The sequence below is a fragment of the Neovison vison genome, chromosome 10, assembly GCF_020171115.1.
Source record: "Neovison vison isolate M4711 chromosome 10, ASM_NN_V1, whole genome shotgun sequence".
NCBI lineage: Eukaryota > Metazoa > Chordata > Mammalia > Carnivora > Mustelidae > Neogale > Neogale vison.
Window position 1 is genome coordinate 72,037,030 of NC_058100.1, and position 68,804 is coordinate 72,105,833.

The following is a 68,804-nucleotide window of genomic DNA, read 5'->3' on the forward strand; positions in this document are numbered from 1 at the left end:
CCCCGCTGCCCAGCTGTCACCCCGCTGCCCTGCCCACCCTGCTGCTCAGCACCCTAGCCACAGCCCTGGTCTTTCTCAGAAACACCACCTCCATGCCAAGCACTTCTCCCCAAACTCAGAGCACCCGGCTCCTCCTCCAAGGCCCCCAGGCGGGCTGGCCCAGTGAGCTCTCTGCCTTCTCTGTGGCATCTGGAACATATCTCCTGGAGCTTTAGCTAATTCTGAGTAGGCTTGACGCTAGTCCTATCCTCTGGGTACCACACTCTGAGCTCTTGGACAGCACGTTGGAACAGTGCCATCTTCATCGTAGGTCCCTAATAAATACTACTTGTGCAAACCGATGAATGGACGAGGCCGCTGGAGAGTCTCTTTTCCAGGAACCCCTTCCAGACCAATGGGTTCAGTGATTCCAATCACCCCCCGACCCTCACTCATCCTTCCAGGAGTAAAACTCACCACATCTGGGTCAGTCCCAGCTCTGCCAGGTGGCTTCCGTTGAACCTCACCAGGCTTCAGTTGACAATGGCTTTGCTACCTGCCATTAAGTGGGATGCTCTATATGGGACATAATGCGCGTCTTTATAAACAGTTGCTGTGTACCCGGCGCACCTTTATTCTCATGGAAGTATGTACCCATTCGATGTTGGTTCTGCCTAGTGTGCTAGCAGTACCTCCTCCCCCCGGTGAGCGCGGGAGGCTGTGAACACCAACCGGGGTTTGAAGAGCTGGTGCTCAAGGGGTTCCCTGAGTGATCCATGGGGCCGGGGGCTGGGGCAGAGCTCATTTCTGGATGTCTGCCCTGGCACCAGGCTCTGTCCCATCTCATGGGTGGGTTTGACCAAGTTTATTGCCCCTCTGGGTCTCGGTTTCCTTATCTATACAACGAACATGTTGGGTTGAACTTCAGATTTCCAAGTTTTTTAAAGCCCCAGAGCCCATTAAATCTTATATTCAAATAAAATCTCACACCAGGAAGCCACCTGTAAGATCAGTCAGAGCACAGATCCTCTAGCTGAAGTGTGGGTGGCTTTGCGAGCCTCTAAGACCTGAGCCTCCTCCTGAGCCTCCTTCCCAGTCTTGGGCGGGGGGGTGCTCTGCCAAGCCCTGAAGGGTCCTCAGCTCCTAGTGCTACTCGCCCACCCCACGCCACTGGTGAGAGGGCTGCCAGTCACTCTTCTGGGCCTGGCATTTTAAGCTCTTTTTCATCCCTGCTGAAATTCAACAAGACAGGGGCAGAAGGAAGGGGGAGGGCATGGGGAGGAAAGAGCCAGGTTGGAAAGACATCCTGATCCTTGCAGGAGGCATGGATATTGCTCAAACCAGTGTTCCCCACCTGATTGGAGCTTTCTGGAAATCATGAGGGAGACTTCAGTTTTCTTATCTCTCTATCCCCAGGGCTCAGCTCACTTTCTGATACAAAAGAGGGGTGCGATAAATTTGTTGAATAGGGTAAAAGAATGAATGAATGAACAAAGGAACAATGAGGCTGACAAAGACATGAAAGTGACATCCTCCTTCAGGAACAGCTTTGCGCTGTCTGGATAACTTGGACTAACTAGCCCTGACCCAACCCATGCATCCCCTGCCCTCACAAGCACACAGGCACGCCGGGGATACTCAGGCCGCACTGAAGCTCCTTCCCCAGCATCTCCCCAACAGGAGCCTCTGACCTGGGAGAGGGGAGAAGAGATGAGGAGGCAGAGAGACCTACATTCCAAATCTGAAGAGGGAGGGAACTTGGGGGAAGTCACCACAGGGCCTTGGAAGTGGGGTCCCCAGGGGAAAGGCCAGGGGCTTCCCAGCCATCCAGAAATCTTCCCCTCCTACCTGCCCGCCCTGGTGCCACCCTCCTCCCCCTTCTCCTTGTGCACATGCCGCCCAGAACAATGTTGAGAAACACCAGAGGGACCAAAATAACCTCCTGCCTGCTGGAAAGGGAAAAGAGACAAATCTTAAAACCTCATCCAGTCCCCCAGGCTTCTCTGGGGGCCTTGCTGGCCTTGCTACCTCATCCTTGCTACCCTGCCCCCTCCCTGGGAATGGCTTCCCTCCTTGGATAGGCCCTCCCCTGTCTAGTTTGGAGAATTCTAGGAAGGGGGGCATGGAAGTTTGCCCCTCAGGAGCGCTACACTTCAGCCCTCCCTCTTCTCTCTACACCCCTGCCTCAGCACAGAGACTGCACGGGTGAGGGGCCTGGAGAAGCCCAGGATAGGGTGGAAGAGGAATGTAGGCCGTGGGAGCATTTAGACTCATTGTGATATTATCTTACTCCCAGAGCTGCATGCTAGATAGAAGCTTTTCATTGGGTCCCTTTAGGGGCCCCCAAATCTGGTCCTTGTGGGATTTAGCACAACTAGCCACACCGAGCAATTTCTAGAATTTTGCACTCCCCTACTCCTTCCATTGCCGATACTACCCCACTGCCTGGTGCTGCCTACTTGCCTTGTGGATAAAATTTCTGTGCTAGCCACTCTCCATAAGTCAGCTCACAAAGCCCTCGCAATTGCGGTGAGGTGGTATTTATATGCCCATTTTATGGATGAGAAAACCAAGACTCAGCTGTTCAAGTCAGGGGAAAGCATGAAGGGTCATGCACGAGTAGACCCCATAGGGAGGGTCGTCCCATCTGAGGGTCCTGGACATACTTCGAAAGCCAGAGAGTTTTTGGCTCAATGTAAATTCTGGATATCTTGTTCGACGTGTTGCGCCTACAGTTTCCCACATTGTTGTTTTCCCACTATAGACCTCCAACGTCCCCCTTCCCCTGCCACAAAACTCTCTTCCTCTCAGTCCTGGAATCTGCTCCAGATGGATTAGCAAGGACTCACAGTGTTTCTAGGTGGAAAGCCACAGCACCCATGGTCTCCATCTCGGCCACGTTTCCCACCTTGGAATGAACTAACCAGCTTTTGGAGCTGGAGAGGATGAAAGATGTCAGTTGTCTAAGCTGGCCAATGGATAAACGGAAGCCAAGGGAGAAAATATGATTTGCCTGGACGGCGCATCCAGTGAGTGGCAGAGTAAGGCCTAGAAGTCAGCTTTCAGCTCTTCTGACTCTTAATTAAGTGCTCTTTTCACGTCACCAAATGGCTTTGATGTTCAGGAGTGCTGTGCTTGCCATAGACACTTCCACACTCCCTCCTGCCCAGAAGCCTCTGAGGAGATGGTGTGTTTTTTCCCAGAACAACTCTCTGGGCCATCCCCTGACTGGGCCAGCCCAGTTCTCAAACAGGCCAGTCTAATCCCCCAGGAGGCCTGGCCCCCGGAACAGGCAGAGGTTGAGGGAGGAAGGGAGGGAGGGAGAAGAAAGAGGAAAGAAGGGAAGAGGGTTTTGGTTCATTTACCTAGAACTGAAGAAAAACAAACGATCTACAGGTATTAGACAAACATAGCCACTACATATCAACCACCCACAGTAAGAAGAATAGGGGGTGGGCTCAGGTGCCCTCCAGAGCAGAAGATGCTAGAAGGTTGGATAGGGTGATGCAATCCCCTCCCCGCTCCCCTGCCCCCTCCCCAGGCTGGACCTGCCTGGGTCTTGGGGGGGGGGGGAAGCAGAGGTTTTCTATCAGCTACATGAGTGAAAATCAGGGGGCTGAGTGAAAATCAAAAGACAGCCTTGATCCCAAAAGAACTTGGGCCAAGACAAGGGTTCAAGGCAGGGGGACAGACGCACAGGTTGGCATGTTCACGTGGCATGGGGAGTAAGCAGAATGTCGGGATGTCATTGGGAGTGTTGAGGAAGTCTGCAGAGGAATAGGAGGGAAAGGAAGGGAAAAGAAAGTGGGTACTACCCCCTTTCTCCAACTGGGCTCTGGGGAAGGACTGCAATTTGACTGCCAGAGGCACAGAATCCTTGCTCCCCCTGAAGGCAGAAATGGAAGTGATCTTTCCCCAAGCTCAGTTTCTTCCCCCTCCCCCAGGAAGACTCAACCTGCCCTTACCTCCTTGAGGCTGCTCAGCTTCCAGCCCCAGCCCATCCCCACTGTGCTTCAGCCAGACCACTCCCCCCTCCACAGAAGCCTTATGCTCACCCTCCTCTGGGCAGAACATTTTTCTGGAGATCCGGAGACCCAACAAGGGGGCAGTGCCCACAGGGGCCGGGGTGTTGGCCGGGTGGCACTGATTCTCTTTGCCTGACAGCCCGACTCTCTTTGCCCTCCCAAGCCCTTTTCCAATATCCACGAGCAAGGATTTCTTTTTTTTTTTTTTTTTTTAAAGATTTTATTTATTTATTTGACAGAGAGAAATCACAAGTAGGACAAGTAGGCAGAGAGGCAGGCAGAGAGAGAGGAAGGAAAGCAGGCCCCCCGCCGAGCAGAGAGCCCGATGCGGGACTCGATCCCAGGACCCTGAGATCATGACCCGAGCCAAAGGCAGCGGCCCAACCCACTGAGCCACCCAGGCGCCCCGAGCAAGGATTTCTTAGGTCAGAGACACAGTGTTCTGGGTGAGGGTCTGCCCCCAGGTGGCCCTCGGTGGGTCCCAGTCGGCCACCTAAACTGTAACTGCACCAGGAGGCAACCAAGGGAGGGATCAGGATGGGGCAGTGTGGAGAGCACTGTGACAGGAGTCAGGAGCCTGGTTTCTGACTCTCACCCCCTTGGGATTTTGCTGTGCCATCTGGCGGAAGTCCCCTCCTTCCCCGAGTCTGCTTCTTTATCTATAACATGAGGGGATTGGACTGGCTACCTTTTGGCTTAGGTATTGTGTCACGAAGAGGGAGGAGGAGGAGGAAAGAAAAGGGGCACAAGAGGGAGTGACAGTGGCAGAGATCATCTTAGGAAGACAGGTCACTCCTCTCAGTCCCAGTGCCCTCATTTGTAAAATGGACATTGCTAACAGGTGAACAAGCAGTTCTGAAAGATAGAGGAGAAAGGAATATAATGACTCAGGACAGAGCCTACAAAGTAATGTGCTGTGGAAGGATGTTAGTTTCTGAGAATAGGCAGGGACTGGCTTCATGGGAGAGCAGGGTTTCAGCAGTGAGGGGTAGGAGCGTGGGGGGGGGTGGCGGGGTGGGGGGTAGGGGCTGCTTCTAGCTGACAGCTGGGAGGAGGTCCTGGGTGGGGGGGGAACCCTGCAGGTGAGAGGCCAGGCCGCCGCCAGGTGCAGGGGTCCGCTGAGGCCAGACCGGGGCTCCCGGCATCTCGCATTGAGAAGCGAGCCAGTGAACACACGGAGGCTTCCCGTCTGTCCACTCCTGAGGCTGGATTCACACGCCAGACCCTGCGAAAAGCTCACATTTTCCCAGCTTTTCTCACCCAGAATCACTTCCTTTGTTTAGAGGAGGGGGTGGGGGAGGAGACGGAGGGCGAGGAGGGAGGGGCCCGCGGGTGCTGCCGCCGCCCCCGCCCCCTCCCGGTGTGCGGAGCCGGGTTGTCACTCAGCTCCCGAGCCGGGGGCGACGGAGGCGCTGGCGCCCGAGTGGAGTCCCAGCCAGCGACCATCCCCCTGGACCTGACAGGCTGGCCTTGGATCGTGCAGGCATCCCCGGAGCGGGCGGCTGCCGAAGGCGTCGAGCGGGGAGGGCGCTCGGACACAGCCGTTCAGGTGGCTAGGAGCTCTGCCAACCCTGGTGACCTTGGGTAAGTCTGTGCCTCGCCCCCGTGGCTCCGCAATGGGGATGCAGGAGAGGGCCGAGAGGGGCGACCAGAACGCCCTTTGGGGCAGGAGCGGGGGAGAGTCGCTGGCCTGGGAGGGTCCCTGGAGCGGGACCAGATGCTGCTGAGAGGTGGGCGCCAGCCGCGGCTGGGGTGGGTGGCGCCAGGCACGTGTGCGCACCGGCGGGCAAAGGGGCGTCTGCGCGGGGATCTGCGGCTGGGCTCGGTCGGTCCTCCAGCCCCGCGCCAGCCAGCCCCGTCCCAGGTGCGACATCGGGGTGCTACCTCTTTAAAAGCGCCCGGGGCTGAGCCTCCGCCACACCATGTGATTGCTTGAAAGGCCGGGCTGGGAGAGCTGCGGCGGGAGCCCGAGGACGATGAGCCGCCGCGCGCGGTGCCTGGAGCCCAGCCCTGCCCGGCGCGGCCCTGCAGCACTGAGCGCCGCCAGGTGCCCAGAACTTTGGGCACTGCCTCCGGGACCCCCTGGTGGCCAGCGGGCGGGATGGTGAGCTCCTTGCGGCCTCTTCTGGGGGCTGGGTGGGCAGAGCCAGGCACAGGGACCCCCGTGGGGTGTGTGTGCCAGCCGGGAGCTGCCTCACACCTGATAAAAAAGCTAATGGAGGAGTGAGCACTGCTATTTTAAGTTTTTGAATGGAACCTCTGGGGATGATAAAGAGAGGGGACAAAGATTAGGCAGAGAAAGGGCCAGGGAGGGTTCCCTCCAGCCTGGGCAGGCACTCTATGTATATGCCACTTGGGGTAACACTCCAGAGGACAGCGGAGTTTCTTAGCTGGTGGGGCTCCCCCTGCAGCTCCCAGGCAGACCTCCCCACCCCAGGTTTCTGTGACCACAGGTGCCTGCCTCCTGACCTTTGGTGCCCCCCTGCTGATGTGCCTGGCCTGCGCCTGCTATGCCGCCCTCCATCTCGGCCTTCCAGGCCGCCTACATTGGTATCGAGGTGCTCATCGCCCTGGTCTCTGTGCCCGGGAACGTGCTGGTGATCTGGGCCGTGAAGGTGAACCAGGCTCTGCGGGATGCCACCTTCTGCTTCATCGTCTCGCTGGCGGTGGCTGATGTGGCCGTGGGCGCTCTGGTCATCCCACTCGCCATCCTCATCAACATTGGGCCACGGACCTACTTCCACACCTGCCTTATGGTTGCCTGCCCTGTCCTCATCCTCACCCAGAGCTCCATCCTGGCCCTGTTGGCAATTGCCGTGGACCGCTACCTCCGGGTCAAGATCCCCCTCCGGTGAGTCCAGAGCCGCTGAAGGGACCCGTGGCGCCCCACCCTGCGCCCCACGCTGGGTTTGAGAGAGGATAAAAGGTAGAGCAGAAGACCCCATGGAAGCCAGAGAGTCCCTGGGCCATTGTGCCCCAGCCCTCACTCTGCCTTCCTATCCCCTCTACAGTGCCGGGCTGAGCCTCAATGGAAGTGGGGGTGGGGAGGGGGCTGAGTAGTGGGAGGAATGGGAACCTGGGAGTGCCCAGGACCCCAGAGCCGAGGCTGCTGCTGCTTCTCCTGAGCTGCTTCTCCTGATGTGGCCAGGGAAGCCCAGGCTGCCTGTCCAGCCTGGGGTGGGGGATTGGAGGCGGCCACCAAGACGGTCACAGTGAGCACTGGGTGGGAATAAACCAAGCTCCCATGTGGGGATGGGGAAGGGTCCAAGCAGATGGCTAGAGTGGGGTGAAGGTGTCAGGATGGTGGCCTCCCAGGGACAGGAGAGCTGCTTCTCCAGCTAGAGACCCCGGCAGGCTTCCTGAACACACTCTTTAGCTCTCGTGTTTCTGGCTCTGCGGCAGCCAGCTCCACCCTCCTCGGCTGTCCCGTGGAAGCCTAGCGGTCTGATCACCTCTGCCCAACTTCCACTCACGGGATCTCGGTTGCAGGCAGGAGTGGGGGGAGATGCTGGTGCCCGGTCTTGAAGCCCCCATTCTGTGGCTAAGCTCTGTGTGACTTTGCCAGTCACTGCTGAAGAGCTGACGCTGGGTCCAGGCAGTGCCAGGGTGGGTGGCCTGAGAGTGGCGGCCCTCAGGCAGGCGTCCCGTCCACGCTGGGGCCTGCCAGGCCGCAATCTCATCACCAGGCAGTGCCTGGGCTACCAAGTGCCAGTGAATGCCTGGGCTCACGGCCAGTCTCTTGCCAGCCCCGCTGGGACACTCTCGGGAGGCCCGCTGGTCACCAACAGATTCCCTTTCTACCGGGTCTGGTCTGGCCACCAACAGATTCCCTTTCTACTGGGGAGCTCCGGCCAGCTCTGGCACCTGCCATCCCCAGAGTAGCTTCCATAGCTGGGACATGGGGCTTCTGGCCTCACTTGGCAACTTCCCCGGGCAGGCCTAGGCGCCCATATTTCTCCCGGGTGTGTTACATTTGCGCACGTTTACCTTTTCAAAGCTTTTCTTCGTGCAACATTTTTTCCCCTATCCTCCTCACGAACCTCTAAGGGAGGTGGAGTAGGAGCTGGTAAAGGAGAAACTTTGGAAAGACCCAAAAGGTCTCCCGAAGCCGGGTGGGAGCACAGCCTAGATTCCACTGCCCACCTTCCTTCCTGACTCTCCCTGGCCCCGCGCCGATATGATACGCCAGTCCCCATGCCCTGTGTACCTCCCTCACAGCCTCCCTGTTCCCAGGGGAGGTGTGTGAAAACTGCTGCTCTGGGGACAGGGGGAGGTAGAGAAGGAGGCCTTGTAGCCGCCCGTGGGCGTGGCTGTGGAGGTGCCTTCCTGCTGCCATTTGTCCCAGGCCGCGGCTGGGCTGTGCAGAGGAAGCCAGTCTCAGCCCATTAGGGCCGCCTGGGCCTCCCAGCCGGGCCATTCTAGCAAAGTGTTGCCACATTAGGAAACTCACTCAGATATGCAGATGTAGGAGGGCTGCTCGAGAAATCCTGTTTGCTGAGCGGGTGCCAAGGTGAACCCAAGGCCTGATCCTGATGTGACAGAGGTCACAGGCCTGCAGAATGTGCCCGACTCGCCCTGTGGGAGTGGGGGTGGGGGTGGCTGAGGCAGCAGGACCATAGGCTCCGTCTTCCAGGAGGCAGCTGTGGTTGCTCCTTGCTCCAGCCTCCAGGAGCTGGGAGTCTTGGGGAGTTGCCTTTTGAGGGCCAAGGCAGGGGGGTGCCTAGAGACAAAGAATACAGGCCTGGGCTCAAATCCTTGCTGTGAGTTCCTAGCTGTGTGCCCTTGGGGAAGCCACTTTTTCACCTTGTGAAGCTTCAATTTCCTCATCTACAAAAGGGAACATTAGTAAAAGTACCTTCTTTGGGCACCTGGGTGGCACAGTTGGTGAAGCATCTGCCTTTGGCTCAGGTCATGATCACAGGGTCCTAGGATCGAGCCCCCGCATTGCCCATTTCTCCCTCTCTCCTGCTTGTGCTCTCTCATTAGTAAATAAATAAAATCCTTAAAACTATAAATGATAAACATCATTTAAAAAATAGTAGTACCTTCTTCCTAAGATGATGGGAAGAAGATAATAAACTCCTATATATGAAACACTTAGCATGATATGATGCACTTAGTATTACCTACAAGCCATAAGCGGTATGTTTATGTGTGTAGCTTTATTAACATTATTAACATCTGGCTCAAAGTGGGTGTGAACAAGCCAGCCCGGGCGCCACACCCCACGCACACTTGCGCACTCCTGCAGCCATGCACATGCCCTCCCGCCAACATGAGCATGTGCGCACACACACACCACGCACACACACACCGCATTTCCAGGGAGGTTTCAAAATACTGCTACGTTATATTTATACATGTCTCTTCCTCCTTGGTGGCTTGTCAGTGTGTTCAAGGCAGTGACCTGAGCAGCCAGTACATGTTGTCCATTTCTGCAAATTCTCCAGAACGCCTAGCTCAGTGTCTGGCACAAGGCAGACACTCAGTAAATGTCGAGTGAGTTGGATGAGTTTTCAGAGCTAACCGGCTTGAGCCTCCATCAGGCCTTCCAGATGTCTGACCTCTAACCTCCTTGCTGGGAACTAGACCTCCCCTGCATTCTCCTTCAGGGATCTGACCATAGCTGCCCCGGCAGCTCAGGCTGTTCTTCGGAGCCACGCCCCAGCAGTGCCTGGGAGGTCCTGCTGCTGGACAGGAGTCCCCTCAGGGAGAGAAGGGCAGCTGGGGTCTAGCTCCTAAGGCCAGGATCCTGGAGCCTGGGTTGATGGGCTGGGTCATTCCAGACCATGCCCCATCCCTTCCCCGTCCCCCTACAGAAGGAAGAGGATGAGTTAGAGTCAGCAGTCTGCTGGGCCTGGGAGAATATCTCTCAGCCGAAGGTCCCCCTGCACTGCGCTTGCTGCCCTGACGAGCCAGACGGAGGCAGATGCCGCGGACACTGGGGAGTACTAGTGCCTGAATGCTGGGGAGGCTTCTGTGGGGTGGCTGGGTGACAGAAGCGAGCCTGGGCCCCTCACCAAGCAAAGTGTGGTTTGGTCAGCCAACCACAAATTTTATTTCATTCCATTTGGCACAACGCCAAGAGAGAAAAAAGCTTCACATCACATAGTATGATCGAGTTACCAAAAAAAAAAAAAAAAAGAAGAAAGAAAGAAGAGCGAGCTCAAATTGTTGATTCATCAATAATGTGTGGTCATTTTCATATGTTTTGTATCTTATTTGCATAGCACCTCTGCATGGCTGGTAATCCAAACCCTGTTCCCCCAGAGCTCCTACTTCTAGGGAATCTCCAGCATTCATCCACCACCCCTCACCCTGAATTTCTTTGGCGGCCCTGTGACTCCAAGTAGGTGGTTATGGGGTGGGGTGCCAACAGGGAGCTCCCTGACCAAAACCCTATGTGTGGGAAGGAGCCCTGAGCCAGGGCTGTCTCCGGCCAGAGAGGCTGGGGTGGCGTGAAAGGGTGGTAGGCTTCTGGGAGTCAGAAAACCTTGAGTTTGAGCCTTGCTCTGTTACTACCTAGCTGTGCATCCTTGGCTGAAATATTCAACCTCTCTGAGCCCCACCCTCACCTCATCCATTAGGTGATGGGACTAGATCTGAGGCCTCTGAGTGTCCTTTCAACTCTAACTCTATGGTTTTTCCTTATCGCCACTCGGGCTGGTGTGGTGCTGAGACCATGGGAGGGGTGTGTTGGGTTGTATTTTCTAGTTCCCAGGGGTTCTGAGTCAGGCACAGTGCTACGTGTTTTTGTTTGTTTATTTGTTTTTTACATGGTTCATCGTATTTAGTGTTCTGGCCTCTCACTCGCAGACAGCATTGCTATCCCCATTCTGTAGACATTTCTGTAGATACACTGAAGTCTGAGGGCCAGGGGAGTTCAGTGATTTGCCCAAACATCTTGTCAGGAGCAGAGACAGGATTTGAATCTGGGCTTGTCTAACAGACGTCTCTGAGCGGTGAGCCTGCAGGTATCTTGAATCAGACCCACAAAGCTGTGGGATTTATGGAGGACTTTCCTCAAGGCTGCCAGTGGGGTGATTTTTCTCCTCTGATCTTTGCCAGTGGACTCTGCACTCGGCTCGGCCGTGCTGGGTGCCTCCCTCTCAGATTTCCTCACCTTCCCTCCAGTGGGCAGTGGAGCCCCAGGCCGGCCTACCTCTGTCCATAGCTGGAGGCCTGCCCAACTGGGCCGCTGACCCCAGAGAGCCCAGCAGAAAGTGCTGGAGGCCAGCATGCTGGAGCAGGGGAGAAATCTGGTAGATTAGGACCCGTTTGCTGTTAGGAATCAAGTCAGCCTTTCCCACAGTGGTGAGCCTGGGTCTTTTTTGATAACCAGAGTGTCTCCTGTGCTAGTACTCCAGGAGTTAGCGCTGCTTGGAAGCAGGGGAATGGCCACGATGCCTTCTAGAGAAGCCTTTGACCAAGGGTCATGGGGTGGAATCTTGGAGGCCGTGCCCTGACACTTGATATTTATTTCTCAGCATGAATGGAATTCATGCTCATGGAGAAAATGTTGAGAAATGTAGGGAAGAAGAAAGATGGTAAAGTCACCAGTAATTCTACCACCTACAGATAACTAGTGTTAACATTTTGGTGTTCCAGAAAATTTTTCCACATGTATCTCCATATATATCTGTATCTCTAAATATATATATATAGATAAAAATATAATTTTACATGGTAGAGAGCATGTGTGGCTCTCTATCCCACTTTATTTACTTACTGTATTATAAGTATTTCCCTATGTCAATAAGAGCAGTTTTGTAAGAATTTTATGAGGGTAAAATATTGGATTGTCTTTTCATTCATCTTGTAGGTCTCAGCTAACACAGTCCCTCCTCTGGGAGGATGTCTCTGCCTCCCTCTGCCCCTGGACCGGGCCAGTCTCCTCTGTTAGGTACTCAGGCTGCCTCTACTTCTCCCTGGTCGCTCATGGTCTAGGTGGTTTTCCTGAGCTTGCTAAACAGCAAGAGGGCCAGGACCCCATCTGTGTATGTATCCCTTGTGCCTGGCCCAGAGTAGGGGCCATGACACATGTTTTGAATAAATATGTTTTGACACATGTTTTGACACATGCCAGACACATGTTTTGAATAAATGAAGTTTATGTTTTATTTATTCATTGTTACATTTTTGGCTGTTTGGATTGTTACTGATTTTGTATTATTGCAATTAACTCTACAAGGGTGCTCACAATTCACATCATTTGTGCGGTCAGGGCCAAGTCCAGAGCCCTGGGTGTGCATTAGGAATTTTAAATGGGGTTAAATATTTCCCGTCTTTACTCCACCTCTCCCCACTCCTCCGGCCCAACTCCACGGACACTGCGGATCCCCAGAGTGTGTTTGGTACTCCTCTGCCCATTTGCTCTTCCGGGCTAGGCAGGGCAGGACTGGCGGGCCCGGCCTCCTTCTCATTGCCTTGTCTCTATTCCCGGAGGCCTGGGCATCCTGTTTCTTTGCCTCTTGGTGAGGAGAGCAGTCCTCTGGGGAGAGGCTCGGAACGTGGCACTTCCTAGTTGGCCCTATTTGGCAGGGTGGGTACAGAGCAGAGAGGAAGGAGGACGGAGAGATCCTTGGGCTACGTGAATTACCTCTTCAGCCTCAGCCTCCTTGCTCCAGCCCAGAGGAGGCTGCCAGCTGCTGTAGAACAAAGAAGAGGCTGGTGGTCGTGGTGGGATGGGGGAGGAAGAGGAGGCAGGGGGGAGGGGGGCCTTGGCACTCATGCGCCCTTGGAGATACCGGCTTAGGGGTAAGCAGGGAGGTGGAGGCAGCTGGCAAAGGCCTTCTGTGAGCCCAGATTAGAGGAGAAGAGGCACCTTCTCCTGCATTGCTCCTCACCCTGGGGGTTTTACCCCTAGTAGATGCAGAAGGTCAGAGAGATGGTGACTTCCACAGACCTATTTCATAAACTGACATTGAGCCCCTGCTGTGTCCCAGGCACTTTGCAGGCTTTGCACCTGCAGACACAAAGATGAGCGGGTTGGTCCGGTCTCTGCTCCATCTGGAGGCTCTTAGCCACTGTCGGCAGGGTGGATTCCTGCAGGGCAAGGTGGCGGAGGACAAACTCCCAACCTGCCTGTGGTGGGACTAGGGTGTGTCGGGAGAGACTCCCCTGAGAAGATGCCATCTGAGCAGAACCTTAGAGGAGAGGGGCTACGCCGGGCAGCCATCAGAACATTCACACAGAGGAAATACTTAGAGCAAAGGTCCCAGGGAAGGAATGTACCTGAAGGGTTTGGGGACTGGCAAGGAGGTCTGCGCAGCTGGGGTGGAGTGAGACAGCTGGAGAATGGTCCAAGACAGGACTGGAGAGATAATGATCTCCTGGCTTGGAGGCTGTTGGAAGGACATTGGCTTTCATTCTGAGGGAGATGGGAGCCATTGCAGGGTTTAAAGCAAAGAAGCCACATGATTTGACTTAGGTTTTAAAGGCTTTTTCTACTGCTGTGTTGAGAAGGCACTGTACAGGAAAGCAGGGGTCTCATTGGTTAGTGCAGTAATGGCTCGAGGGAAGAGGGAAGTGGCCTGAATCAGAATGGCGCCCAGCAGGTGGTGAAAACTGGTTCACTCTGGCTGTGCATTTTCAAATTTTACTTTTTATTGAGGTAAAATGTTTATATAGTGAAATGCTTAAGTCTTAAGCGTGTAGCTTGATACACTCTTGCATGTAGGTGTATCTATGTAACCAGCGTCCCATCAGTATTTGCAACCTTTTCAGCACTCCGGAAGGTTCCTTTGGGTCCCTCCCATATCCTCGGAAAGGTCACCGCTATTCTGGCCTTCATCCCCATACACTCATTTTGCCTGATCTTGAACTTCTACAAAGGGAATCCAGTAGTATGTTCTCATTTGTGTCTGGCTTCTGAAGCTTAAAATTACATCTGAGATTCATCACTGTTATTGAACAAAACAGTAGGGCTTTTTCTGTTGTTTGTTGGATGGCTTGTGGTTTTTCTTCTCATTGCTAGAATTCCATTGTATGAATGTACGATGATTTGTTCACATTCTGGATGTATTTTGAAGAGCCAAGGAATTTGCTTATGGACTAGATGTTTGATGGGGGAGAAAGAAGAGTCAAGCATGACCAGACTTTCAGTCCTAAGTCGCTGGCAGGATGGCATTATCTGAGGTGGGAAGGGCTGCTGGGCGGTACGGGTTTTGTGAGCAGTGGGGTTCAGATTCAGACACATTGAGTTTGGGGTGTCTGTCGAATAGCTCTGGAATGTTGAGCAGGAGGTTGGATGGATATGCAAGGGTGCAGTTTGGATGAGAGAAGCAGGCTGCGGATATAAACGTGAGAACCATTGCAGGTCGATGGTGTATGTGTCTCCAAGGAACCTTGATGAGATCTTCAGAAGCAAAGTACAGATCGGGAAGAGACGACGCCCGAGCACTGAGAGGCAGACGTAAGAGGAAAACCTAGAGCCACAAGAGAGTGCTTGGAAAGTATGTCAAGGAGAAGCGAGGGATTGGCTGCTGCAGATGGCTGCCCACGGGTCCAGGGAGATGAGGCCTGAGAATGACCAGTGGATTTGGCAAGAGCAATGTCATGGAGTGGTGGGAGCGGAAAGCCTGGCTCGAGAAAGCTCCAGAGAGAAGAGGAAGGAATGGAAGGCAGTTAACGTAGGTTACTCTTTTGAAGAATTTTGTTATGAAGGGAACAAAGCAATGAGGCAGAAGCCACTGGGAGAAGTGGGAACAGGGTACTTTGTTTTGTGCTGTTTTCTAAGATTGGAGGGACATTTGTGTGCTGATGACTAACCATCCCGCAGAGACAGCAAAACTAACATTGGAGCCAAGGAGAGGATTTTGGGGTTGATGGCTTTGGTTTGGCCGGCAGGGTCGGGACCCACACAGAGGGGCCGCCTTAGAGACGCTCGGAGGTCATCTATCAGGCAGGAAGTCAGTATGTGGGTGCAGACGCCGGGAGGTGAAGCTCTCTTCTGCGTGTTTCAGCTTTCTCCCGGAAGTGGGAAGCAAGGTCGCCGGCTGGGAGGGAGGATGCGGGAGGGAGAGTAGCAAGTGTGGAATAATTTTCTGGAAGTGTGGGAGGAGGGACGAGACTCGGGAAGTGGACTATAATCAGGGGCGGCATGAAGGGCCCACCTGAAGTTCAAGGTGATGAATCTGAGGGGAGAGTCCAGCGGCATGGTTGTGTGCTTATCACAGCCGTGTTCAGCCGGGCTGACACAGGCTTGGGAGAAGGTGGAGAGTTCATTCCTGCAACACACAGAAGGGCCAGATTCTGGCCCAGGCATTAGGTGTCTCATCATGGTCATGGTCAAGGAGTGGGCCCCGGTCCCAGGGTTTAGGAACTGGTGGAGGGAGCGAGCCAGCACACCGATAAGCGAGTGGTGGCTACAATCATAACTTGAGGAGAATTCAAGGAACGTGACCATCATGTTCTTCTCTGCGGCTGGCTCTGGCATCTCCAGACCCTGAGTCAGGGTCCAAGGAAACCCACAGGTGCCTGAGGACTTAGGTAGAGCCGTGTAGGCCCTGTGGTTCATGGTCAAGAGTTTGGATTTTATTCTAAGTGCGCAATGAAGCCACTGAGTGCTTTCAGCAGGGAATGACATAATCTCAATTACATTTTTAAAGGTCACAATTCGTCAACAAAATATTAGCAAATCAAATCCAGTGATAGATAAAAAGGATAATACATCACAACCAAATAGAGTTTATTGCATTCTTGCAAGGGTGGTATAACATTGAAAAAACTCAATCAGTGTATTCAGCACATTAACATGAAAAGGTCACTCTGCCTGCTGTGTGGGGGATGGGTTGGAGGGGGCAAGAGAAGACTGGAAGAGCTCATGGTTATAGGCGGGGGTAGGGGCAGGCAGGGAGCCCAGGAGGCAGTGGAGATGGAAGGAACTGGAAAGAGTTAGGGTATGTTAGAGTTAGAACCAAATGGTAATGGACAGGGTGTGCAAGGCAGGAGAAGGGGTCAAGTGTGGCTGCCACGTTTATGATTGAAGCCATTGGGTAGATGGTGGTGCCGATTCTGGAGAGAGGGTGTGGAAGGAAGAAACTGGAGGGAGATTCAGACCCTAGTAGGTACTCAGGTCCTCCAGTAATCTTCTCTCCTGTGCTCGTTTCCCAGCTTCCGCTCCTTCATGGAGTCCAGGACCTGGGCCCTTTCTTCCCCCCGACAGCCTTGAGGAAGGGTCACATATCCAGCCAGCTTCCTGGGTGGCTCCGGCTGCTGCGTCTACTGTCTTCCCACCTTGCTTCTTAGGAGGCTGTTGGCTTTCTTAGGCTGGAATGACCGTAACAAGGACGTGTGGCTTTGGGCTCCCTAAATCTTCCAGAAGGAGACAGCAGAGTTGGGGGCTCTTCTTTCCTGCCAGGCTCCATTCAGTGGCTTTGGGGATAGCTGAGGCCCCCAAGTCTCTGCCCATCCTTGGTGTCCTCGGTGGCACTGTCCCTGGACTCTCTGTGTCCCTCCAGAACCTCCTTTCCCACCCGCATTGCTGCAACCCACCCGGCCTGGCACTGTGGATTGTGCTGATCCCCTGTGTGGTGGTCGTCCCTCCTCCACCCTAGAACAGGGTCCCCCTGCAGAGCCACGGTGAAGTGCTGAGCAGTGCAGTTTCCACCAAGGCAGCAGAGGGGACAGTCGGTCAGGAAACAGTGAACCAGTGTCAGCTCTGGCCCCGCCCTGATGGGCAGAGCAGGGGGCACCTGGGCTGCTCAGAGAAGCCCCGTCTGTCCTTCCACGAAGAAGCCTTGTGCAGCAGAGACTGCTTTGCGGGGCAGTTGGCACAGTGGGCACAGGCACCGAAGACCAGACCTCGCGGCAGGCAGCCTGACCTCAGACTCCACCAGGCTCCGACACTCCCCTCTCTGCGCTGAGGAGGGGCCCAGACTACAGCAAGACAAGAGCTTCTTCTCAGTTCTTTTTTTGCCTGTCCCCGCAGAACCAGGAGCTCCGAGGCACACCCACCCAGCTGGAATGGGAACTCACCAGGCAGTGATTCTCTGGCGGGCACAAGAGGGGGTCTGTTTGCAAAAATCTACCCCAGATATCTTAATGATGCCCTTCTCAGGCAGGCGTCTCTTGCCCTGCTTCACGCAGATACATCAGTGGAATGAAGGGTGACAGCAGTGTCCCTAGGCCGATGGTGCCAGCACGGAGGGCTCTGCCACCGTGGAGCGCTTACTTAACCTTTCTGAGCTTCCATTTGCTCTTCTGCCAAAGAGGCTTCTTAATACTTCCTCCCAGTGGTCATCAGGAGGCCTAGAGATGAGCTGGGTTAGGACTGGCGCACAGTAGGCCCTCAGGGAGCGGGGGCGTTTCCTATTGTCCGATAATCCTGACTCGATTTCCATCTACAGCTCCGTGTTATGCGACTGCTGGGGTCCCACCGGACTCAGGTCCGTGTCAAATGGGTGCCGCTGCCAGTGAGGGCAGGGCGTGGTTCTCTCCTTTGGTCTTGCTCATTGTATCCCAGTACCTAACACACGCGCCCCTGCCTCCTGGGAGGCGGCTGAGTCAGTGTCTGTCCTGGGAAGGAACGAGGGAATGCTCGCTGGCACGGAGGGAGGAGGCCTCTGTGGGCCAGATGGAGTGGCCGGCTTGGAAGAAGTCATTCGGATCTTTCATGTTCATCCACAGAGGGCAGAGGCAGGTAGTGGAGCGTGAAGGGTTATTTCATGAAAACATTCCCGAGAGATCAGACGGTTGGGGGGGGGCGGGGGGGCAGAGGGATGAAAGGTCTCACCCGAGCTTCCCTGGCATGTTGCAGGGAGAATCCTGGTGTCTGGACCCCGCCTGGCTCCCTCTGGTCCCCATGCTTCTGTTTCTATGAGGGAGGGTGTGAGCAGCCTCTCCTGAGCCTTCCTTGTCCTCCCGAGGGGCCTGGCATCCATCCATCGGATGGAGCTGAAGCAAGGGCTCCCCTGGGGGGGCGGTGGCCCCGTAACTGCTCTCTGCGGGGGCGGGGAGCATTCAGAGTGTTTGGGGACTCACAGTGCCCAGCAGACACACCTACCTAGGGGTAAACACAGCTCCCAACCCCCCACGTCCTGGGCTCCCAGGGCTGCCTTCATGACAGTGGCCCAGAGAGGGCTGGGAAGAGACACAGACCCATTCAGAGCGGCTGTGTCAGGTCCCAGGGGGGCGGGGGGAGGCTTACAGTCTGGGAGTGAGCCAGCAAGGGCTGGGGAGGCTCTTAGCGGGGTGTGTGCGTGCATTCACACGTGCACATCTGGGTGTGTGCTTGTGAGTGAGTGTGTGTATGTATATGTAAAGGGTTACATATTTTCTTTTTCTTTTTGTAAATAAAAAAATAATATCCTGGAGGGTCTCTCCCCAAACCCCACCCAGCTCTCCCTCTCTGAGGCCCAGACAAGTGTCCCAGCACAGCTGGTCTCTTATAGTGTTTGTGGCTCCCCCAAACCCCAGTCCTCATGCCCCGTCCCCCACCATGAATCCTCCTTGACATAAGAACGCAGGTTATGGGTTCAAGTCAACAAGTGTTTTCTGACCACACAGATCCCGTCCTCAAGGGCCCAGACCCACAGTCTGCTCAGCTTTCGTGTGGTGAGACATGGTTTACCAGCTGCCACGTAGCAAGAGGCCTGAGCTGGCCTGGCCTGCACCCAGGCACACAAAGCCAAGGTCACTCCCCCAGCTAGGATGCTCAGCCCCACACCGCCTTGTACCTGGGCTCAAAACCCACTTTCCCTGTCTTGAGGCCAGTCACTTCTTACCCTGTGCATCCTCGGAGTGGAGAAGAAGGCTAAACAAAGGGGGTTTAAGATGTAAGACCACGACTTAAACACACACACACACCCCAGAAAGCTATTTTCTTCTCTTCTCTTCTCTTGTCTACTTCTTCTTTAATGCTCAGCTCAGATGAGACCTCCTCCAGGAAGCCTTCTTTGATCTGCCTTCATGTTCCCACAGTTCCTCAAGGGCTTCAAACACAGCCCTTGTCAAATTGCGTGGAGGTAATCTCCCTCACTTGCCCGTGAGCAGTTTATGTGTGTGTGTGTGATTGTGGGTTGGGAGGGGGGAGCCAAGCCTCCCTGTCTCCGTAGTGCCCAGTGTGCTTTCTTCCCATTTTTGATATCCGACGACCGGTGCAGTGAATCAGTGAATGAATGGTAATAGTAGCAAGTGATTCTTGAGCACCTAATATGTGCTAGGCCTTGTGCTAAATGCTTTATATGGACTCCCTTAATTTAGAGTGTGCGTGAGAGGCAGGTGCGGAGGGAGAGGGACTGGGCTCTCTTATTGAAGTCTATGCACAATTTTATGAAGAGGTGCTAACAGTGTTTGCTGTGAGTAGTATAATATAACCCTAATGTCCGCAGTTTCTGAGAAGCTGAGGTTCAGCAAGGTTGGACAATGTGAGTTCAGGCACATAACGGCTAAGTAGAACCAGAACTGCTGAGTTAACATCCGAATGCATGAGTGAAAAGATCTGTATTTGAGCCTGGACTCCAACATTTATTCTGGGTGATTTGGGGCAAATCACGTCCCTCTTTGGGTCTCAGTTTTCCCATCTATAAAATGGGCCTAATTCCAGTCCCAACTGCAAGGAGTTCTCTGGGAGGCAGTGTTCTTGTTCTTGGAATGGGACAGGAGACCGGCTTCACTGTTTGGGGATCCGTTGGTCCTGGGGAGTATGTGGGGGAGGGAGGAGTTGCTGTGACCCTCAGCCCCAGCCTAAGTCTGCTCTCTGGCCTGTAGTTCCAACTGCTGCCCGAGGGGTGGCCTGGCGGCCTGGCACGGAGGTAGCAGAAGGAGCCGATGTGTTCTGCGGGGCTGCAGGTGCGTGAGGGGAGCAGAGACCCAAGGGCCAGATGGAGCTGCCACGAGGAAGCGGGGAGGGTCAGGAAGTGGGTGCTGCCACACGCCTGGCAGGGGAGCCAAGTTTGCCTTGGGAGCTGATGTTTAAAGAGAAAGTTCTTCCCTCTGGGATGCCAGGCCGTGCTGTCTACCACCTGCTGGAGCTGTCGACAGCTCCCGGCTCCAGCCCGCTCCCCGGGCAGGAGCATGAGGGTGGCAGAATGGAGGCTGCATCCCATCAAGACTCCCTGGGGCCACCGAGGTGGGGAGGTGTGCCTTGAGGTTGGCGGGGAAGGACTTGACAGTGACTTGTGTCTGCAGGCTGGTGCGGGGCTTTCATGCCTCAGTGAAGGGGCAGTCCCCGGGGCGGGGTGGGGGGCGGCTACTGTTCGTGCTCGAGAGTTCCCCGGGGTGGGGGTGGGGCGGTTACCTGCACAGGAGAGGGTGTCTGCTTCCGCTGCTGGAATCATGTAGGCAAGGAAGGGCCTTCTCTGCGCCCCACTCTTCCTGTTGGAATGTGGCCCGCGCCAGAGCTCAGTCCGCAGGCAAGCCTTGAAGAAAAAAAAAATGTTCCAGCAAAACACCTGTGAGGAGAATCCAGGCCAGGGAGCCTTCTCCCAAACCAGGGGAGGCTGGGGGAGACGTGATTTCCCCATCTGGCCAGTACAGAGGGAGGCTGGCGGCTGGGAACCAGCAGGCCAGATCTCGGGGCCTGGTCTGGCACTGGGACAAACAACTTCTCCTCACCCCACGGGACCTGCATGTCCACTGGTAGAGAGCTCACGGCCCCCCACTTCCCCGCCAAGCTGGCCGTACTGGTCTCCCAGTCTGGCCTCTGCTACTTCCGTAATCTGACCTTAGCCAAACTCTGAGCCTCAGTCGCTACGAATGAAAATGGAACAGTAACCAGTGCACAAGGTTGTCTGTTGTTAGACATGAAAAGGGACGATTAAGCCCAGCATCTCCCTGCAGGATCATGGGGATCGTTCTTCCCTTTCCTGCTTTTCGGTGGGAGGGAGGGAGATGGATGGATAATGGTGTGTGTGTGTGTGTGTGTGTTTCTTCGTCCACGGTGTAGTTGGGGTGGGCAGCTGACATTATCTGCCTGTGGGGCTTAAGGGCGTCCTCTGCGTGCATGCTGAGGTCTGGCGTTGGTGAGCTGGGTCTTGGGGAAGTGGCTGGGTGGCAGGGCTGGGAGGTGCCGGAAGCCCTACAGGCAGGTAAGGTTGTGTCCCATCCCGTTCTGGATCCAGAGCCTTGGGCACCTCCCTTCCTGCTCCAGTCTCCTCCCCTGTACTCCGGCTAGATCCTGGAGGGTTCCCTGGAAGGGGTGTTGGGGTGTGGACTATCTCCTCAGTGTCCAGAGCATCACCCAGAACCTTCTTTGGCAGCACATGTAATTTTCTGCAAGGCTGAGATCAGCATCATTTTACACATGAATAAGGTGCTGGGGAGGTAAAGTCACTTGAAGATGGTTGCCCAGCTCATAAATAGCAAAAGCGGATGTCATTGCTGATACCCCACTTGCCACTGCCACTGTCCTCGGGGATTTCCAGACCGGGGACCCTGACCAGCTTTGGGGATTTCCAGACCAGCCCTGACCGTCCTCAGGGGGCTTCGAGGCTGAGATGGGCACAGAACGCAAGGTTCCGCAGATGGTGAGAGAAATCAGCCCAGGCTGAGCTACGATGGCCAAGGCTTCTAGGGCAGGTACTGCCAGTGGGCACAGGCCTGGCCTGCTGCCTGGTTTCCTCTCGGCGCCGCCTGTTTCCTCGCAAGCCCCCGGGCCTGCGTGTGCTCATTTGCGTGGCTGCTTCAATCACAAGGGCAGGGAAGCTAAATCCGGAGGTGTTGCCAGCACCATGGCAGCAGAAACGATCCCACACAGTCCACGGAGGTGAGAGTGGTGGAGGTGGGCTAGAGAGGCAGCCCGGCGGGCCCTTGGTGGGGCGCAGTGAGGGGCTCGGAAGGACCTTCTCTGCCACCCATAGGTAGAGGGCATCCTGTAAAGAGCCAGAGTCACTGGCTTCAGGCTCAGCTCAGACCCCAAGTGGCGTTGGGCACTCACCAAATCTTGCTGGGCCTTAGTTTTCCAATCTGCAAATTGGCAACAATCTGCTCTTTGTTTACCTGGCAAGCTGATGTTTGCAACAAGTTGGATCGCTGGCTGGGAAGCACTTTGCAAGCCGTGCAGGGCTATGTCATTACCACCTTGCCAAGATGGGGAGCTTCTCTCCCCTCCTTCTCCTCCAGTGCTGGCTTCTGGCCTTTTCTCTCCCTGCACAGTGGAGGTAGCCATCCATTAAGAGAAATAGGTCACCCAAGTGGATTTGCAAGGGACCTGGCAGGGGTCTCGGTTCCTCTTTCCTGTAGGATCCAAGACGATGCCTTTCCTTTCTGTGGCCTCCTGAGTCCGCCTCCTCCCCCATACAAAGGCGAGGAAGGCTACTTTTGCGCCAGATATTGTGCTACGTGCCCCTGGGTCCTGCCCCTCACGCATATTCTAGTCCGAGGAGCTCAGACAATATGGGACACTAAGGAGTGAGAGATGTTAGTCCCTGTCCTCACCTCCCTCACAGTCCTCTGGAACATCAATGTGTGAAACACAAAACACCACCTTTGGAGGCAGCCAACCTGACCTTGGGCGATCACTCCGTCTCCTGGGATGACTGAGGGAAAGGAAGGAGAGACCGTGCACAAACCTCAGTGTCAGATGGTGACAAGGGGCACAGTGGGGGCTGGGCTGGAAAGATCTCAGCTCCATTTTACAGATGCGGGAAGGAAATTCCACGCTGCGGGGTGGGTCCATCTGCTAATGCGGCGGGTTTGAACCTGACCAGAGGCCAGACCCTCCTCTGCCTGTCAAGTGCCTGCTAGCGCTGTGTTGCCCGGAGCTTCTTGCTCCCTGGCCAACCAGGGTGACTCCGTTGGAGACGTGGGGACCAGCGTGGAGGTTTGGGGAGGGAGAGGTGGGGGTGGTCAGGCCTCTGCAAGATTTCAGTGTTGGGGGCCCTGAAGGAGGACCTTCCAGACTGCCCAGATGGTCAGTGTTGGTAGCAGGGAAGCCACTTCAGGGCAGCTCCAGCCCCGCCTCCCTCAACCCCGGGCTGTGGTGCCAGTCCTGCCTGCTTCTTGGCTGGCTGAGTCCCCAAGGCCCATTACCGCCAGCTCTCTGCATTTTCTTTTTCCAGCTCCCAGCACGGCACTTTGAAGTTTTTTTCGTGAATGGTAGATGGGAAAAAAAAAAAAAAAAAAAGGCTATGATTTAATAAGCCTCCTCCTCCCCCACACGTATCATAATGTGAGATTCCCCCATCCAGGGTCGTGGCAGATGTGAGTGATTTAGAGGGTTTTGCAGAAGTGGGAGGGACTGAAAATGAGTTTATCGATCAGCCCTCAGAGCAGCTGCCTCGCCAGACCCCTGCATGGGACGCTGCCAACGACTCAGCCTGCTCTGTTCTCCCGGTGCAGTGCAGCCGACAGGGGTGCAGGCCAGCTCCCTGCAGAGCAAGAGAACACGCTGTTCGCCACCTCCGCCCAGGGCTGGCAGTGAGGAGAAGGGCTGGTCTTGTAGCAGGAGGAAGTGTGGTTAGACTCTTGCTAGAACTACCTTATTACATGGCTTAAATGTACCAGGGGTTGGGGATGGAAGAAGGACCTGAGGGTCCTGTAGGTCCTATGGAAGGTGCCCGATCCGTGTGCGCTGGGAGCAAGCTCCTGTACCTGCCTGGAGGGATGGTGTGAAGAGGAGCGGGGAGACTCAGCAGACCTCTGACTCTCCCTTTGACTTTATCCACACTTAAAGTGATAATTGATAGCATCAGATCAGTACCTACCATGCCTGTAACTGTTCTCTATTCATTGGATTTGTTCCTTATTCCTTCCTCCTGCCCTTCTTTTTCTGCCTCCTCTGGTTTTAACTGAGCATTGTATGTGAATCCATTTTCATTCTGCAATTATTATGGGGCACCTACTGTGTGCCGGGCACTGTGGCCGCTGCTAGGACTACAGCACTGAACCAAACCTGTGTCCTGCTCTCGGGGTACTGGCAGTTTCGTGCTTGAGACGAAAGCAAAGAAAGCAATTTGTCGTCCCACGTGGGGAGGAGGAGAGCATCAGCCTCCAGCCGTGACCCAGCAGATCCAACATCCTTCCTCCTGCCACCTGCCATCCTGGGGATGGGAATCTAGGCCCTCCCTTGCAACACACACACACACACACACACACACACACACCCCTGCCACTGGGCGAGACTTCCACGGCATCAGGCCCCCACTGCCAACCCCCTGCTCATTTCTGTGGCTGGGGCAGAATAGAGGGGGCAATCAGAGCCGATGCACGGAGGAGGGTGCTCAGGGGAGTGCAGGACCAGGGCTCCTGTACGCTGGACTGGAGCCTGGGCTGGGCCTGGCCCTGACTTGGCCTTGTAGGGCTGGGCGAATGTGCATGCGTGCCGTGAGACACGAGGCAAACACAACAGCAGGAGACTCCTGGGAACCACCGCTGGGAAGTGCTGGCGTTCTGACTGCTGTTATTGTTAGTGGGTTTGGGCTCCAAACTCCACTGACCTGGGCGTCGGGGGGAAGAAGGGCCAGGACCTGAGAGAACATGCAACTTCTTCCAGGCCTGAAGAGCTAAGTACCACCTTGGGTTGTGAGGCAGCAGGAGCGACTGAAGTTAGACCCAGGAAGGATTTCCTGACAGATGAGGAGATGCTCTGGAGTGGAGGCCTGATGGTGGGAGTGGACTCTTCGGAAAGATTTCCAAGGTGGAGAATTCCCTCTGTCCTCATACATCCTACCATCTGTCACATCTTTTCTAGAAGAGAAGGTACGATTTTTAGGAAGGCCCAAAGGCCCAGGTAACAAACACAGAGAAAGTACCCATGACCCCTGAGAATGGTTGCCCTCCTCCCCCTCCCAGGGGGAGAATCCCTGTGTCCTAGGCCAGGGAAGGTCTGGAAGGGCCACTGCCCGTCCCTCCAGGCTGGGCGCCTGCGCAGAAGGCCTGCCTCCTGGGTCCCAGCTGGGCTACTGCAGTCTGTGTGGGGTCTCCCTGCTGCAGTGTGATATTATGGTCCCTGGCCCACGTAGGCTTTCAGGCCGAAGCTAAATATCCCGTGGTATCTGACAGGCCAGGAGATAGAAGGGAGGAAGGAGAAAGGGCAGGGGCTCCCCCTGAGTCAGCTTGCCCTTGTCTCCAGCCTCACACCGGCCACTGCCCCGAGAGAGCTTTGCTGGGCTCCGCCAGGGAGCATGCCTTCTCCGGGGCCCTGTGTGGGGTTCAGGGCTGGGCTGAGCGAGCTCCCACCCCCCCACCCCAGACAGCTCAGGAACACAGACTCAATCTGGACCAAGGCTGGGTTAGGTGGGAGAGCTGGCTGGAAATTAGAAACTAAAGCCGTGTGACCAGTCCTTCAAAAGGAAACAAGTCACTTTTTTTTTTTTTCAATCCGCACCCCTGCAAATTGTTTTGTATCTCTTTTGGAGCTGACTGCATTTTCCAGTGGAATCAGGGATGTCGTCGGGGTGGCGAGCCGATAAGGTTGGGCACCAGTTGCTATTATGTACCCAGGGCCCCAGCGAGCTGGCACACCAGCTCCGTGGTCACAGTGAACCTGCCAAGCACATCTCCAGGCTTGTGCTGGGGACAGAACTGAGGCTGCAGGGGTGGTGACTCGCTCAAGACCATGAGCTGTCACCTGGTGGACCTGCAGCGAGAAGTCCAATCTGACTCCCCAACACGCCTCAGGGGAGGGACTCTCTTCTGGGGACTTGTGGGTGCCTCACAGCCACAGCCCCCGGGGCCCCTCCTTCCCAAACTGGGAAAGGAGTTTGGGCCGCAGGGCTCTCCCCTCCTTTCTGTTTGCGCCAAGCTCAGCTCTCCGTATAGGATGATCATTCCAGAAGAGGGGGACACAACCAGCAGAGCTTGGGAGACATCTGGTTTAGTCTCACATCATCTCGATGCGGACACAGATGCCCCACAAGGGAGGGGTCTCCTCCAGACCTGCTCACTCCCAGTGGGGCCCGGACCAGAACCTGGGTCTCCTGACCCACTCCACCTTGGAGGAGGTGCTCCAGGGGGGGAACTCTCCTGTTTTGGGGGGACCTGGTGTTGCTCCCCTGCCCACAGACACCCCTCAACAGGCAGCAGGGGCCCCTCTGTGCTCGTGGGCCCAGCAAGGTGCTCACATTCCCAGGACCTCCCACACCAGCCCTGCTGATGGGCCAGGGGGACCGGCGGATCCTCGGCCTCCTCTTAGAAGTGACCACTGTCTGCAGAGGCCACAGGGCACTGTGGGAATGACCCAGTCAGCTCCCTCTCCCCAGAGGCAGGTCTTTCTGCCTCACTGGAAAAGGAATTTGGCCCTTTTCCTGCCGTGGTCCTCACCGTGAGGCCTCACTGCACCAGCCACTCACAGGTCATTAAACCCGCACGCAGACAGGACGGGTTTTTCCGTCCCACCCCCCGGATGAGTCACCAGCGGCAGGTGGGGCCATTGGGCCTTGGTCTCTGCCACCTTGGCCTTACCTGAGAGTTGGAGAAAATCAAGTCTCAGGGCAGGAAATGGCTTGGAATGCTGAAGTCTGGGCCCGTTTCCCCCAGTTTGCTGATCAGGTCAGACACCCTCCTCAAGGACCCCCCCTGTCACTGGGATGTGGGGCTCCACCTGGCCTTGTCAGAGAGCCGCTTCCCAGTGTGGGGGGAGGCAGGGTGGAGGAGGAAGGGACATCCTGATTCACTGGGGACGGTGGAAAGAACTGGGGATGGCAGCAGATGTAGTTGGAAGATGTAGCTCCCCCAAATCTGAGGACCCGCTCCCTACACACCGCCTCCACCCGGGAGCCTCCTTCGGAGCTCTGAGCACATCCAAAGGTCTCCTTGTAAGGATGAAAGAACGAGCCCAGAGAGCAGAGCACCTGTGGGGGGGAGGGGACGGTCATGCTGGGCTCCCTGTGGCCGTGAGTCTGGGGGTCCCGCCGGCAACCTTGGCCTTGTTTCAGCCGCTCTCTGCTCAGACTGGCTGCTCCCTTTGGGCAGGCGCTGTGTCCCCCTGTCGGACAGAACCTTCCTTGAGGGCAGGAGCTCGGTTTCTTCTGCTCACTGCCAGATCCGAGAAGAGGTTCTCCCTCCCAGCAGGGAGGGGAGGGGGTTGGTCCCAGAGTCACATACGTGCCCTCTACGGTCTTCTCACTAGGCTGTGGAGTTCATCTGTCCCCAGCAAGAGACCAGGAGCGATTTCCAAGGCCTGCTTACACTAATCACCTAACCAGTTTACCCAGGTCTTTCCAGAAGCCCCGAGTGTCGTCTTCTCCTCTAGGCAGATCTTAGGCCGGCCCTGGAGGTGTTGGACTGATTGCCCTCCTGGGGATGGGAGACACTGACAGGGGTGGTAGCCAATGCTGCAGGGTCTGAGGGGGGCAAGACCCCAATAAGCAGGACGATCAGGACCTCCTGCCACCCCCCCAACCCCCCTTTCCGGCCCCTGATCCAGACTCCCCTGGGCAACATTACTAGTAAATCTTTGGCCCCTGGAGTGCGCCCAGCACCGCTGATTGTATCTCGTTTCCTGTTCTCCTTGGGGAGGAAGAATTTCTCTGCAGGAAGTAGTTTAATAGTCTGAAAGCCTTACTTCTCTGGTCTGGAAATCCAGGTTTCCCGTTGCAAGTGGCCCAGATCCTTAATGAAAAGGGAGGCAGGAGGGAGGGAACCAGAGCTCTGTAGCATTGCTTCTTCTCAGACACGGAGGGCAGAGGACAAGGGAAGGAGAGACAGAGAATTCAGTTCCTGATCCTCCAAACTGTTGGGGTACAGAAACATGCTCCCCGCATCCCGCTCCCTTCTCCCCACTCCAGCCCTCGGCCAGGGCTCTGGCTACATGCCTGGGGAACAGGGCCAGCGGGGCCTGACGACCCAGCCCTGGCCTCGGCAGTCGACAGGACACTTCGTCCCCCGTGTCATCCAACAGAGCCGTGTCTACCCTTTTCCAAACTGACCATGTGGCTTCTCTCTCTCTCTCCCTTCTGAGTCCACGTGGATTTGTTAAGAGTCTGGTCTATTCTCTGCTGTCCCTGGCAGGGAGTCTTTCGTGATGACTACACTTGCCTCTTCCTGCTCTGGCTTCACTCCTGAGCCGCTAGGGTCCAACCTGGAGCTCAGGGGTCCCTGAGGTGCTTACACTGGAGGAATTGGTTATGCGGTTGATGAAGTGTCCCAGAAGCCCGTGGGGATAGTGAGGGAAACCAGAGATTAGCAACAAGGGGAAGTTATCCCTGGGCTGCAGGACAAAGGGAAGAGCTGGAACCGAGTTGCGCCTGCTGGCTGGGAGGTAAGGCTAAGGAGAAGATGTAACAGCTGCCCGAGGCGCAGAGAGAGGGGTGGAAATATCCTGGTTTTCCTCTTCTCCCTCCATGCCCCAGTGCCTCCTGTGGCCCTGCTGATACAGCAGCTCTGGAGATGCAGCCTGTGAGGCTCAGCCTGGCTGATCCAGAGCAGGGCAGGGCGAGGAGAGTAGGCTGAGGAGAGCCGGCTTCAGGACCAGTATGCTCCAGCCTTGTTCAAGCAGTGGCAGAGCAGCTGCTCTGAGCACCTTTCTCTGTGTGACTGTTTTCTGTCCACCAGACAGAGTTCTGTAGGGCCTCTCTGTCTTGCCCTTCTCTTTTCTCTGTCAACTGTTTCTTTCTTGCCTAAGTCTCAGGGTCTGCTTATCACCTGATGACATTCAGAGCTTTTCCTGTTCGTAGGAGGCTTTTTGTTCATATTCTCAGGGTCAGCCTGAAAGTCAGTCACCAGTGGTGTCCAGGAAAGAGCCCCTCTTTGAGGCTGGGCCAGGGAGAGGCCAGCCCTCGGCACTCAGCCAGGGTCTCTGACTGGACATGATCCTAACTGTGAAAGGGCCCTATGTGTGGGGCACAGGAACCCCGGGGCCTGGGCACACTCATGGGTCCCATGAGGACTTAGCTTGAGTTGGAGACACGGCTTCTCCGGACCATAGGCTGAAAGACTCCGGGGAAGCTGGTTCTGGCCAGGGGCACCTCTGTTGGTCCCACAGTGTGCCGGGCAGTGCTGGGCCTGGGCTGCCGTGGGGGTGCTGGCTGGCGCCGGCTCATGCTTCTCATCAGAGGCCCTCGTCAGAGCGGCCTATGTCGCAGGACGTGTGTAGGGCTCCAGTGGTTTCCCAGGTCAACAGTGGGCTCCCCACAGCTCCCAGCGCGGTGGGGAGAGACCCAGGGATCTTTTCTTCTCACCCAGGGCACTGTGATGGCTTCCAGGGTGACGACTGAGCCTTCCTCCTCTGGCCTTCTCTAACTGAGCTGCGACGCGTTCCTCTTCACTTCTGGTTCCCGAGAGGTGCTCACGGGCTAGATCCTCAATCAATCGCAAATGACGGAATAAATCATGTTTACTTATCACGGAATTCTATTTCTCATTGAATAGATCATAAGCGGTTGTGCAAGTGGGTGTAAGGACTCCCCTGCCCCCGTGACACGTACGTGTTTGTTTTTTCGGCAGAAAGAGAGTTGCAGTGTTCTCGGCACTGGGGTTGCAGGGGTGAACCAGCAAAATAGAGGCCCTGTCCTAAAGGGACCTGGTAGTCTGCTGGAGAGCAACAGATGATCAGTGCAAACCTATATATGGAGAATGAGAGAGAGAGACAGGAAGTGATCGGCTCTCTCAAGACCGTTAAACACGGCGAGAGGTACAGCGTGGTGGGGCGGTCTTCGCCGCAGGCCAGTCGGGGAAGCTTCTCTGAGCAGGCGACATCTGAGCTGGGATCTGAATGAGGTGAGAGGGGCAGGAAGGGCGAAGGCCCCCAGGGGGACACAAACGTGGGTCCTGCAGTGTGGTGTGGACCTCGTGGTTGAGTGGGTTGGGGCTCAGACTAAGGGGAGGAGCCCCTTGTGGAGACAGGGGTCCGGGAGACTCAGGAAATGGGATCTCTCTCTACTTGGTGGCCAGGAGCAAAACCTGAGCACCATCTTGATTCCTAACGTCAGCCGGACAGCCAGACTGGGCAGCAGATCCTGTTGGGTCCGTTCCCAAGTGCATCTCAAAGCCGTCCACTGCGCCCCGGCCGCCGTGCCAGCTAGAGGGCACCACCTCCTGTCTCGCCTGGATGGCTAAAGTAGCCTACGTGTGATTGGTTGTCTTCTTTCCCAGCTGCAACACGTTCTCCACAGGGCGTCTGACTCAGCTTCTATAAACAGAAATTGGAGGATATTACCCCATGGCTTGCAGGGGCTTCCTTGCACTTAGAATGTAGCCCTGAACCTTGACTGTGGCCCTCCCCGCCCTCGGTGGCTGTCCCTGACCACAGCTGGGACTGACCCACCCGACCCTTGTCCTCACCGGCCTCCCCAGCGGCTCTCTCCTTGCCGTCCAGCCTCAGCGCCTTCACCTGCTGTATCTTCTGTGCGGAAGGTTCTGACCACCCCGCCCCCCACCACCCCACCACGATCTTTGCCTGGGTGGTTCTTGGTGATCATTTAGCGATCAGCTCAGCACATCCTGCCGGGAGAGGCCCCTCAGCTGCCCGCTACTCACACTCTCCAGGAGTCCTATTGATTTCACTCTCTGAAATCATCTTTTATTTGTGGATACCTCTAGTTCTTGTTCCCCTGCCCCTGGAAAGTTACTTTCATGAGAGCCTGTTCTCTTCATTTTTGAACCCTACCTTTACCAGTTGGTACCTGGAACCTAAAGGTGTTCAAGGAATATCTGTTTAATGAGTCAAAGGGAGGTACTGTATTTGCTTCGTTTCCCCAACACCACCCCCTGCCCCCACCACTAAACAGGCAGCCCATCAGCAGAGCAGTCCAGGGTCTGTGAAGAGGTCAGACCTGAGGGAGGAGGGAGGCTTCCAGGCAGGTCTGATGGCATCTTCAGAACTGGTCAGTCCAGGGAGCTCGCCATGGCTCCCCGCTGCTCTGAGGCCACACCCTCCAAACCCCTCCGCCCCATCCCATTGGACTGCCTGAGCCCGGTCCAGCCTGGGCTTTGGACTTGGACAGATCTGAACCTTAGCAATTCTGTTTCTACCTCTTTGTGGCTAAGGGACCTTGGGCAGGTCTCATAATCTGAGTCTTAATTACTATAATTAGAAAATGAAAATAATAATTATAATAATACCTAACTCACGGGGCTACCTTTACTACCTTTAGTCAGTGCCAGGCTCATGGAAAGTATTAGTAAATATTAGCTCTGGTTAGCATTATTGTTGTCATTATTACTGATCAGTTAGCTGTTATTTTTCTTTCTGTTTAAAGATTTGTTTATTTGAGAGAGGGAGCAGACACGTGAGTGCGGGGGAGGGGGAGAGGGAGAGACAGAATCTCAAGCAGATTCCCTCCTGAGCACAAAGCCTGCCCGGGGTCTCGATCTCACAACCCTGAGATCATGACCTGAGTCAAAACCAAGAGTCAGACAATCAACTGACTGAGCCCCCTAGGCACCCCAGTTAGTTGTTATTTTTCAAGGCCCTTCCTGCCATGTTAGCCTTCAGAACCTCCCTGTTCTGTGTGGCAGCCCTGCCAGAGAGCAGGGGTGAGGCAAAGCTGTCCCCTCCCCTGCCCTGTTGAGTGTGGGCTTGGTAGGCCCCCACCGTGCCCACCCCTGAACCACACTTAACTCGGGCAGCATCTGTGACGGGAGAAACTTCCCCCCTCAGCCAGGCCAGGAACTGCCTTCCATCTCTTTCCTGAAGCTCTCCCTCTCCCTCCCTCCCGCCGTCCAGGTACTCGGTCTGCATGTTATCACCACGTCAGGACCGTGAGGGCGATAAACTCACGCTCTGGAGTGAGTACTGTCTTGGCTTTCAGAAATAACACACGGGGTGGGGGGGCATTTCTCAACCCGAAGGATCGTCTCACCTGTGGTGGGTTCCAAGCACTGTGAGGGAGACGATGGGGCTGGTTCCGTGAGGAGCGGCCCGCCCTGCTTGCCCGTGGACAAGGCCCCCTGGTGTTTCAGCGTCCCCATTCTGTTGCTTCCCCACCTGTGTCTGCCAGAGACTGCGCCCTTCTGAGGACAGCCATCTCTCTGGCTCGTTCCCAGCATAGCCCTGGGGGTGGTGAGGCCTCAGACCCCAGCTTGGGAGGGAGAGCCCAAGCCTTGGAGACGCATTCAACATGCCCCCCCACCCCCGCTGGACTTGCAGCCTCTGCTTCTCTTTCCCACATGTGGGGAGAGGTGAGTTTCTCCCTGGCCCTGGGGCGCAGCCCTTCCTGTGGGAGCCTGCCCCACCTCAGCCGAGGTCCTGGGTCCAGCCCTTTCCCACCATGGAGAAAATAGCAAGAAAAACAGATGAGAACTGATACCCTAAGCTGCAGGCCTGCTGGGACCCGGCCCTGGAGGAGCCCCAGGAAAGCTTTAACCTTGGGGCTCTAGGCTGTCAGGAAGGGCGACAGGAAGAGGTCAGTGGGGGCCTCCCCAGTGAGATGCTGCCTCCTCCCTCCCTCGCACCTGGGTCAGTGTCAAGACCACGTCTTCTCTCAGTGGGTCATTGCCGCTCAGATGTGGGTCCTGGGCAGCCTCCCCCCACCCCCAGTCCTCGGGCTGCACGGCAGCACGGGGTCACCTTGTCCACCCCCTTCCCCCATCTCTGAGCACACCCGCTTTGAACAGGGTCTGGATGTTCCCATTTTAAAGCTCTTAGGAAAGGGACATTCCCAATCTGCCAACCATCCCAGATTTAAGTGACTCACGATGAACCTGGTGCTTGGGAGAGGCTGGTCTTGGAGTCAGGAGACCTGGGTCATTTGGGGCCATTTCTGGGCCTGGGGTTCCTAATCTGTGAGGTGGTAATCCCGTTAGGTGCTGCATCACAGGGTGGTTACAGGGATGACCTGAGGCATGAACGTAAAGGGCTTTGTGAACAATAAACGTGATGTAAATCATACATGCGATGGGCCAGGATGGGGGGCAGGGCAGGGGCCTGGCCTCCACTTCTGCAGCTGCAGCCTGATTAGCTGCTGAGGCTCACTTGGAGACCTGTCCCCGCCCCCCATGGCAGCTGTGTCAGGGTCCCTCAGCCCTGTCTCTGGGCAGACTGATCGCCCCTCCTACGGTCTTGGCCCATAGATTCACCCAGAGCTGCTTTCACTCTAGGATGTGTGGAGGGCACTTTGAGACCATCACTACCAAGCCCTGAGCCAGATATTTGCAGAGCTGTTAGGCCGTGTTGGCCGAGCATCTAGAGATGCTGGAGGTTTTCCAAGTGTGAGTGTTACTGGGGGTTTGGAGGGGTAGGGGCTCTGGCACAGGAATATCCGTGGGTTGTTCACAGACTTTGTCGCGTAAGTTTTCTCATCTGGTCCTTAGTCTCTGAAGCGGGGTCCGCTGTCTCGTTGGGAGTTGATCGAGTAGATTACAGGTTGATTTCCAGCGTGCACACCAGGCCAGCCTTCCTGTCGGGGAGAGGCGGGAATGGGATTCCTTTCCAAGATAGCAAGGATTACATGTAAGAAAACGGAAAGACACACACGTTAACTGGGTGCTTTTGAAGTACCTTGGTGCTTTTGGGGGCACAAGGACCCCATGATCACAAGGCAGAGGAGGGGCCCCAGTGAGGTCTTGGGCTTCTCTAGGTTCCCCCTTTCCCCACTGGAATGAGGAGGAGATTGGTAAAGGGGTTCCGTGATCCCTTCTAGTTCTTGCTTCCTTGATAGGGATCTGGTTTCTCCTACCACCCCTGCCAAGGCATGCCCCTCCCCATCCCTGTAAAGCCTTTCTGGAGCAGTGGGGGCTTTGGAGGGTGGACAGGTGTCCAGGGTGAAAGGGGCCGTAACATCATCGCTGTGAGAAAGAAAGGCTCTGATCCTGCAGCCCAGGACAGAAGAAACCAGAGTCGGGGGGAGGCTTTGCCTTCACCCCCATGGGTCTCAGTAGTGGCTTACAGGCTCAGGGGGCGCTCCCTCCAGGAGCCGCACTGGAAAATAACAACTGGGCAAGCCACTGCACTGAGCTGACTCCTCGGCACAGAGCCGGGCAGGCCCCAGCCCCTGGCATTTGCTCCAGGGCAGCGTCTGGGCAGAAGACCATGCTGGCCGCCCGCTGCACTGGCTTAAAGGAAAGTGCAGAGCTCCCAGGACATTGTGTCGTCCGCCTCTTCACCCAAAATGGGGGTGCAGAGAGGCTGGGATCTGTTCTTACTCCAGGCACAGGGAGCAGTGCCGGCACAGAAGGCACTCGTGTTTGGTGCTCTGCTGAGCAAATGGACCCACGTGTGCGTGCGTGCGAGTGCCTGGGGGGCCACAAAACTCCGTGAGCATTAGGTATCTTTCTGAGAATAATTCTCCCATTAGCGTGGGGATGCAGAGCTGGTGCAGCAGCATAAGCCCTCAGGAGATGAGCACTGTGCTGTGATTGGAAAGGGGAAGGGGAGGTAAGCTGGGAAGGGGAGATGGGGACACTGGTGGGGCAGGGCCGGAAGGAGGGAGCTGTGGAAGGCTTTTTGGCCTAAGTGGAAGAGGGCTTCACCAATGATCTGGCTGTTTTGGATCAGCGTGGCTCAGGAAAGTGCTGCCGCCTTCATGGGGCCTTGGGCAGATCATGTGATACTTTCAACCTCCACTCAGTCATCCGTCAAGGCTTTCCTACCTTGCAAGGACCGTCACGCAGCAAAGATGAGGGGACCAATAGCGATGTGCCAGGCACATGTGACTGAGTTTTACTCTGGTGATCTTATTGATACTACTGCAGGAGGTCCTCTATTATTTTACGTAATGATTTTTATCTTGATTTTTTTTGTTCTTCGTGATTTTTATGTGAACCAGGTTTCCCATCTGCTGCAGGCGGGATGGCCAGGGTGTCTCAAGCTCGGGCCAAATCCTAGATCCTGAAGTCTTGGACCTCTAGCCAAAGACCTGCAGCTCCCCACTCCCTGGGCCCTGGCTGGGAAGGGGCCCTCCTCTCAGAGACCCCTGGGGACTGGCGGAGCCTAAGTGGGGGGACTCACACTCTGCCCTCCCCTCCCCCAGGTACAAGACGGTGGTGACTCCCCGGAGGGCGGCGGTGGCCATCGCTGGCTGCTGGATTCTCTCCTTCGTGGTGGGGCTGACGCCCCTGTTCGGCTGGAACAGGCTGGGGGAGGTGCAGCGGGCCTGGGCAGCCAACGGCAGCGAGGGCGAGCCCGTGATCGAGTGCGAGTTCGAGAAGGTCATCAGCATGGAGTACATGGTCTACTTCAACTTCTTTGTCTGGGTGCTGCCCCCGCTGCTGCTCATGGTCCTCATCTACCTGGAGGTCTTCTACCTGATCCGCAAACAGCTCAACAAGAAGGTGTCGGCCTCCTCCGGGGACCCGCAGAAGTACTACGGGAAGGAGCTGAAGATCGCCAAGTCGCTGGCCCTCATCCTCTTCCTCTTCGCCCTCAGCTGGCTGCCTCTGCACATTCTGAACTGCATCACCCTCTTCTGCCCTTCCTGCCGGAAGCCCAGCGTCCTCATCTACATTGCCATCTTCCTCACTCACGGCAACTCAGCCATGAACCCCATCGTCTATGCCTTCCGCATCCAGAAGTTCCGGGTCACCTTCCTTAAGATTTGGAATGACCATTTCCGCTGCCAACCCTCACCCCCCATTGACGAGGACCCCCCAGAAGAGGGGCCCCACGACTAGACTCCACCTTCTGCTCCCACCTGGCTGCCCACATTGGGGGCATCAGCCCAGTCCTACCTCCCCACTGGTCCCACTCCTGAGCCTTCCTGGCAGGGCTGTGGGGTGTGGGTGCCCTGCAGCTTGGGTCCTGGAGGAGGTTTGGGAGGGCGGTCCGTGGGGAAGGAACCAGGGAACCTGAGGAGAGGAGGAAAGTGGCTTGAGCCTCCCCAGCCGTGTGAACATCATGCGGAGAGCCCAGAGCTTTGGGCTGGAACGGACCTGGGGAGCCTGAGGCTGCAAAGGGGCCATGTGGGCTGGGAGGGCAAGCTGGGGTTCCCATGGCAGTTGGGGGAGCCTGCTTGTCTCTGGTGGTAGTGGGGCAACCCTGGGAAGCCTAAGGAAAGGAGAGGATCCCCTCCAAGATGGAGGGAGGGAGGGAGAGGAACTGGACATCGTGGTCTTGCCTTCTCTTCTTGCTGTGGGAGAAGTTGGCAGAGCCACTGAGAGGCAGGAATCAAGGAGACTCAGTGTCCGCCTCCCAGGACCCTGAGCTCCTAGCCATGCTGGGTGCCTGGGTGCCTGCTCTCCCTGCCCTGAAGAACCCAGGTTTATACTTGGGAGAGGCAGAAAGAGCAGGTCCAGAAATCATTCCCAACTTTTGCTTTATTCTCCACCAGCCCTGGGACCCTGAAGTGGGGTGGGGCTCCAAGCCCCTTAGAGCTCATGTGGAGTTGAAGTGCAGGTCTCACACAGCCACCAGGTGGCAGCACTGAGCCCTTGCTCGGGCCCCGGACGTCCCAAGAAGGGGCCTGGGAGGTAACTACCTGTCCACTGGGCCCTGATGATGGCCTGGACTCTCTTAAGTGACACCCATCTCTGCTGTTTCTGGGCCAGATGGAGAGGAGAGCCCCAGACATGACAACACGAAGGAGCATTAAGCCTGCCTGGGGAGGGGGTGGACAAGGGAAAGTACTGGAGTGACTTGTGCCAGACTGGAACAGGCCAGGGGAGACCACACCGCTGAGGGGGAGGCAGAAGGAGCTTGCTGGCATTTAAATGTCCCCAGCATCCCTGGCACTGAGCACAGTTTTCAGGGGCTTTGGGGCTCTGTGGCACGGTGTAGGCTTTAGAGCATCTAGGGAAGTGTCCACCTTCTGCCAAGCTGGAGGGCGGGGTTTGTCCACAGGGGAGGGGGCGGGTTCTGCGAGTGATTCCAGGCCCCGCCCGTTCTTGGAGGTGGGATGTTCCCTGGCTCCCAGGGAGGGCCTCCTGACTAATAAAGACTGTGAAACTTGATTGACAGCATGCCCCTGGATACCCACCCCCATCACCATCTGAGGGCAGCAGAAGACCTCAGCAGAGGAGAGCAGTGGTGGCCTGGGGGAGAAGCACGGACCAGACCGAACCGGGGCGGGGGCCGGGAGGGGAGATATGGAGGCATTCAAAGCAAGGAAGTTTCCAGAGAACAGTGTGTCTCTTCCTATAGCTATGCTCTCGGCATAGCAAACCCTGAATGTGAAAGCCAGATGCTAAAAAATCTCCTGTCTGGAAACCTGGAAACCCCCTTTACATCCTGAGTCCCCTCCTACTGGCACCTTCCTCCTGGTGTCATATGTGGAGACCTCCTCGTGGTGACGATGCACTCCACCCCCCTCGTTGTGACACAACCCCACCCCCATCACAACGATGCTCCGGAACACATCACACACTTTTATTTGAGCGGTTCTCACCCAGAATGCACCGCTCTGCAGGGGCACTCCAATCTTTGCACCTCCAGGCCCCCTTGTGCCCAGGAAGCCTGGCCTGGGGCCTGCCAGGCCTACTCCTGGCTCCTGGGCTCCAGCCTCTGGGGGAGGGAGACTAGGCAGGTACCAGGGAGCAAAGCCCTCAGCCGTCACCATGGAAACGGGGCTCTGGGGCATCCGGGGAGCTTGATTCTGAGTCTTGTGGGCCTGACCCCCCAGGTCTGCAGCGCCTGGCAGAGAACATGCTTCATGAGCTCAGGGTTTGACAGAGCTGGGCTCTTCCTGTCCTGCTGAAGCAGTGAGATGGGGCAGAGGGACACAGAGGCCCTCTTTCCTTCCCAGGCTTCCCGCCCCAAGGGTCCAATGCCCAGCACTTAGCTCTGCCCCTGCAGCTTTGGGATCCTTCCCTACTTGTCTGGAGCCTCAGAACCAACTGGGAGGGAAAGTGGGACACAGGTTGTTGCCCCCTCTTTGCTGAAAAGGAAACAGGCCCAACGGAATGCCCTGGACTAGAACCCTGTCCTATGTGCACATTGCCAGGGACAGCAGAGTTGTCCGCAGAAGGGACTGCCACCTTCCCCTGTCCCCTCCACCCCCAGCTCTGACTCTGTCCCCAGAGGCCCGGGGCCCAGCCATTTACCATCCTCCTCGCCCAGCCTCCTGTCGCGCTCTTCAGTGTGTGGCTGACGCTGGAAAAAATGCCACAGTCAGAGTGGGGGAGGGGCGTGTCTGCAGGGGACCCGAGTTGGAGGTAGTGGGACGAGAGGGGCTCAAGGCTATACGTCTTCACCCCAGGCAATCGATCAGTTTGGGGACAGACTCTGCTACCTCCATTCCCTACATTGGGCCGTCCTCCCACTTGGAAAATCCTTCCACTAGCCGGACCTCTCCATCTTTACTAGCCCTCTGTCTTGCCTTGATTTCCAGCACCCAGCCTCATCTAGCCTAGCAGAGGAAGAGGTGGCCTCTATGAAGGGACGGTCCCTAGGGAAGGACGTTCCCCATACCTTTCCCCTTGACCTCCAGCCGGCAGTCCACAGATGCCTCCCCTAACACGTTGACAGCCTTGCAGGTGTAGACCCCGGAATCAAAGGGGCTGGGCTTCCGGATTTCCAGGGTGCAGACGCCTTGCTCAGAGAGGGCGCGGTATTTGGGGTCACCCTGGATGTTCATCTTGTTTTTCATCCAGATGATCTTGGGCTAGGGGGGCATGGTCAGAGGAGAGCTGAGGAGGTTGTGGGCTGGGGTGGGCATCCCCCCTGCCCCCACCCGCCCAGGACACAGAGGGGCTTCAGCCCTAACCTTGGGTGATGCTCGGACGCTGCAGAAGAGCTGAGTGCTGTAGCCGGGGGTGGAGGTGTGGTCAGCCAGGGGCTGGGTAAACGAGGGGGCTTCGGAGAAGTCTCGCTCCACAAACCCCTTAGGTTTGGCAACAATATCTGGGTTCAGAGGATAAAAGGGGGCATATTTGAGGTTCCAGGAGTAGACCTCTAGAACTGACTTCATCCATTTTCCTAAAATAATCACTGTAGCTTACATTTAGATGTCTTATTTAATCTACATAGCGTCCCTCTGCAAGAGTGAGTTTGTTATTACTACTTGACAGATGGGAAACTAAGGCCCTTCATGGATGAGTGACTTGCCCAATATGACTTTGGCCGTTTAGGGCTTAAAGGGTAGACAATCACGTGATGACCGTGGCTCTCTGGGCAGAGAGCTGGTGGTTTGGAGGACGATCTTCGCATCAACGAGGTCAGGAGACAAGCCATTTCAGTGTTGCTGTGGGATGCGGGAGCTCCATGGCAGGGAAGCTCTCGGGAGGCTCTCGAGAAGCCAGGCGTGGCCAGCGTGTGGGAATTTAGAGACAGAAGGCCTCAAAGAGGCAGAGGAATGCCGGCACCGTGCCTGGGTGGGTCAGGGAGAAGACAGAGAGGGCAACGGGCAGGAAGACTGGGTAGATGAGATGCTCTTGGCTGAGGCTGAGGACTTGTAACCGAGAGACACACCCTTCATTTCTGTTCGTCTTTGGAGATCTGACTGGTTTTCCTTTTTTAAACAAAAAATGTCTTCCTAGCTCTGTGCAGCACAGGCTGGTGTTAAAAATTTGTGTGTGCTTTCCCGAGCCCACACAGACTCCGCGGTGGGGGGAGAGGAGGCCCGGAGATCGCAGGGTGACAGGGAACAAGGGTTTGACATTTCATATTTGACGCAAGCATGTCACAGGGCTGTGTGGACACAGTAAATACCCCTATCTCTCCTGTCCATCTCTGTGGTGTTATATGAGGGTCAGAAGGCTTGCGTTTGAGCCAACTCACAGACTCTACCTCCCCACGCATCCTGCCCCCCAGAGTAGTTCCCTTGGGACACCATGCGTGAGCCCCTGTGACCCCTGTGATGTCGGCAGCCACCAGCAACTTTGGAATAGACGCGTAGCCTCCCTGGAGACGCGTCTCCTTCCCATGGGTTTGCTCTGATGTGTTTGTTAAGATCAGTCCACCACATCCACTTCTGTACAGTCCCTCGTGGGAACGGGTGAGCATGTGCATTGCTGCGGAGTCGGGGCGCAGAGGGCAGAGGACACTCTGGTGAGCTGCACCCGCGAGAAGCCCACCAGGAGGGGTGCTGATGCCCCCGGACAGGCCGAGCCCAGCCGGGGGCAGGCAGAGGGGGTGCGTCAGGCAGGCCTGACTTGGTTTTGGTCCCGGGCCCAGACCCACCTGCCTTCTGGATGCGGGCTAGCTCCTTGGTGGTTGCGGCCGAGGTGCTGAGCCCGCACTGGTTCTCGGAGAAGACCCGAAAGGAGTAGGCGTTTCCCACGATGAGGTCAGAGATGGTGCAGGTGGTCGGGTGGTAGCGCTCCAGCACCGTGAACCATTGCTGCGGGGACCCCAGCCCGGTCATCCTCTCCTCTGACCCCTGCCCTTCCCCTCCCAGCTCGCCCTGCAGCCCCTTCCTCAGAGGGGCTCATTCGGTGCCTTATCCCAAGGGAGCTGAGCCATTCAGCTTTGGGAGAAGGGGTCCCTGGAGCCCTCAGATGAATGACCTCACTGGGGTCCTCAGAGAGTTCTAGATTCTTACTGCTCCAAGTGTGGTCTGAGGACATGCCAAGTCAGACCTGGGAACTCCTGGGAGGTGCGGGATCTCAGCGCCCGCCCCAGACCTACCAAGTTAATCGGCATTTTAGCAAGATTCCCAGGTGACTCACTGGCCCATTACATTTCCAGAAGCACTGCTCTAGACCTGGAAGGGTCTCCCAGAGGCCCCCTTGCAGTCTTCAGGAGGCAACCGAGGCCCACAGAGGAAAGGGATCTTGCTAAAAAGCCGTACGAGGAGTCAGGTTAAAGATAGTTAGACTAGAACTTGGTCCCTGGACTCTTGGAGGGCTGGGCCTTCCTGGCCACCTTGGCCACTTCCCCCAGCCCCGCCCCACTCTGCTCCAGCAGGCCTCACCCCTGTCTTTTTGTCTGCCTTCTGCACGGTGTAGCCCAGGAGCTCTGTGTTGCCTGTGTCCTGGGGCGGTGTCCACTCAAGGGCAGCGTTGCAGCCCCAGACGTCCAGGAGTCGGATGCTGCTGGGTGGTCCAGGTTTCTCTGCAGGACCAGGGTGCGAAGGCGGGATGAGGGGCAGGGCTGGGCTTGCTGCAAATTCCCCACACCCACGATCTGTCTCCTGTCACACTCCCGGGCCTGATCCCGTCAGCCACCAGCTCTGGGGTAGGAGGTGGGGTCTCTGGGTCCCACGCAAGGCAGCCCTGCCTCCCATGGTCTCATACCAATCACCAGGATATCGATGGCTGCCTTGGCCTCCAGGCCTTCCAGACGCACGGTGAGCTCATAGCAGCCCGAGTCGGAGCGCTGGGCCGAGCGGATGAAGAGGATGGAGTCCTGGTCCCCGGTGCGCACATTCACCCGCTGGCTGTCCAGGGCGTGGCCATTATGGGTCCAGGAGACCTGAGGCTTGGGACTCCCCTGGGAGGGAGGAGCTCTCCGGTAGAGGAGATGCCAGCATCCCCCTGCCCACTCAAGTCCGGGGACCTCCGGAGCTGACCCCATCTGCCCTTCCCAGGAGACGCAGGTGCTGCTCACAGCCTCCCTCTCCAGGGGTCCATTCAGCCCTAGGACCACCCACCCCATCCACAGGCTGGAGAATCACAACTGAGTCATGTGTACAATGGGGGGAGAGTGAAGCTCCCTTGGTGGGTCCACGAGGACTGACCCCCATGAGGATCCTGACAGTTCCAGCGTTCCTCCGACGTGCCTCATGTAGGGACCCTGATTTCCATCCAGGCTATTATCCTGAGCAGGGGCCGCACTTACCTGGAAGGGGATTTGCAGGTTGACTGGCTCTCCCACCTGGCGGATGTAGGTCTGACGAAGGTGGCGGGGGACTCGGATCTTGGGGGCCTCTGCCTCAAAGGGAGAGGCCGGGTTTAGGACAACGTGGGGTTGCTGATTGGAGGCTACCGTGGTAGGTGTAGGAAGCTAGTGGTGAGGGTTGCTGGCTGGGCAGGGGGGATCCTAGGTGTGTTCTGGGGCTGCCTGCTTGTGGGAAAGGCAAAGCTCACTATTGGAGATCCCGGGGCCCAAATCCCCCGAGGCCCTTGGGGAGTTGAGAGCTGGGAGCTTCCAGGAGGGCAGGGCCCCCATGGTGTGAACTAGTAAGCATCCCAGGCACTCCCTTGGCGCCCTGAGCCTGCCAGGCTGGGATTTACTCTGCAGCCCAGGCATTCCTGGGCTCCAGATGGGTCCTGGCCGGCTCCTTGTCCCCCCCTAGCGGGGAGCAGGTGCTGCACCTGCCGGCCTGCGTTCTGCGTTTCGTTCCGGGGAAAGGTGGCCATGCCTTCTTCCTCCTAATCCAGCCCCCTCCATTCCACAGCAGCCCAGAACCTCCAGAGAAGCTCCTAGGAGATCCATTTGCCCATTTCTCTGTCAGGGGCCATATGGGAGGATTAGGATCTTTTCCCTTCTTAAATGAGGCTGGAGCCGTTTTACCCCCTTCACCTCTGTCACCCCTCCCACTACCTTTCAGTCTCACAGTTGGGAAGTCCTTCCTGAAATCTCATTTCAGTCCCATGCTAGGTCGAGGAGCCACCTTCCTGACTAATCAGATGCAAACACCAAAGCCCCTGGACCTTCCAAGGGAGGCTGCAGCCACCATCGTCCCCCCCACCCCGGGGTGGGGACAGGAGCAGGAGCAGCGGGGGCTGCTCAGCGGCAAACAGGTGGCAGCAGTTGGTCAGTGGCACACAGGAGGGAGGGGAGGAGGCGGTGAGAAGGAACACTGTGTCTCCGAGGATTAGCTGTGCAGGCACTTGGCCCTGGGAGCATAAGGAGTGGAGTGCTCCAGGGGCAGCTGCAGGGGGCCAGGAATGCTTGGCAGCTCCAGGTGGCTAAGAAGGGACAGCTGAGCAGCTGAGGATTCTGGACAAGGTCCCCACCCTGCCCTGCCCGTGAGGAGGGCCTGGCTGGTCCCCGTTTGTTCACGGCCTCCTCCCCCCTCCCCTTCTCTCCAGGAAATCCCCTTCTCTCTTGCCAGAGGAATTTTAATGGAGTCGTGGGTGCTGAGTCTGGCTCGCTCCCTCCAGGTTGGCCTTGGAGTAGAGGGCCCTGACCTCTGTACCCTCTCAGAGTCTGATCTCCTGGCGTAGTTCCAGCACCTTCCCGGTCAGGAGGGCTTCCTGGCACCTCCAGGCCAGAGCCCACCTGTCCATACAGTGGCTGCTTGCCCAGACTCAAAGGATGGGAGGGTCGCAGAGAAGACTCCCCGATGCTTGGTGACACAGGAATGGTCCTGTGTGGGAGGCAGGTTCTGGAATTGCTGCTAATAGGCTCAATGACCTCAAGGGAGTGCTTGGGTCCCTTGGGACCTGCTTGGCTTGGAGGGACAAGCTGTCACAGTCTATGATTCTAATCTCCCTGGCCCCATGCTTCCCACATCTCTTGGGCCCTGAAGTTGACAAGTATTTCCCTGAATCCCAATGTGACCTCTCCTGTGGCTCTGAAGCCCACTCTTTTTGGAGGCTTTGTCCCAAACTCTTGGGGCCAGAGGGTGCGGGGGAACAAGAAGGAAGGTAGAGAAGGCCTCAGGCCACCTGCTGGCCTGTATCTCTCTTCACCCTGGGCCCTGGGCTGTCCCCAGAGACCTCAGATCAGCCTAAATGACTCACTGCCATTAACAGACTGAAACCCGATCGGCTCCGGGAAGGGAGCAAGGGTAGGCTTGAGGCTAATGCACCCTGCAAATAGAACTCTTAGCAAAGGGACAGCAGCTGGCCTCCAAGGTCCCCGCACACTGTTGCCCTCTGGGGATGGAGACCACTTCGCAGGCCTGCAGGCTCTCGTCTTTCTCCCACCAGAGACGTGGTGGGATAAGAGGCAAGCAAAGACTTCTCTCTGCTCCAAAATCTTTGGGAGGATCTGGAACCCAGTCCATAGGACACGAGCAGAAAAGGGGCAAAAAATGAGCTTCCCTGGTCGCTGGAGGGATTCCGATTAGACAGGAGGAAGAACAGAATGGCTCTTAGCATTGGGACGCTGAGGCGGGTGACCTGGGGAGCTTGAACTTTCATTTCTGGGGTTCTGGGAGCTCCTCTCAAAATGTTTGGGGGCTGGGCCACTCGGGGAAATGGCCTCTTTGGCCTCCAGGGGTTTGCTACGAGGAACTTGGAACTTTCTTAAGGCAAGATGGGTGATAGCATGTGGCTTGTGCACGTGGGGGTTGGATGGGGGACGATGACTGTCCTGTGTCCTCTGCGCCTTAGCCTCACGTTTCCCTATCTATCACCCGAGTGCCTGGGAAGGGCTGGGGAGCAGGAGATGAAAGGATGGGCTTTACCGATGAGCTTCTGGATGTGGACAGGCTGTTCCAGCACAGCTGGCGGGCCAGTCCCCGCAGAGCTCACCGCAGCCACACGCAGGAAGAACTTGTCCCCCAGAGCCAGGTTCCGCACGGTCAGCTGGGTCACCATCAGGGGCCGGGCGTTCACGGGCACCCACTCTGAGGCTGGAGAAATGGACAGCAGGCAAGGCCCCACTTCGTGACCACCGGCATCCGTCTCAGCGGGGCTTTTCTCCTCCCTGGTGATCTGGGGCAGCTGACCTCCCTCCCTGGGCCTTGCTTCCCCCTTGCTCTCCTTCCCTGACTTCTTGTCAAACGGTATCAAAGATACCCGGTGTGAGAACCCTGGAACGGTGCTCAGAGAAGGTATCGCTAGAGTCTGGAGAGGGTCAGACACACGTGCCAAGTCACACAGTAAGGTAAGAGCAAAGGTGTAAGCCAGGCTGAACTTGGCCACCATGGAGGTGAACAGGACAGGGGCAACAGGAACTGGGCCACTGCCCTGGGTCCCTGTTTCTCTTCACGGTCTTCTCCTCTTAAGTCTTCCCACTCCCAGCTTCTCTGTTCTCCCCTCCCGCTTGCCCTCCAAGCAGGCTCCCCCAGGACTCAGCATCTCCTTCACTTCTCATCAGGGCAGCACCCCAGTGGCCCCGACCCTTCTCTCCCTGTTACTCATTCAGAGGATCCCTGGAGCTGGGGGATGGGGGTGGGGGTCTCCCAGGGGGGTGTCATTTGGATACCCCCCCTGCCTCAGAGATCCATGGGGTGAGCAAGAAGCGGTGGGTGAGCGGGTTGAGGGGACCACTTGCACTTTCTCCTTTGGTATGTCCCCCCCAAAGACTGGCCCAGCTGCAGGGGCTGGGGCTTGTCGCCACGACACCCGCAAGCCCACCTCCCCTGGGGGTACACAGGGCTTAGCCCAGAGCTCACCTCCCTCTTGGCAGAGCTCCAGCACGTAGCCCTGGAGCCCCAGCCTCCCTAGGCTCTCCGGTGGCTCCCAGCTCACGGTCACCGAGCTGTCGCTCACATCCTCCAAGGCGAGCAGCAGCGGGGCGCTGGGCACGTCTGAGGGAGAAGTAGGGGGAGATGAGGAGGTCTGTGGTGGGGACCTCTCCCCTGCCGCACTCCCTGCCATGCCTGCTTCCCTCCTCCACCTGGCCCGCCTCTTATCACCTTCACTTGGAGGTGCGGGTTTAGTGGCTTGGGGGGCTGTGGGGGCCGTGGGGGCTGTGGGGGCTGCAGGCGCCAGGGCCTGAGAAGCAGGCTCCGGTGGCGGCGTGGGAGCCCGTTCTTCCCCGGCAGGCTCCAACGCTGCCACTTCTCCAGTGGGCTCTGTGGCGGGCGCCTTGGCCGACTCAGAGGCAGACTCCTCCGGACCACAGTCGGGGGCCTCCGAGGTGGCTTTCTCAGTCATTGCGGGGCTGGCTGGCAGTGGTCAGGCTGGAGTGTGCCGGGGTCAGTGGGGGAGGAGCTGGGCCTCCAGGGTGCCGGGACACCGAGGTCCAGGCTTATATAGCCAGGGCAGCCCCACCCCCAGCCAAATGATGATTCCCAGCTGTGGGGTCAGGTCAGGCAGGGGGACTGGGGGGCAGGGAGATGCCTCGGCCAGGAATAGCTCTGGGGGAGGAACGCAGGGTCCCTTGAGGAGCGCAGTGGCTCGTCCATCACTCCGACTGGATCTCAGCAGCCAGGGTGTTGGTGCCCGGAGGGAAGGACGGCCCAGATGGGTGAGAAGGGGCATTGCCGAGAGCCAGTGCCAGGGGTTAGGGCAATGGGGACAAGAGCTTCCATCTGGAGAAGGAACCCAGATCACGCTTTTTGTGTTTGGTCTCTGTGGAGCCTGTTGTCCCCAGGGCTTCTCTGCCTGGGTGCTGGGACCCAGACAGCCTGAAACAGTTTTCCCCGGGGAGCGCTCCCAGCTTTGTTTCTGGGATCCCACACTTCCCTCGGCCTCCCATGCCCTGGACACTCTCCCATGTGCTGTGTGGGGTTGAGGGTTCTAGAGCAGGAGGGGATTGCGATATCCAAGGTGGGTTGGAGGAAGATTCTTCCAGCAGTGGGACCCCAGGAAGGGAACCTAAGACTCCCGGTTACTGCTTTTGCTGGAGAGGCTGGAGAGGACCAAGTCTCCCCAGTCCCTGTGACAACCCCCTAGCCCTTGGCAGTGAGATAAAGTCATGAGGCAGAGCTGGAAGGGACCCCAGAGGAAGACAGCACTCTGAAACTTCTAGGATCTTTGAAGCGGGGGGGCGGGGGGTGTACAGGGGGTGTTATGAGGCAAGTACAAGCAAACGTCTACTCATGGATTCATTCACCCAGTAAAACGTTCTGACTGGTAATCATTTAACAAGCCGGAAAAGAGCACGTTTCAGGGAGGAGGGGAGGCGATGGGAGCCGTCATTGCGGGTGGGAGCAGCAGTCGAACACACCCCTTTGGAGAAAGGGTGATGGGATCTGGTAAAAACGGGAAATGGGCGTATCTGCGACCCAGCAGTGACAGCCCTGGAAAGTGTCACCCGTGCCCAGGAGACACGCATGCGAATGCGCGCAGCCGTGTTATTCGTAATAGCCCAAACCTGGGGAAAGCAGCTGGCCCTCCGCAGCTCCCCGTGACCACGTGCCCACCACCTATAATCCAAACTACGGGACAGGACGAGCCAGGCAACCCCAGGCTTTCTTCTTCCAGGGGTTTCTGTAGGTGGTGAGATGCCGAAGGGAGGCAGGGGAGGTCAGGAGTGGCTGCCTCCAGGCGGAGGACAGGGTGTCTGTGCTGGTGGGGTTTTGGGGGGCACTACTAAGGTTTCACTTCTTTTCCTGGGGTGGGAGTTTACACAGGTTTTCACCAGTTAGTAATTCTTTTTCTTTTCTTTCTTTCTTTCTTTAACATTTTATTTGTTTATTTGACAGAGAGAGATATCACAAGTAGGCAGAGAGGCAGGCAGAGACAGAGGGAGAAGCAGGCTCCCCGCTGAGCAGAGAGCCCCATGCAGGGCTCTATCCTAGGACCCTGTGATCATGACCTGAGTCGAAGGCAGAGGCTTTAACTTACCAAGCCACCCAGGCACCCCGCACCAGTTAGTAATTCTTTAAATGAAACATATCCATTCTGTGCTCTCTTTAGCATGTATCATACATCTTGACATTTAAAAGTAAATACACATGTTATTTATTCACAGCCCTTGGCCACATGCAGCTTCTCCCCCTTCCCTAGGGCTGGCCGCATAGGAGCGTGGTTGCCTTTCACGGCTGGCTGTCCTCGCTGTGGAGTGGCAGTGGAGGGCCTGGGTCCGGCCCTGCCTGGGTGCCCGTGCCCTCTGCCAGGTGACTCAGTGTCCTGCCAGGCAGGAGGCGGGCCCTGGAGACCCGATCCCCATCCCTGGCCTCTGACTCTGCAGCTATAAGTGAATGTGACTAACTCTGCCGGACCCTGAGTCAGCCCTGCAGAGCGTCCCAGGCTGGGGGAAGGGTGGCTCTAGGGAGGAGGAGGGGTGTTGGCTGTCCTGGAGGGCTCGTAGCCCCTGGGGGTTTTGAAGACCCTGGTGTGGTGGGATGGGCAAAGAGCGGAGATTGGGGAATTCCTGGCCCCACTGGTCCATGATGAAATGCCAGGTACCACCCTGAGTCTCTGGCCAAGTTCTTGCTTTCTTTGCCTTTAGCAGGGCTGTGACCTTGGGATCAGCTGCATCTGTTCAGCTCCAGCTGGTTCAGATTTCAGGGTGGCCAATAGGTACTTCCTTCCCTACCCCTCAAACTAGTGTCACAGACCACTAGGCCAAATCACAGATGGTTGGAACATGAGGGAATCCGCACATAAATTCTCTTTGATTTTGGAGTGTGCCTCTGGACTCTGGACACAAGGCATGCCTGGGGCCCTGGGAACTCTCTAGCAACCGGATGAGAGCATCTCTACATCATAAAGGCTGGTTTTCTGAGCCCATCCCGTCTCATCTGCATTCCTGGCCCTCTTGCCTGCCATCCCATGTCCCCAGGCAGCCTGAGCACAGCAGCCTCGTCCCTGCTTGGGTTAAGGACTGAGTATGTCCCTTGGGAAACAGAGGATAGAACGCTAGGACATCTGACTTATTTCAGCCCAGCAATGGAAGGGGCTCCTTCAGGTCATGAATCACCTACCGGTCTCTGGGAGTCTCAGAGGAACCTGGACGGCCATGTCTCAACCCCCCTGCGGAGGCTCTGGGCCCAGGCTAGAGGGAGGGTGCAGGAGAACACTGGGGTCTCCTTTTAGCCCTGAACGGCCAGGGTCAAGGGCTCTTTACCCGGGCCCTGGGTTGGCTCCCTACCCCTCCCTACCCCAGGAGCTCAGAGGAGATGAAGGGTTGGAATGTGGCTTCCTTCCCCTACCTGCTGGCCTTCAGGAAATAGAAAAGTTTTCTTTCAATGAGGAACTATGTCAAGAGGTCTGGACTACCGTAATATCTGGAAGGCCATGGTCCACGGCAGATGGATCTGAGGAGGCTGGCCTCTTTTGGGGGACTCTCTGGGGCCCAGCAGAAGCCAGGGTAGCATCACCTTCTGCACCTTCTACAAGCTCCAAACCTCCAGGCCTGAGAGAAGAATCCAGAAGAGACGAGGGAGGGGAGCCCAGGGGGTCCCATGGGGCCACAAAGAGCTGAAGCAAAAGCGCCAACATGTGGGGAGCCCTGGGTTCTGGAGCTTTATTGAGCAGCAGCTGCAGAATTAGCAAAGGGAAGCGGGAGGGGCCATGGGATCCCATTGCTGGGTGCAGGTTTCAAGTGGGGCTTTGCAGAGGGTGTAATTAGTGTGGTGGCTGCTTCGTGAGAGATGTTTGGCTGCTCATGCTGGCCAAAGTGCCCTTTGGCAAGGAGGCCTGGGGGTAAGAGAGTCTAAGAAATCTCCTTGTGTGGGGCTGGGGTCATGGAGCATTTTCACAAGTCAGCAGGCATGTGCTGACCCCGTGTCTTACAGTGTGCTGGCCCCCGGGCCTTAGCCGCCCACGGCCCCACCTCTACATGCTGGTCCCCTGGAGCAGAGCTCAGACGGCTCCTCTGTGGCCGTCCGCGTGGGGTCCAAAGGAGGGAGACTGAGGCTCAGTCAGGCACTCTGCAGGGCGGGCTGTGAGGCTCTGGGCCAGCAGGGATGCCCCCTAACCCCACGGTGTGCAAGACAGAGGTTAAGCTGCAATGAGCGCGTCCTTGATGGCGCTGGTGAGAGGGAAACGCACGCCTGTGCTGCAGAAGGCACCCCGGAAGTCATCCAAGTCCAGAGCCCACACCATGGCGCCAGCCAGCTGCCTGTTTCTCAGGTACTGCACCTGCAGGGAAGACCCAGAGGGGGCAGAGCTGGCTTCCCGGGGCCAGAGTGTGCATGGGGTGAACGTGCTGCCTGGGCCTCTGCCTACGGGAGGGAACAGCAGGCACCAGAGACCTGAACCCACCCCTCCCCCATGACCCAGCACGGGGTGCCCTCGGGTGCAGGGGACCTGACTCTGGCTGCTTGGAGCAGGTGCTCCCTCTCCCTCTTCATCCTGGGACGTGGCCTTGAGAACCTACCTTCTTTTGGACGCTCTCTTTGTCATCGTACCCCACCCACTGGTTGCCCTTGGTGGCATACGGGACCTGCTGGTCAGTGAGTCTGTGGACCGTGGCTTGGTGGAGGAAGTCACAGATCTGAGCAGAGAACAGGGCAGGGTGGCGTGGAGAGCTGGGTGAGATGGTGCAGGTCACCAGGGAGAGGTCAGTCCCCAACCTCTTTCAGCCCCTTGCTTCACACCCCCCCCACACCCCGCTCAGGGCATCCCCCCAGCCCCCAGACCTCAGTCCTCATGCTAATGTATGTAAACCAGATGCAAATGTCCCAGGGTTCTGGGGGTGCCGTAGCCAGAGGACATGAAGGGGACTCTGGTTTGCCTCTGGCATCTTAAACGGGGATGTGGGAAATGAGGGGCTGACACAAGGACTGACCCGAAGCAAAACACAGCAGCAGAGGCAAGGGTCCCAAAAGAACCTGCCTTGGGCTATTGCTCTTTTCTGGGCTGGCAGGAAAATCTCAGCTGGGGCTGGAGGGGTGTCTGGGAGCTTGGTGGTGCAGAGCAGGTGTGCCAGCAGGAGGCTTAGTAGCAAGAGTCCTGACTTTCCCCCTCCCTCTTCCTCAGGTGCGAGGTTCCCCAGAACATATGTTTTTATTCCCAAAGAGACAAAAGGAGGTGGGCTGGGAGGCTCCCCCTCAGGGCCTCTGGGTGTGTGGGGCTCTCCCTAGCTCATACCTCATAGTAGGCCAGGGTCCCTTCCTCCTTGGTGAAGAGGCCTGGCAATCCGGGCCCTGAGATTGGGGCCCCCACCCCGGAATTGGAGGAGGCCAGGGTGAAGCTCCTTCCAAAGGCCGGGATGCCCATCACCAGCTTGTCCGCTGGGGCCCCCTGCCTCAACACGTAGCCCACGGCATAGTCCTGGGAGGGGAGGGGAGGGTTGTCAGCAGGCTGTGGGTGCAGGGCGGGCACGACCTGACCGTTCTCACCGCCGCCTGGACAGGTGGAGCTCCAGGGGTGCCTGCCATGGAGGACTCGCTTCCTTCTGGGAGCTGATAATTGCAGTCGAAAATGTATTTTGTAGCTGCATTCTCGAAAAAACTGTCTTAGGTACAGGAAGCGATTATTACTATTGGCAGCCAATCAGGTGGTTGGCTTAGGTTACACACCAAGTGCAAGGCTCGTCTAGACCAGACTCCTGCCTCTTCCCTTCTGCCGCCATGGAGCACTCACAGATTTTGGGCCTCAGTTTCCTCATCTGCGGAGTGGGCCCCGTAAGCCCTCCCTTGAGGGGCAAACGGTTGGTGTGTGAACACTGGCAGGTGGAGGGTCTCTGTGGCCCCCTCCTGGCCAGCCACCCTCTCCTTCCAGACACTCACGGCGTTGTTGAATCTGTCCGAGCTCGCATCCATCTGGCCTCGGAACAGGGGGCTGTGATGACCTGTGGTCTGACGCCAGGCTCCGTGAAAGTCATAGGTCAGGAGGCTGATGAAGTCCAGGTGTCTGGAGAAGAGAGGTCAGAGGGGAGGCAGGGAATTAGAACGGCTCTTGGCCTCACATCCATCGCCCCAGCACAAGGGGAGAAGGGCAGGCAGGCGACCCCGAGGCAGGCCCCGTAGAGCTCTGCGGTCCACTGTCCGGGCTGCCTGGCCTCTTCTGCCGTGCCATGCCCTGCTGGATTTCCTAAAATCTGTGTCTTCGAGTCCACTGAGACATCAGCCCCGTGAGGCTGTGAACTGCTCATCTCCACGTGCGGGAGAGGGCTGGAAGAGGAGGAGCTGTGGACAGGGGAGTGTCGCCTGCATGTGTGAAGGCACCTGGAGGCATCTAGCAATGCAAAGTGTTATCGCTGCTTGGCTGTGTCTCCAGTGACTAGCGCTCTGCGGGGTGGTGGGTGGGGGTGGGGGATGGGGCATGCCTGGAGCAGAGGAAATGCCCCGAGGTGGCTGGCTGCTTTGTATATCATTTCCACAAATGAATTCATAGAAACTCTCTCAACGCATTAACACAATATCCCATATGAAAACGGAAGGACGGGGAGCCTGGGTGGCTCAGTGGGTTTCAGCTTTCGGCTTTGGCTCAGGTCATGATCCCAGCGTCCTGGGATTGAGCCCCACATCGGACTCTCTGCTCGGTGGGGAGCCTATTTCCCTTCTTCTCTCTCTGTCTGCCTCTCTGCCTGCTTGTGATCTCTCTCTGTCAAATAAATAAAATCTTAAAAAAAAAAAAAAAGAAAGAAAACGGAAGGACAGGGATTATGGTGCCCCATTTGACAAACAGGGAGACTGAGGCATGGAGTGCAGAAGGGACTTGCTCAAGGCCACACATCCAGTTTTTGGAAGAAAGGTGCTAGAAGCCCAGGCTTGTGACTCCACATGGGAGTGCTGGGGCAGAGTGGGGCAGGAGACTCACTGGGATATCTGGGCGATGTCGTAGCCACTGTCGATGGTCACCTTCCCCGCGGACACGGCGGCACTGAGCAGTAGCTGCTGCTTTGTTTCCTCCTCGGCTTCCCTCGCGAACTCAGCCTTCATTTCCTGGTTGGGAGAGAGGCAGGTGAGGGACAGGGGCCCCGGCTGCGTGGGAGGGAGCCTTGTGATAGAGGCCGAGGTCTCGGAGCATGTCATTCCCTATCTGTGGGAACCCCCACCCTGTCTGGGTTTTAGGGGGAAATGCTAGAGCGTCCAATGGGTGGTCCCACTTTGGGCTGGCCCACCCTTCTCCTAAAAAACTGTTTGGACCCGTCATGTCCCCACACCCCACGCATACCCATCAGGATTCACTTGCTCCCTGTCCTGGGAGGGACCATGAGGACTGACGGTGGTCCTCACTGGCCCACAGATCGTCTTGGAAAAGATTTGTTTTTCAGTCTGTGTTTTGTTCATGCCAGTACAGGAGACCACAAAATTCAAGTGGTCTTTAAATTTATATCCAGTTGTCTTTAAAATTAAAATGCTGTTGGTGCTGTGGACAATTCGTTTAGACAGTCCCTCTGCGCCTGCGGTCATGGAGACGCTCGGGCTGCCCTCATCCGAGGGGGCCACATGTCCCTAAGGCTGTGCGTGCTGGTGAGTGTCATCTGTTTGGAAACAAGCAGTGGGAAATGCTGCTCCCCCAGCTAGGTGGGCGCTCTGCTGAGTGACCTTCTGCCTCCAAGGACCCCACTGCACCTCCCACCGCGGTCACAAGACAAGCCAGTTTTTCTTTCCCCCGTGGGTCCCCGGACTCTGCAGCCTGGAGGCCTCAGCGTCCCCCCACCTGCCCTCAGGGGACCAGCTGCCCAAGACAGCTCCTGCCCACGCAGCCCCTTGGAGCCAGCCCACCTCCTCCCGCCCCCGCTTCCCCCGCGCGGCCGGCACCTTGACCAGCCTGGTGAAGTAGCGCTTGTCTCTTCGCCCAGGGTGGAGCCAGGCCAAGTCCAGCCCGTCGAAGCCGTGGGTTCGCAGAAACGGTGGCACCGACTTGACGAAAGTCCTGCGACTCCGGGACTTGGATGCTATTTTGGAAAATCTAGGGCCCGAATCACCCCAGTGGAGTGCTCAGTGTGGACAGGCTGGTGGTCTCGGGCATCTCAAGGGGTTTCTGAGGCCTGTGAAGTGGGGGCCTGAACTCTGAGTTCCAGAAGGGCATGGCTGGGACATGACCCACCTCCAGGCATCTCAGCAGAGCTCTGGAGCGGCCAGTCCTGGGTTCCAGGCCCTGTGCTCATGCCCACTAGCCAAGCGGCCTTGGAAGGGTCATAACCCGCATCTCAGTTTCCTTGTCGGTGAAGTGGGGATAATTAGTGTGTCTCACGGTGCTGTTGTGATCTTGTGATCGATCCCCTGTGATCGTGGCTGGATGGGGTGCCTGATGCCCAGTGATCACCCAATAAGTGGGAGCAAGTAGGGCCATGACTTGCCCCCTTTTTGGGGCCTGCTCCAACCCTACCCACTCCAGGGCATGCCCCCAGGCTCTCCACACTCCCCAGTTTTCTATTCCTTCCCTCTCTCTCCTTCCAGACCTAAGGGCAGTATCTCCCAGAAGTTCTGTGTTCTCAGGTCTGAGAGGCAGTAAGTGGAGCAGCTGTAGGGTGTCAGAAGACCCACCGGCAATGTACTGTGGGCCCCCCTCTCTGGGCTCCAGTTTCTTCGCTGCACATGGGGTGCCCCCTGACAACCATTTGGGCCCCCATGCCAAACCTGTCTTCAGCCCCTGTGGCCTTCTCCAGTGGGTAGGGGAGACCTATGCCTCCTCCCATATTTCATCACTCTCTGGGGATTGGGTCCTACCTTTGAGAACCAAAGTTCCATCCTCCAACGGATAAGAGGGTCTTCAGGTTGGGGTTCCTGTGGGGCACAGGGAGGCAGGAGGGCCAGGTGGAGTGAAGCTGTTGTAACATGGGCCGGCCCCATGGGTGGGAGGCTGTTGCAGGCTTCTAGCATTGGGTGGCAGGTCTTTCCAACCCTTGAGATTCAGGGTTGTAGGAGGCATGGACTTTGGTGGGGGGTGCGGGTAACTCTGAGGTAGGCTGCCCGTTTTTATTTCCCCTGAGCGGGGAAGCCAGGAAATGGCAAAATAGGGTCATGAGTATTTTCCATGTTCCCTCAAGAGGCACCCCCGGGGGGAGAGAGGGCTCCCCTTCCCCAGGGGAGCTCAGCTGGCCTTGCTCTACAGACTGCCTCTGTCATCACTGGGTATGGCCTAGCACATGCCCTCGTCACCTGCTCCCCGCAAAGCCCAGGCCCTCCAATTCCCCAGCCAGGGTCCCAGGGACCATCACGCAGCCTCCTGAGCCCAGGCACCCTGCCCTGGGACCAGCCAGCCGGTCTAGCCCTCTCTCCCCGTCCCGTCCTGGCAGCCCGGGGCCCAACCTTAACTTGAGCATGTTCAGCGTGTCATAGAGGGTGACATCATTCCACTCCCAGGTGTCAAGCTCGTTGTTGCTTATGTTGGCGAAGCTGTAGATGACGTGGGTGCACAGGAAGGGGTCGATGGCATCTGGGAAGCAGCTCCCCAAACCGTCCCTGTACTGCGACCAGTTGCTGTAGTAGCAGACCAGTTTATACGCAGAGCCTGGAGGAGAAGTCTGGGGTGATGCCCGAGCCAGGACGGGGCTGGGAGCCTCTGGCTGAGCCCCGCACTGAGCCCTGACGGGGTACTGGGGGCCGGATGTGAGCCATGTTAGCATTCTCAACACAAGGGCCTGTCTCGGTTCCCTCTGCTTCTGATGAAAATAAGGCCTATTCTGAAAATGCTTTGAATGACTAAATGTAGTGGGTGAATGTGCCGCAGACTATTAAGGACAGGGCACCGTGTGTGGTGAGCATGGGGGCTGGTGAATAAAGGGAAAAGGGGACTCGGTGCAAGTAAAGAAGGCTTCCTGGAGGCAGTGGCTTGGCAGGAGAGGAGAGACCCAGCCCCAACAGCCAGTGTCAGAAGCCCCTGGCCGTCAGAGTGGAGCCTCGTGGAACCTGCAGGGGTCGTCGATCTGGGAGGCTCTGCTTCTTCTCTGCCTTTCTGCGGGAGTGTCCCTAACTTGTAACCCACCCGGGGGGGGCCGCGGTCCCCAGTCCCCCCTCAGCCTGTCCCCCAAGCTGGGGCATGATCACAGCGGACCAGGAAGTTCTTCTCCTCATTCCAAGTCTGCCTGCTGCAGAGCGAGCCTTTTCTGCCCTCTCAGTTATGGAGGGAGAACAGTGGGCATTGCTCGCCCCTGCTGCCCCTGGGCCCATCTGCGGTGCCCACCAGGCCACAAGTCCAGGCCTTAAGTGGACCAAAGCCTTAGAATGGATTTTCTTTTGAAAAATTTCAAATACACAGGAAAATAGAGGATAGTATCATAATCATCCGTATGCATATGGCCTCGGTTTAACAAATGTTACTATTTCTGAGTCATTTGACGCACAGGAGAAACTGGAAAGTTCTTCCCCCTGCCAGGATCTCCTCCGCATCCACCTCCCCACAAAGAGGGGTACTTACAGCTCTGGAGCAGCACCAGGACCACGAAGCCTGAAGAGAAACCCAGAGTCAGAACCCCCTGTGAGGACCTCCTGCCCTCCCTTCTGCTGCTCCATCCCCCACCCGGGCCATCAAGGGGTAAACAGCCTCTGTGCTGCGGCCCCCTGGCCTGTTTGGGCCTCTCAGGCTGAAAACCCACAGCTAAGCTGGCCTTGACCAGCCCCCAGACCTGTCTGAGCCGCCCTTAACACCATCCTGGCAGCGGCAGAGTGGGCCCTGGCGTGGCCGGTTCCTGGGTGCCCAGCTCCTGCGTCCAGCCGTGGAGACAGGGGCCTCCTCCCAGGGCCTCATGCTTCCTTTTTATACCTGTCGCCTTCCACTCCCACGAGCCCCTAGACGTCCCTTTTACGGGAACTGAGCTGTGTCAAGGAAGGAACTACAGGCTGGGATGTGGCCGGGGAGGAGCACTGCGGGCCACCAGAAGATTGAGAAACCCTGGAGAGTTTTGAAAACTTGGGGCAGGTCTCTGGGGGGCATCTGCCACCCACGGGGCTGACGATCTGGTGGCTCCTGGGTGAGTGATCCAGCCTCCTTCCCAGCCACCTTCCTCATTGCCTTCTGCTCCCCTCCAATCCCGTCCTCCCCTCACTTTTCTGCCTGCAGTTCCCAGACTTTTCTGGCTGCCTCTCGGCTGGCATCACCAGCCCTCCACCCAGGCCCTCGGCCAGGTGGAAAGCCGGCACAGCTGAGTTCTGTAACCCATAGCGCCCCAAACAGGCTGTTATTTACTTTCTCCCCAGGCCTGCCACATCCTGCCTGATTCACTCCCCTCTTACACTTTCTTTCTCCAAGCCTGGTTCCCACAGCCTGGTTGCTGTGCTGATAATTTAAGGGAAACCAGGGGAGGAATGGAAAATTAATCCCCCCCCCACCACCCCCGGCTGCTCTGAGGCCTGAAGCTGTTTTGCTTCCTTTTTGAAATTGCAGTTCCAGGGAGAGCGAGGTATTCTCCCGCCAGCCTAGGGCTGCTGTGAAGGACCAAGGACCAAGCTCCAGATTTTCCCCAGGAGCAAATAATCCCAGAAGGTTGAGAACCTCCGTAATGTCTGTCAGTGATGCTTCTGACACCCAGACCTCACGATGTCACCCCCCCCACCCCCAAGTCCTTGAATGACTCCTTATCATTGTCAGGGTAAGAACGGAACTTCTTAAGGAGGCTGTGCAGGCTTTGCCCTTTGTTTGAGGATACTTCCTTTGGCTAAAGATCCAGGACAACTCCATTCTCCGCAGGCTGCAAATTAATGAATAGGCAGGGAGTGAACATTTCCAAACTCCAAGAGCCAGAGTGGGTCAGAGGGTTTCTTCACAAAGTTCTTTTATTTGTACCCTAACGTTAGGTAATAATCCGACACTGGCCACCGCGGTTTCCCAGGCCTCTCTCTGTGAGTGAGGTCTCTCCCCTCCTGCCGCTCCTCCCCCTTCCTCTCTCTGTAAAACTGGAACGACTCCTCTTTACTGGTCGAGGGATGGATAAGAAATGCTTTGTCCAGAGTCACTCTCTGCGTACCCTCAGAAGGGGCATCTGCCTTCTTTTGGACCCTTCAGGGTAGACGGCAATGCCAGTCGGCGATAACTTTTCCTCATTCATTACACGCTGAGAAGGGGACTTCCTATAATCGTTAAAAGAGGTATTACAAAGTCACATGCAATAAAAATGTGTTCAGGGGCGCCTGGGTGACTCAGTGGGTTAAGCCTCTCTCTGCCTTCGGCTCAGGTCATGATCTCAGGGTCCTGGGGTCGAGCCCCACATCGGGCTCTCTGCTCAGCAGGGAGCCTGCTTCCCCTTCTCTCTCTGCCTGCCTCTCTGCCTACTTGTGATCTTTCTCTCTCTGTCAAATAAATAAATAAAATATTTTTAAAAAAATGTTTTCATTACGGCGTGAAGTATGACTTCCAATTTTCAATCTTCCTTTGTTAAAAATTATTGGTGAATTTAAAAAAAAGCGGTGGAAACCAGCCGCTTTCTTATACGTTCTCATTTATGACCTATCTTCACTTGTTAGCCTCATCAAAATCAGGGATAAAATTGTTTTTGTCAGAGAGCCCATACTTACGAGCCCATAGGCTCAGATTGGCGCAAGTCTTTTGTCCTGCGTCCCTCTTCAAACCAGTTTATTAATTCCACATGTTCTATAGGAAAGTGGCATCATCACAAAAAATGGCCAAGATATCCCTGTGCCAGCCTCAGCAGTACTGGCTAAGGGTCCCATGGCTCAGCCTCTCCCAGCCTCACCTCATGTCCCCCTCTTCCCTGCACTCGACCCATGCCTGCCTTCTTTTATATCCTTATGTATGCTCTACCCTTGCCCACCACAGGGCCTTTGCTTAGGCCATCCTACTTGCCTATCAATAATCGAAGGGCCTGAAGTTTTAAACTGTTTGCAAACTAATGAGATAGCCAGTTTCCTGGATTCTGGCAGAAGACACAAGAATCCTAGGTCAGAGACAAAAGGACTTATTTGCACAAGAAGCATGAATTTCATGTTTGTGTCATTTTCTGTGATGAGAAAGCAGCTACTTCGAATTGCGGTTTGGACATTTTCTAGTATGATAATGCTGCTCACACTCAGAGTCTGGACATTCAGATAAGGACCCGAGCTCAGATTCCTGCCACAAGTTCCTGCTTTGCTTTTCCTGACATATCTTTTAAAAGAACCTTTTACAGTTGAGCCCATGAATAGTTAGTGACCTCCACCCCAACCACCTTGTAAGTAATAGGTGCTGGCTCTCTATCTCCTGCCTCCAGAGGACCACCCTTCTTCCTGCTGATGACCATTTATCCTTGTTTCTGGGATTTTTAAGTAAAAAATCTTGTGACTTGACATTCCTCATGTGATGGTGTAGAAACCATGCCTCCAGTCAAAATGACGCCAGGGTTTTCACTTCCCCAGAATGGGAGCTCTGATGCTGGAGGTGCCACCGGCCGACCTCCTGGGGATGGCTTGTGCCTCTTTCTTCAGCAGGTCATAATCTGCATTTACTTCATTAAGTGGGCCCCCAACACACTTCCCGTGGCCCCACATTCCGGGGGTGGGCAGGGGTGACGTCGGAGCAGCCCAGGTGGGTGCTGTGTATGCAATGTCTTGCCCCACAGCAGAGGAACTCTGAGTTTAAGAAACCCAAAGCTTGTACAATGCACAGCGAGCCTGCCTCTCCTTGGACCTGCAGGGAGATGTTATCTTTACCATATTGGACAGTCAATGAAGCTGCCTTTTGCTCCTGGGGAAGACACTGTTTCTGTCTTCCAAGGCTATTTGCTATACAAATGTCCTCAAAAAGGTAGCCCAGAACAAAGATAGCCTGGTCCTTGCTCCTAGGATGTGCAGAAATGCAAGAGACCCAAGGGCAGTCGTCTCCCAGCTCTGATCTGTGGTCATTTCACTCCTATTCATCCTTCAGACTGCAGGCAAGGACTCGGCCAATTCTTTTGAAGTTTATTTTTAAGATCAAGTATAATGAACATACAGTGTTATATGAATTTTAGACGTACAATATATGATTTATGCATTAGTGCTCATCCCAGTAAGCATACCCTTAATCGCCTTCACCGGTTCCACCCATCCCCCTGCCCATCTCCACTCTGGTAACCACCAGTTTGTTCTCTGTATTTAAGAGTCTGTTTTTTTATTTGTCCTTTGTTTGTTTTGTTTCTTAAATTCTACATATTAGTGAAATCAGGTGGTATTTGTCCTTCTTTGATTTATTTCACTTTACATTATACCCTCTAAATCCATCCACATCATTGCAAATGGCAAGATTTTCTTTTTTATGGCTGAGTAATATTCCATTGCATATATTATATATATATATATATACACATACATACATACATATACATACACACACATATATGCACACACACACACACAATGGAGAAAAAAATATATCTCATATCTTCTTTATCCACTCCTCTATGGATGGACACTTGGGTTGCTTCCATATCTTGGCTATTTTAAATAATGCTGCAATAAACATAGGGGTATGTGTATCTTTTTCAATTAATGGTTTCATTTTCTTTGGGTAAATGCCCAGTAGTAGAATTACTACATAATATAATAGTTCTATTTTTAATTTTTTGAGGAACCTCCATTCTGTTTTCCAGAGTGGCTGCACCGGTTTGCATTCCCACCAATAGTGCAAGAGGGGTCCCCTTTCTCTGCATCCTCGCCAACACCTGTTGTTTCTTGTGTTGTTGATTTTGGCCATTCTGACAGTGGTGAGGTGGTATCTTATGGTGGTTTTGATTTGCATTTCCCGGATGATGAGTGATGATGAACATCTTTTCATGCGTCTGTTGGCCATCTGTATGTTTTCTCTGGAGAAATGTCTACTTACGACTTTTGCCCATTTTTAGTTGGATTACTTGGTTTTTTTGGGTGCTGGGTTGTATCAGTTCTTTCTATATTTTAAATATTAACTGGGATTGGGTTAATTTTATTCACTATTGTGTCCATTTTTAGTTATTGACACAGAGTAGATGCTTAGTAAAATACTCACTGAATGACTAGATAAATGAATGAATGAGTGATCTCAAGAATGGTCCATATCTCCAAACTCCTCTATTCTGAGTTTGGAACCTGACATTCATCTCATTCAATAGTTCTTGTCACTCTGAATAAGCCCCCATGTTACCCTGGTCATCCATGTACTCATCTGACCAATGCTTACCGAGCCCTCACAGGTGCCTTGCACTGCAGGGGAGGAAAGAGACAGAAGATGAGCAAGAATAGTCAGTCCCCATTCTCTTGAAGTATATGGTCTGTCAGAGAAGATGGACATTAAACAAAGAATCACATAGTAAGTTATTTATTAGAATTGTGAGAAGTTTACCAAGAGGGAGTTGGGAGACTTTGTAAAGTGGTGTGGGTCGTCGGGAAAGCTTCCATGGGAAGCGATGTGTAAACAGAGGTGAGAGGGAAGGGAAGGTTTCTGGTCTGGTTAAAGAGCATGGGAGGCAGAAGAGACAGAAAAAGCCTGGGGTGGGAAGAGGCCGCCATGTTGCAGGAACTGAAAGACCTCAAGAGTGGTTGAGGTGGGGAGGGGAATGAAGGCGGCATGGATGGGGCTGGATCAGGAGCAGGAGTGTGGACAGAACCACATCTCCCAGGACAGGTTCCTGACCCCCTGGGGTGGCCTTTTGGGCATAACTGTTTTGAGGATCCCTTCTTTTCTCATGAGGTGTCAAAGCAAACATATGTGGTATTAACTTCCCACAAGATATCTGAAGGGGAAGTCCTCATTTTACAGGAGAGTCTTCTCCTCCAGATGTGGACTTCTGCCAGGCAGGAGTTCAAGTTCATTTCCAAATCTGCAGCTCCAGCTCAGTGTTGTCATTGGCTCTTGTCCATGCCATCAATGACTCAGAGACAGAAGCACTCAGACAAGAGAACAATTACTTGGGAAAAGGGAAAAGGAATCAGACTTTAGGAAGAAAGACTGGATCGTCAAATACAAAACACAAGCGTTTAGAGGGAAAATCGAGACGACCAAGGCTACCATATTCACGGTGGAAACCAGCCGCTTTCTTATACGTTCTCATTTATGACCTATCTTCACTTGTCAGGGATAAAATTATTTTTGTCAGAAAGCCCATACTTACGACAACCAGTCAAGGCTTGTCGTAAGCCCTGAACCAGTCAGGAAACCTGTTGTTTGGGTTTTTATCCTGATGCACTATGTCTGCCCCACCCCTCGCCTCCCCCCATCCCGTGTGGTGTACAGTCAGGAATCAGGGTCAGGTTTTGCTTCTACCAGTTTTCTTTCCTGTGCACAAGTTCTTGCCATTGAGAAAACTTTAAGATGATTAACACTCTTCCGACTCAACGTCATTAAATTAATATTTTGTTTCAGTTGATGAAAGTTTATTTCCATATGCATATTAAGAGGCATTGATTAATACATACATACTTTGTTTTTGTTTTTTAAAGATTTTATTTATTTATTTGAGAGAGAGAGAGAGCACAAGCAGGGGGAACTGCAGGCAGAGGGAGAGGGAGAAGCGGGCTCCCCGAGAAGCAGGGAGCCCGGCTCTGAGCTCAGTCCCAGGACCCCGGGATCATGACCTGAGCCGAAATCAAGAGCCAGCTGCTCAATCTACTGAGCCACTCAGGTGCCCTTTACCATCTTTATTAGCATGATTTTCTCTAAGATTCCCATATTTGTTAATAGTTCTGGCTTGCCAGGAAGTGAAATTTCTCACTTCCAGTAATGCTGGAATTTCTTGTCATAAGGCTTGCTCCTGAGAAGTTTCTTCATCATAGATGTCATTCCCATATGTGAATTTTAGTCTACATTCTTTAATAATGGTTTCGTCCTACCTAATTAAGTATTATTTTTGGCATAGTCAATATCTAATTATATCCTGGTGAGACAAAGTACAGATTCTTACTGAACCTATGGAAATGACCTCCATGATTGTAAGTATCAATTCCCTCTAGAGACAGATAAACTATAGCGATTTGGTTATAGTTTCCCCCTCAAACTTATAAAATAGGAAATTTGGTCACAAAAAAAGGAAAGGAAATCAGTAAACTCACTTTCCATATTATCTGACATTGGTTTGTAGGTGAGAACAATCAATACACATCATTAATCTGCAGAACTATTTTTCTCATTGTCCTGATGACATGTTAGCTTATAATCTATATTAAGATCTCTCGTGGAATTTTTTTTTCTTTTGAAATTTGAAAGTTCAATTGGGATAAAATGACACTGAGGGTGCTTTAATAGGCTGTAAGCATAAAAATAAACACTAGGTTTGAAGATATAAAAAATTTTTTTTTAAGATTTTATTTATTTATTTTACAGAGAGAGATCACAAGTAGGCAGAGGGGTGGGGGGCGGGGAAGCAGGCTCCCCGCTGAGCAGAAAGCGCGATCCCAGGACCCTGAGATCATGACCTGAGCTGAAGGCAGAGGCTTAACCCACTGAGCCACTCAGGCGCCCAAAGATATAAAAGTTTTAACATGTAAAATATTTTTTTCCTCCTTGTATCATTATTTTATTTATCTTTTTTTTATTTTATCATGTTATGTTAGTCACCATATAGTATATCATTAGTTTTTGATATAGTATTCCATGATACTTATAAAACATTTCATTAATATTTTTTAGATTGATTACATGTTGAAATGTTAATATTGTGGAAATACTGGGTTAAATAAAATATATTATGACAATCTTTTTTTCATTTTTTCAAATATTTTATTTATCTATTTGATAGAGAGAGACACAGCAAGAGAGGAAACAAGTAGGAGGAGTGGGAGAGGGAGAAGCAGGCTTCCCCCCGAGCAGGGAACCCATTGCGGGGTTTGATCCCAGAACCCCAGGTTCAGAACAAGACTGACACTTAACAACGGAGTCACCAAGACGCCCCTATTATAATATTTTTTAAAAGTGCTTCATTCTAGTTTGTGTAGGTATAATCTGTTGAGGGTAAGAAATTGATGGACTAGAAAGGTTTTTTTTTTTCTTTATGTCCATTAGTGTAAATATGAATCATAACAAGATCAGTTCATTTAGTTCTAGGAAGTTGATTTTTATTGTGCTGCTCTTGGGTTAGGCGGTCTTCTTCTACAGAGCTGTATGGTTTTCCACTGTTTGCACACACAACCACTCAGCTCTGCTGAAGCGGGAAAACAGCCACAGATATCGGTGACACAATGAGCATCACTGTATTCCAGTAAAACTTTATTTACAAAAAGATACAGCTAGTTGCGTTCGCCCCGAGGGCCACAGGTGGCTGACCCATGTTTAAATTTAGACCAAAAGCACTCCACAGATTCTGATTTCATCCCTTAATTCAGTCTACCAGGGCCACGGTAGAGAGGGCAGCTTGCACAGGGAAGCTTGTACCCATGGGGGTTTGTCCTGCGGTATCAAAAGTCAACAGTTCAATTCTTTATTGATGCCCTTTTGTAATTTCTTCCAGAGGACTCAATTCCTGATCTTGGGTTTGTAGCAGGAGCCTTTACTAGATGCACAGAAAAAGGAAATATCATCTGTAATTGTAAGATTAATTAATTATCTATAATAATGAGATGAAATGGTTCTGGCTAATCAGCAAGAACAGAGGAGCTTGGAGTCTTTTATGAAGGGATAATATGCAATCAGTTTGTGAGACTGAGGGCATTAGTGAATCTCAAGGGCCTTTATTGTACGCCATAAAGTAAGAATATTACCAATTGACAAGGACAATTAAGCGTCAGGACAAAATTTAAAGTAAATGACTGTGTTGACAATTAATGTGTTGGTCACTGTCCATGACCATCGGAATGTTTCTTTTCAAAGTGAAATGTGTGACTGTTTCCAATAGAATCATTGAAATGTTGAAATCAATCCATTTTACTATTCAACCTTAATAAAGCTGAATGTTTCTTTCTGATCAACAGGAATAAACAAGATGGCTCTGACAACTGTATCAGGCTAATCAGCCCTCTGGAGAATGGCAAATAGGACTTCCTATTTTTCATATCTCCCATTTCATAGAGTGAAAAAGTAAATCCTTGTGTTGACTTTGTCCACCTTTGGTGTAAAAGATGTCTTCACAGTTTCTGCATATAGGGCCTGAATTTGGGCAAGGTCAAATTTGAAAAAGTTGTCTGAGGATACAACACATGAATTTATTTAAGTATTTAAAGGCAGAAACCAATCATAAAACAATACTTTTAAAAAACACACAACAATAAGTAGTAATAATTTAGGAACATGAACACGTTCAAAAAGAAGGAATTTCTGTTAAAATGTAGAAATATAACAAAAGAACAGAGAATTAACAGAGTATGTTTATAAAAAGGGATTTGCGTCATTTGGGATAAATTACATTGGTATAAAAACAGGCAGCAAATCTCAATTCTACATTTGCTCCTTGCATATATCATTAGTGTAATAATTTGCAGTAAAAATATTTAATACTAATGAGTAATGTAATTAACATCAAGCCAAATGATTAAAAAAATTATCACATCATTTCTCCTTTCGAAGTCATTATTAATAGCTATTCTTACACAAGAAAATGAATTTTGCTTCCCCTCAGACCATCTAAGCTGGTGACACAACCTCAAATTTGTCTCTTACTGCCTTCTTTTATGTTCTGGCACAAGGATGCTTTTAGTTTATGATAAAATTATTCTTTTCTTCCCTCTTGATAAACAAAAACATACTCTTTATCTTGCATGTGCATCTTATTGTAACAGACATTTTTTACCCTTCTTTAAAATATCTATATGTACATTAACATAAACCAAAGGCATTTATTCAAGCTTTCCACCTGTTACTGCAGGCTATGGGATGCTGTATTAAGTAACCACAGGGGTATTTTAAAATTATTTTGTTCAAGTATCCAAAGACTGTTTATTATTAACTCAAATGAATATTAGTTTAAGGTCTTAAAGTTAACTAAGGCTCTGGAAATTATAATTTAACATACTGTGTGTTCTTTTAAAATGATACAAAATAATCTCTTTCTAAAAATGCTACCTTTTATTATTAATGTAGCTGGATTTTTTATTTTGCAATTTTATAATCTTGAATAAATTAATTGTAGTTTTGTGACCAGAAAAAACAATAGAAGAAATTTAGGCAATTCAAAATAACTGCATTTTCTACAAGAAAGCAAACCCGTGAGTGTACAGGCAAGAATATTGTCTTCACATTGGCTTTACGATGGTGGTAGAATCAGGGAGAAGGCGTAGAGCTGTTTATGAACCAAAATTATTAACTGGTTTAATTTTCCCAAAGAATAACCTTGATTAGAGTATTATACAAATTTTTCTTCGTATACAATTACAGATTAGATTTTAAAACTCTTGGGTTGGTTTTTGTTATTCTTCTTCTTTTTTTTTTTTTAGATTTTATTTATTTGACAGAAAGAGACACAGCGAGAGAGGGAACACAAGCTGGGGAAGTGGGAGAGGGAGAAGCAACCTCTGCTGAGCAGGGAGCCCAATGTGGGGCTCAATTCCAGTCTCCTGGGATCATGACCTGAGCAGAAGGCAGACACTTAACGACTGAGCCCCAGATGCCCCTAAACTGTTAGATTGTTTTAACTGTAATACTTTTGTTTATTTTATAACCTAGTAACCAAGGCCATTAATTAAACTCATGGGAAAAACTGTGGGGGGTTCCCCCCTTTTCTCCCTACATTAAAGTTTCAGCAAGAAAAAAATTCTCAAAAAGTCAACAGATTTAAAGCATGAAAGTAGGAAAATATTTTAGAAATCTTTGGATTCTTCACATTTACGTGAGTGCTTGATATGGTAATATTTCTTTCAGAAAAAAAGATGTTTGGCATAGGACCTTACTCCACTAGATTTTAAAAGATTTTATGCCATAATCTGATTTATTATCTCCTGCCAGAAGTGACTAAACTATCAACTGGTTCGCTCAGAATTTTTTCATATTTATAAAATAGATAATTTTATCAATTCTTGTACAAGTTGGATGAAGGAAGAGAATCTGAGGTAGAAACAGGCACCACTCTTATCTTTTAAGAAAGCTGATCAATTAAGTTCTCTCATTAAGCACCATTAGGTCTTTGGGACAGATTCAGTGTTGAAAATCCGAGTAATTTGGGAATTTCCTTCTGAATTAGTAGACCTCTCTCTCCCTCGTAATGTCCAGATTGCTTACAATGATAACAGTCTCCTTTTTAAGCTTATATATAAATTTCAGAAGAGACACTGATTTTGAATCATTAATTATTTAGAGAAAGAGAGCTCTTTTGTTTCCTTTCATCTCGGGTATAGGATTTTCACCTTTGTCACTATCCCCAGCTCCTGGAACTGTAATGAGTACACTGGACAAGCCACAACTCTGGGATGAGGAAAAGTTTCTGAGCTTAGAGTGAACAGAATCTCCACTGGCACCAAGACAAAACAGGTGAACACAGAGAATTCGATCAATAGTTCAAGGAACACACACAGAAACCCTTTTCAACCCTGTATTCTCAAATGCCAGAAAATAGCAGAATCCTCAAATCACATCCCCCCGCCCCACCAAAAAAAGGGTTCCCTGGGGGAATCCAATTCCAGAAATCCCACCTGCTGCCCTGGGACAGACATCACCCGGTGTTGGAGCCACGTTCCACTCCCACCGTCACGTGCTCCTTCAGAACCAGAAATGAACTTGGCCAAGAATCAGATTGGGCTCCATCACTTCACAGAAGACTCCCCGAGGAGCCAGGGGAGGGTGAGCTGAGTTCTCCAGGGCTCCAGGTCTGAACAAGGTGCACATGACCTTGACACCTGTGGTGTGACCTCTAGGAATAGCTGCCAAAGCAGGACAGAGACGAGTGTTTTTAGAAAAGAGAAGAAAATGGTCTCTTGTGGAAAGTATGAGCGAGTCGGTCTTCCAACCCAACTGACCAAATATAAAGGACAAGTATTTAAAGGGAAATGTGAAAAATGACCAAGATTACCATGTTTAAACATTCCATTCGTGGTGGAAAAGAGCAGCTTTCTCACATGACCATCATATTCATAACAGACCCTCGGATTCAGCACAGCCAAACTTAGGGATCAAACATTGTTTTTGTTAGGAGTCCACATTTCTGGGACGTGTTCAAGGCTTGTCATTTGGGGGAACCAGAATCAGTGAGGTCAGCTCTGTTGGTTTATTTTTTTTTCCCCCCTCTTTTTCCTGACTGTGGTCTATGAAGTGCTCAGGCATATTGGAAACAGGACACAGGGGCCACCTGGATGGCTCTGTCCATGGAGCATATGACTCTTGGTCTTGGAGTTGTGAGTTCAAGCCCCATGTTGGGTGTAGAGATGACTCAAAAAAATAAAATCTTAAAAAAAAAAAAACCACAAACAAGAAACTGGGTACAGGTTCACCTCTTGCTCTTGCAGTGCTCACACATACTTGGTGAATTAATGAAAGCTGACAGTTCCTCATAGAATTATGAAAATGGGCCTCTCTAGGGAAACCACATGAAGATCACGGACAAGTCAAAGTTCAGGTCCCTGAGCAGACGTGTTATCGGTTTCTCAGTAAGCAGACAGGACCGGAAGTGACCCAGGCACCATTGCTGCCTGGTTGGGTGGGATGGCCGTGGCCGGGGCGGGCACCTCCATAGGGGAACCAGAGCCCCAGCGTGGTAGTTACTAGGCAGAGAAAGCTGGGTGAGGAAGCACTCAAAAACTTGGGACCAGCAATCGTCACTCACCTGAGGACCCCTACATCAGTGACCTGCGTGTTGATTTCCTACAGGACCCCTGCCCTATAGAGGTCCTAGAGGGATGACCATTCTACCTCCTCCAGGCAGTTCCCCGCCGGCGTCTTGCCTGGCTCGCTCCCTCTCTCACCTCCATGGACCCCTCAGATCAGTCAGCTCTCCCTCCCCAGCCCTCTGCTGTGAACTCCCCACTTCAGTCTTTCTCCTTCTGCTTCCAGACTCACCTCCTCCTGGAACCGTCCCCTGTTTCACGGAGCTCACCTCTAATGGCTCTTTCCTCTGCCTCCGGCTCTACCACCGTGGAGTCGTGGGGATTTGGGAACTCCTCCGTGGTGGTGTGTTTCGGTCCCGTGTGTTCTAGCTCTCCTTCTAAACCGGGAACTCTCTTTTCCATCTACCACACGGGGATCTCCCCAAAGCCAGGGACTCTTTCTCCCCTTTACTTCTCAGATCTGGCATCTCCACGGGGAAGGGGTTGTGTCTCCCACTGAATTTCTCCACCGCCATATTGTTGCAGGAATCTGGCTCTCAACGGATCTCTTCAGCGCCAGGACCGCGGTCTCCAGGAAATGTCTTTAGATAATGATGATGGTGATTTCAAGCCACTGTTCTGAGGGATGTCTTGAGTACAGATGGTGTTTTTAGTAATCCCTCATTGGGTTTCCCTTCCTGTCCAGGCGATGATCGTACACTCCCATCCCCTAAGACATTCTCCCCCTTCTCCTCTCCATTCAGATATCCAGAAGTAAGTAGGAGTTAATGAAACACACACACGTACCCTCTCACTTCCACAAGCTCTAAATCCCATCTATGAGTGTATGGCCCTGACCTCTCTAAATAACCCTCGTCATCATAAACCACAGTCTCCTCTCTGGGATTGTTTATCATGCCGGAGAAAGGAAATGCTGGTAATATACAAAACCAGGGCCCAGTGACCCCAACCCTATGCTACGCTGTGGTAGACTCAGAGAGGAACCTCTCACCCCCATTCAGCTCTGCCTCCTGCTGACCTTGGAAACATTATTCTCCCCCTTTGAGCCTTGGTTTCTTCCCAGGATTGTGGTCAGGATTATGTGAGACATTGACTGTCAGGCTCTGGTGCATCTGCAGATGTGGGGCAGGGGCTCATT

The 68,804-nt window shown here is 54.2% G+C and overlaps 3 protein-coding genes across 4 annotated transcripts; 1 reads left to right on the top strand and 2 right to left on the bottom strand.

Moving 5' to 3' along the window:
* The first annotated feature begins 5,516 nt into the window (after positions 1–5,516).
* ADORA1 (adenosine A1 receptor) lies at positions 5,517–36,710 on the top strand. Of its 2 annotated transcripts, none has more exons than XM_044267640.1 (3): positions 5,517–5,588; positions 6,458–6,855; positions 34,796–36,710. In XM_044267640.1, the coding sequence occupies exons 2-3, from the start codon at positions 6,515–6,517 to the stop codon at positions 35,433–35,435; spliced, it is 981 nt and encodes a 326-aa protein (XP_044123575.1). In that variant the 5' UTR covers positions 5,517–5,588; positions 6,458–6,514; the 3' UTR covers positions 35,436–36,710. The 2 variants fall into 2 exon arrangements, with proteins under 2 accessions (XP_044123575.1, XP_044123576.1); XM_044267641.1 differs by lacking the exon at positions 5,517–5,588 and adding an exon at positions 6,032–6,108.
* Positions 36,711–38,096: 1,386 nt separating this feature from the next.
* MYBPH (myosin binding protein H) lies at positions 38,097–45,410 on the bottom strand. The gene is made up of 9 exons (XM_044267639.1): positions 45,170–45,410; positions 44,927–45,061; positions 43,994–44,161; positions 41,476–41,564; positions 40,932–41,127; positions 40,610–40,749; positions 39,877–40,036; positions 38,462–38,598; positions 38,097–38,359 (listed from the first exon to the last, which is right to left on the bottom strand). Exons 1-9 carry the CDS (start codon positions 45,408–45,410, stop codon positions 38,144–38,146), a joined length of 1,482 nt encoding a protein of 493 aa, XP_044123574.1. The 3' UTR covers positions 38,097–38,143.
* Positions 45,411–48,643: 3,233 nt separating this feature from the next.
* CHI3L1 (chitinase 3 like 1) lies at positions 48,644–55,851 on the bottom strand. Its single transcript, XM_044267642.1, has 10 exons — positions 55,669–55,851; positions 55,461–55,490; positions 54,353–54,554; positions 53,771–53,827; positions 52,859–53,009; positions 51,912–52,036; positions 50,879–51,002; positions 50,238–50,420; positions 49,525–49,641; positions 48,644–49,286 (listed from the first exon to the last, which is right to left on the bottom strand). The coding sequence occupies exons 1-10, from the start codon at positions 55,691–55,693 to the stop codon at positions 49,146–49,148; spliced, it is 1,155 nt and encodes a 384-aa protein (XP_044123577.1). The 5' UTR covers positions 55,694–55,851; the 3' UTR covers positions 48,644–49,145.
* Between the last annotated feature and the right edge of the window lie 12,953 nt (positions 55,852–68,804).

Coding starts and splice junctions, on each gene's coding strand:
- ADORA1 (XM_044267640.1), top strand. CDS start 6,515: ATGCCGCCCTCCATCTCGGCCTTCCAGGCCGCCTACATTGGTATCGAG. Junction 6,856..34,795: donor CGGGTCAAGATCCCCCTCCG/GTGAGTCCAGAG, acceptor CCCCTCCCCCAG/GTACAAGACGGTGGTGACTC.
- CHI3L1 (XM_044267642.1), bottom strand. CDS start 55,693: ATGGTGTTAAGGGCGGCTCAGACAG. Junction 55,491..55,668: donor GTTAAGGGCGGCTCAGACAG/GTCTGGGGGCTG, acceptor GTTTCTCTTCAG/GCTTCGTGGTCCTGGTGCTG. Junction 53,010..53,770: donor TGGAACTTTGGTTCTCAAAG/GTAGGACCCAAT, acceptor TTCGGGCCCTAG/ATTTTCCAAAATAGCATCCA.
- MYBPH (XM_044267639.1), bottom strand. CDS start 45,410: ATGACTGAGAAAGCCACCTCGGAGGCCCCCGACTGTGGTCCGGAGGAG. Junction 40,750..40,931: donor CATCGATATCCTGGTGATTG/GTATGAGACCAT, acceptor CTGGTCCTGCAG/AGAAACCTGGACCACCCAGC. Junction 38,360..38,461: donor GCGTCCGAGCATCACCCAAG/GTTAGGGCTGAA, acceptor ATGCCCCCCTAG/CCCAAGATCATCTGGATGAA.